The sequence below is a fragment of the Protopterus annectens genome, chromosome 8.part0 (genome assembly GCF_019279795.1).
Source record: "Protopterus annectens isolate FY-2018-M chromosome 8.part0, PAN1.0, whole genome shotgun sequence".
Classification (NCBI taxonomy): Eukaryota; Metazoa; Chordata; order Ceratodontiformes; family Protopteridae; genus Protopterus; species Protopterus annectens.
In genome coordinates this window covers 287,014,075-287,086,163 of record NC_056741.1, presented here as the reverse complement: position 1 = coordinate 287,086,163, position 72,089 = coordinate 287,014,075, and the positions used below count along the sequence as shown (strand labels likewise).

Here is a 72,089-nt window from a genome sequence, read left to right as displayed (position 1 = left end):
TTCATTTCTTCATGTGTCCCACAGTGTTCATCCTATCACCCTTCTCAGGCACTTTATTTCCATTGCCTCTAGCTTCCTCATCTGCTCAGTCTTTACTGGGCAGGTTCCTGTACCATAAAGTAGTACTGGTCACACCACTGTTTTGTAAACCTTACTTTTCAGCTTCTTTGGCATTTTTTTGTCATTCACTACACCTGAGACTGTTTGCCAGTTGGCTGAGCAACTCTGATTCTAGATTTGACCTCTTCATTCAGACTCCTCTTCTCTTCAACCACCCCTCCCAGATACTTAAAGCTATTAACCTGTTCTGCTACCTTCCCTTCTATTTCAGTTCTCAGCTTCTTCTGATTTTGCCAGTTTGCTACCATTACCTCTGTCTTATCTGACCTTAGTTTCATCCTATGTACCTTCAGTTTTGCATTCCATTCCCTTATCCTTTGCTGAAGTTCTTGTTTAGAGAGTGCTTGTAATGCCACATTGTCTGCATACAACAACTTTGTTGATCTGTCCCCTCCGACCTGTTTGCTAATGTAGTCCATGATCAGTGTGACCGTGGTGCACACGCACTCTCACTGGAAACCCCTCTGTGAGACCGAATACTGTTCGCACTTGAGTCATCGGGTCCTAGTACATAACTTGCGCTAATTCTTACAATGATGTTGAACCACTGCAGTACTGTTCAAATCATCACCCTGTCCAGAACTTTTATGCAATGCAACAAGACTTTGATGCCTCTGTACTGCCGACAGTACTTGTACACTGGCACAAGCATGCTTATTCTCCAGTCACCTGGGATACAACTTTTTTCGTCACACTGCTATGAGTACCCTGAGGAGACATTTCTCCCTATGCCACCCAGCATCTTTATCATATCTGCTGTGACCTCATCTGAGCTGCTCTTTCCCTGACTTCATTGTCTTTAGTGTTATTCTTACTTTTTGTATGGTAGGCTCCTCTTCTTCTCTCATCATAGGCCATGTCTGGGATAGTACAGCTTCTGTTTTCTTCATTTTGAAGCTGCTGGAAATACTCCGATCTGCCTTTTATGTCCAGTGGACTGGTGAGCAGGTTGCTGAAGGATGTCTGACTATCTTCTTTATCTTTCTGTCTTTGCTTTGCAACCTGATATAGTTTCTTTGTGTCACTTACTGAGTCATTTTCCAGAAGCTGGTAGAGTGCCTCTGATGCCCTGCTTTTTGCTATTGTAATTCCTTTCTTAGCTTTGTTCTTAGCCAACCAGTATTTTTTCCTAGCCTTGTTGGTCTTATCTATCTCCCATTTTTTCCTGCACGCCTTCTATCTTTGGATGACTTCCTGGACTTCTGCATTCCACCACCAGCTTTCCTTATCTACCTTATTTCCATACCTGGCTCAGACACATATCTGTTCTGTAGTCCTCAAACATACTGTTTTGAGGCACTGCTTTTCTTCTTCAACTCCACCTATATCATCCTCTTCTGGGGGTGCTAGAACCGTGAGTAATTCCTTGAACTGTTGTACTTTCTCTCCAGTCAACTTCCAGGCCTTCAGCCTGGTCTTTGTTGACCTTAGAGCCTTCTCTGACCACTGTTGCAGCTGATTGAGGCAATCAGTAGTTTATGCTGTGGGTTGACTGTTTCACTTAGGATGACTTTGCAATCATGGATTCTACACCAGAGTCCTTTTCTTACTAGGAGGAGTTGCATGTTGGTGACTCTTGTATGTGATCTTGTGACTGTTTCTCTTTCTGAACCATGTGTTGGCTACTATCAAGCCATTTGCCAGGCAGAAGTCTAGAACGGTATCACTTTCTTATTCATGATGCCCCAACTGTGTGGACCTAGGCAGTCCTCATATCCTGTTCTGTCTGTCCTGATATGTGCATTCAAGTCTCCCATTAACACCAATTCATGTTTCCCTGCTTTATCTAGCAGTCCTGCAACTGCTGTCTGAATGCACTCTATTCCTCCTCACTATCACAAATCTGCGGTGAGGCATAGGCTGAGGTTATGAATACTGCCCTATCATTACACTGGAGTGCCATGAGTCTGTCACTAATTCTGGTTATGTCACTCACTGCCTTCTGAAGCCCGTCTGTTACCACATTCCCACAACATTTCTGGCCCATCCACTGAGTAGTAAACTCTGGATCCCAAATCAAGTGGCTTTGCTGCACTGCCCTTCTATCTTGTCTCTTGGGTACATAGGATGTCCAGCCTCCTCGGTATCATCATGTCATCCACTTCCAAGCTGCATCCTGTCAGCGAACCTACATTAAGCGTAGTAATTCTCAGTTCAAGTTTGGCAGGTTGACGCCCAGCTTTCACTCAACAGAGCTATCCCAGGTAACCCAGGTTGGGCAACTAGACACAGGCAGACCACTAGCTTATGTTGGACTTTATGCTGGGCACACACTGGCCAATAGGGGCACATATACCCCTCCCACCATTAGCATGGGTCCCTGGCATAGGTTCTCAACCCAGTTATCACTGGTAACTACCCATACCCATTTTGGTGACATTAGTCAACATGATGGAATCACCTAGAACCATATTTTACACCATCGAGTGGTTAGCCCTGCCACTCCATGTAGTCTGTGATCCATGTTCTCCTATAATAAAGCAAATGGAGTTCAGGAACAAACCAAAGATGATAGTTGTACTCCACATAAACCAACGTTAGCTCCAATATGAACTATGTAGCAGGAAAATTCAAATAAGAACCAGCGTTAGCTCCAATATAAAACTTTAATTTATCAATGGCAAGCGCTTTCACCCTTCTGGGCTTCCTCAGGCCAATATAATTCTTAAAAACCATGCATCTTAAATACCATTAATTAAAGTGACTTCATTTTCTTTCATACATAAATTAAAAGTTCATTCTTTAAAATGAAAGTCAAGAACACATTTATACATTTAATTTATGCAGAAATAACATTAAATTGTCGATTATAAGTAAAAACCAGAACATTTATTAAGACAAAACATGTTAAAAAATATAAATATAAGAATAGAAACAACAAAGTATATATATATATATATATATATATATATATATATATATATATATATATATATATATATATATATATATATATATATATATATATATATATATAGTTCCACTTGAAACCATCGAATGTTCAGAACATCGAAGTTCTAATCATCGAGACCAGAACATCGATGTTCAGAACATCGAAGGTTCAAAGTGAACCACAGAAAAAGAGATAAACATTCAAAAACTATTTTATGCAGGGGGGCTTCACCCCCCATATGGGGGGCTGTGCCCCCCACACACACCCTACTTTAATATTCCAACCCCAAGATCGCACTACAGTGGGGTAAGGGAAATCTCCCATTTACCGCTATATGCGGTAGCGCTAAACGGGAGATTTCCCATACCCTACCTGCACTGCCAACACTCAGATGGCACACACACACACACACACACACACACACACACACACAACATGCAGAGCACCTTGCTGCCCTGCATATACACCCAAAAATTACCATTTTTACTTACCTTGCACTTCCACTTTGAACCTTCGATGTTCTGAACATTGATGTTCTGGTCTCAATGATTAGAACTTCAATGTTCTGAACATGATGATGGAACCATATATATACACATATATTTAAAAACTAACAGTGACAATATAAACTTCAAGTTCCCCTCAGTTTCCATGTAATGTCCAGCTGTGTCCAAAATCAGTCTTCCCTTTACTTGACCTGCCATCGTGTCTTTTGTCTCATATCCCATCTCAACTCTTTTAGGTGAAGTGTACAAGTCACCATGGGGACCATTATTACACGTTCTGATGCTCTTGCCTTCTCTCTTTCTATATCTTCTCTGATCACTATCTGAGCTTCTTCTGCCTCCTAAATAATGGAATATTTTCCCTTTCACTTCTCTGGCATGCCTGAACATTCTCCTTCTCCTTAACATCCACATTCTTCCCTTGGCTGACATCCATCCTTTCAGATTCCCTTAGGTTAACCAGTTTCAGAGTAAAGTCCAATGCTTCTGCTAGGTTGTTAAATGACATTGTGGTGCCTTGAACATGAATCCATGTCATGGCTGGGTATACTATTCTTCATCACAGCCCCTTCTCCTTGCACATTTTAATGCCTGCCATTGCATTCCTTCTTGCTCTTGTCTCGGAGTAACATTGTTCCACAAACACTACTGAATCTCCACCTTTAGCCTTTTTCCAGGCTGCCATAACTCCTTCAGCAGTGTCTCTTTTAATTCATATGTCTGCAGTCAGATGATTATTGTCCTAGGTCTCTAATGAGTCTCTTGCCCAAGGCACCATGTGATATAGTACCCTCTTTCAATACAAATCTCATCTTGTGAGATCCTAGACTATTTCTCCAGCAACTGTTTCACCACCTTTATACAATTGCCTCTCTGAAAATTCTTTGGATCCCCTGACAATTTGATGTTTTCTGTCTTGCAAGTCTTCAAGATCAACTGCTTTAGCTTCTATACAGTCATTTCTGGCCACCACTGTATCCACTCAGGCTTTTAATTCCTCATTTTCTGCTAGCTAATCTTGGATAACAGTAGCATGTCCATTTAATCATTATATTACTACACCCAACCTTTTTTTATATTGCAATACTAACCACTCAGCTCATCTTTTATTTTTGCCCAAATCGTTTCCTGTGTCACCTTGTCTCTCCATGCCCCTTCTCCTTCTATTGACTGACAACCTCTTTCTTTTTGCCTTTTTTGGGGAACTTTCTTTGATATAAATACTTCACTTATGCTCTGAGCTGTTATTTAGCCTAACCCTTTCAGCAAAGTATAATTGTTTCACTTTTAACGTGAGTACTGCGCTGGAGCGCTACAAAGTTCGCTCATCCTTAGCCATACTGGAAGTCTCCTTTATCTCTTTTCTTCGTTTGATATGCTCGCCCAGGCTGTGTCTGTAAATGGTCCACTGAGATCATTCTGATTGTTTATACTATATTACTAAGCCAAAACCATATTTGCTGTCTGTTTACAAGTTACAGATTGCTTGCTAAATGGCATTTATCCAGAAGTACGTTGACCTTGTAAATGCCTGTGAAGCTACTTCAGTCTTAGTGCTACTGTTTCCATTTTCCTTTGAAGATATACAGAGCAAACATTCAAAGTCACATCGAAGAAGTACTTCAAGTATTGGGAGGGCCATTTTATAATGATTTTCTTATACCTAATAAGATCCTGACACCACTGAACAGTAATCTACATGCACTGTAGATAACTATAAAGCTTTCTACTTACCATCAAATTACTGATAAAGTTCTAAACTGGGATCCGTTATGCAGTATCAAACATTTTTATTGAGGCAAGTGAACTGTGTGTGTTCTTTTCTGTCTATAATTGTAAACGTACAACTGAAATGGCAGTTATCTGGGTGACTGTAATGTATATTATGGTCACACAGCTTCAAACACATTCAGACTGATAGGTACAAAGACAGATAATTAATTAGAAAGATGTAGATCAATAGATAGTTACAAACATACATAGGTACGTACATACACAGATAATCTGTGCACAAAGGGAGTAATTTATTTTATTTATTTATTTTATTTTATTTTACATTTGTTGACCGGGAAAGTCCGACTGGACACATGTCCATTTTCAGCGGAGGCCCGGAGAGAAAAGCTCCAATAGTACATAGTAGGTTACAAAAAGTTCCAATAGTACATAGTAGGTTACAACAATGTTTGACAGCTAACATACGATTGTAGTTATGCACTAAATATCCAGGGAAGAAAAAAAAGTTACATTAGTATGTACAATAACAATTATAAAGAGAAAAACAAAGCATCATATAGTTAGTATACACAGGTAAGAAGTATTACTGACCTTATCTCTACAGTATATAATCTAGTACCTTTTTTTTACAGTGTGCATTGCAATAGATTTCATACAGTGAATATTTTCAGCTTTTTAAATGAAATAAAAAAACAATAAGGCAGCCAAGCACAGCTAAAATACATCCGTTTATTAAAATGGTAAGCACTTTCGTGGAGGCACTCTGCACTTCATCAGACCAGATAAAAAAGCTAAAAACAAAACCATTTAAATAGTACAACTAATTAGAAACATCTGACATCAGTGAACCAATGCAAGAGCCTACAATACAGGCTTTAAAGGAATACAGCCATTAAAACCTGATGCCCTATGTGCTAAAAAACTAACAATCCATTTAATCTCAGCTAATTCTAATTTATTATTAATGTCTCCCCCTCTTTTATCTAAACAGATCAACTGCAGAGCAGAAAAGGTAAAATTATGTCCACTATTCGCTTGCACATGTTTATATAATGCACTGGTAGGATCTTTATTACAAATATATCCCCATATATCCATGCTCCAAAACATGTTCTTTAAAAGGATGTGTAGTTTCCCCTACGTAGAAACATATACAATCCATACACCAGGCAGATACACCAGATAAGAGTTAGTGTAGTCAGCATAAAAGTTGGCAACAAACCTAAAACCATTAGTAAGATAAATAAAAGGTTTATCCTCAGAAATGTATGTACATGCTCTGCAAACTCTACATGGATATGAGCCCATCCTATCCAACACATTAACATTTTAATCATGTGACTACCATAGCATAATTGCCTCTTTAATGATCGATTATTCTTAAAACTAAATACAAGGCAAGGGCCAACTAACTCCTTAATACCATCATCAGCCAATAATAGCGGCCAATTTTTACGTATAATATTACATATCCTACTAATGTCACTCGCATAAGTAAACACAACTCTATTCCTACCAGAAGCAACAGGCCTCTGATATTTAATAGCATGCCTGTCTGAGTAAAAAGGTTTGGCCTTATCACCTCGTGCCTCAATGAGATCACCCATACATGATACCACCTCTTCATTAGAATAGCCCCTAGCCCTAAAATCATCTTGAAGTTGGCTCACAGCTCGATCAAATGACCCATCATTGGTATGTAACCTAGACATCTTATATGCTTGACCCTTAAACCACATTACGAAAAATGTGACCAGGATGCATACTGGTCCGGTGCAGGAGACTGTTTCCATGACAAACTTTCCTAAACAACATAGTCTCTAATAGTCTGTGTATCCAAAAAAATCTGTCCTATCAAAAGCCACATGCTTAGTAAATTTTAAGAAAGAGGTAGTTTTACTCAAATGCAGCAAAAAAGCATCCAATTCAGGTCCACAGCCATCCCACAAAAGAAGCATGCAGTCCACAAACCTCTCAAAGCAAACCAATTTGGACCAAGCACAAACTCTTCTTCCCAGTGTTTTAGTCAGTTTTTGGGTTGAGACATCCTTTATCTTCTTGGTTGGTTTATTATTGGTATTCAGCTTTTTAAATGATAAGACAGAGGCCTATGACTGTGTCATAGAGGGACAAAGTTATGACTATGACCAAGGTCCTAGCTCTTTCCCAGCATCTGACTGAATACAATGAGAAGGTATATCAACTGACGACAATGATTCTGGGTTCTGAAGTTAGATGTCTGCTAAAATTATATTAAAACTCTGCACAGAATGCAGTCAGAATAAACAAGGTATATGATTAAGCACTGTCATACAAGTCTAGGTAACAGTTTGTATAGACAGATATTTATTTAGAGTACAACTATAACTCACACATTAACATACCTGACTACAAACTAGGGGAAGCTAGATTCAAAGCAATAACATTCACCAATGTCTACAGCCGTACCTTCCTAGCTGCTTGTTCAGTGCTATCAGAGAATAAGTTACAGGTAGTCAGACATGTTTGACCTGTGACTACATAGATAAAGCATGACATCCAGTACCAGGTGACCCTGTCTATCCATGCATAATGATATACAACATGACTGGTAGATAACATGTGAGACAGACTCAACTGAACATCAGAAGAATGATTTCATCAGCACTGTGCATATATTACAGTGATAGCAAACAAGGTTAGTGCCATATACACTATTAGGGGATAACAGTTACAATGTTAGCATATTCCCGTCAGTAATACATGAGAAGTGGAGGGTGGAGTAATGGTAAAGGTGTTTACCTTAGAAACACAAGGTGCAGGGTTTGATTCTCACAGGGGGTAATTGGCTAGGCTTAAAATGGTCCATGAGAGCAGTTAGCCTAGTCATAATCTATGAATCTAAGCGTAAGTGTTACATAAGGTACGTCACAGAAATGGACAAATGCTAAATATGCAGATGCTTTTAGGCATCAATATACATATTAATGCTATTGCAGATGTATACTATTGAAGAATTTAGATAGTTTGACATATATATATATATATATATATATATATATATATATATATATATATATATATACATATATATATACATATATATATATATATATATATATATATATGTTCTGAACATCATATGTATATATATATATATATATATATATATATATATATATATATATACACATATACATATACACACACACACACACACATACACACACACACACATATTTTATACCTGTATATTTTTGTTTCTATGTACAGATACATAGAAATATGAGAGAAAGAGAGTAATGTTTGTTAAGATTTTAAGTATGTACTTTTATGGCATATAATAATAAAAATATATGGCACCTGCTCAACTGTGTTGTTTGACAGATGATGGCCTCATTCAACATCACATAATCATTATTATCCTAGAAAATGCGGACATGAAAAAAAGTCAATATCCACAGCATAACTGGGTAAAGTAATGCAACATAGAGATTGCCTTTCATAAACTGTGAGTAAAAAAATGCCTAAATGTCTAACAAACACCAAGCTGGGCATTACAGGAATTTAAGTTCTTATGTGGGATTTGAACCCACAAATACAAACGAAGTTGAACTGTAGTTTCTTAAATTACCTAATGTACTAACCCTTTAACTTCACCACAATTATGGATTCCATATCCACGTTTTCTGTAAATCAAGTGTGAGCTCAGCATTCAAATGGAATGCATGGTCTCCTGCAATGCTCACTTATTTTTCTAACCTAGGCAAAAAGTAATGCATATGAATATTTACTAATTAACATTTCAGGTTGAGCTCGCATATTTTATTTTTCAATACAAGTTGCAATGAAATCACAAGGATAACAGTGGTAACAACGTAAATGCTATGGAACAATCCCGAAATATTGCAGATAAAGAAATGCGTAGTTATCTATGGCATAAAAAGAGTCAGGTGTTATAACACAGAGATTATCTTGAACAACACATGCCTAATTGTTTAACAAACACCACGGTGGGCATTACTGGAATTAGTGGATTGCTGTGGGATTCAGAACTACAAACACAAAGCTAGCAGAAGTGCAGTTACTGACATACCTGAAGTACTAACACCTTAGCTACACCTCACTGCATGGATTACATATCAACCTTTGCTGTAAATCAAGTGTGATTTCAGCACTCACTCATATTGTGTGTATGATGACTTGGCATTGCTCTTATATTTGTCTAACTCATTCAAAAGTTAACGTATGTGAATAGTTAGCAATGAACATCTAAAAGTAAGGTTACATATTTTATCTTCTATATTGCAAGGGAGTCACACCTACATCTGTGTTAAGAAACTTCTTTGTATGAAACATTCTAGAAGTTTTGTGGATAATGAAGAAATGCATAGTCATCTACAGTCACAGTGGGTGAAGAGAAGGGAAGTCTGAATGAGGAAGTCAAAGCTAGAATCAGAGGGGCTGCAGCCAACTGCCACAGAGTGTCAGGTATATTACATGACAGAAGAATGCTCAGAAGCTGAAGTTAAGGTGTACAAAACAATGGTGTGACCAGTATGGTACTGAAACCTGGGCAGTAAAGGCAGTGCAGCTGAGGAAGCTTGAGGTGATGAAGATGAAGTGCCTGAGATGGGTGGTAGGGTGTACATTGTGGGACAGAAGAAGAAATGAGGACATAAGAACAGAAGCCAAAGAAGCTCCAGTTGCAGAAAAGGTCAAAGAGAACAGATTACGGTGGTTTGGGCACATGTGTAGAAAAGCAGAAGACAATCTGGTGAAGAAGATGTGGACCAGAAAGGAAGAAGACAAGAGGAAACAAGGGTGTCCAGCAAAGAGGTAGATGGACTGTATGAGAGAAGACCTGTGACAGTCAGGTGTGAGTGTAGAAGAAAGCAGGAGTGTGGCACTGACTACAGAGAGATGGCGACAAATGACATGACACCCTAACTCCATGTAGAAAATGAAAAAAATGGAGTTGATGATGAATATGATGAACCACAGCCTATGCTCTGTACACATTAATGTACACCATCAGTGAAATGCATGTATAGATTATTTCATACATCAGCACAAAACCATGCAATATAGTCATAGTATATGAAACTCATCAAAATAAATTAGTCCATAATTAATCTGAATTATAATGCGCTCATGGGTTTTGGACCTACAGACAACACATTGCTTAACCAGCTGGGCTAATGGACAACACAGTTGTTCTCAGGGTGTAACAGCTTCTGTTAATGAAAAGCACTGTTAATGAGATGTCTCAAATATATGCAATCCTTACTAATACGTGCTGTTACTTAGAAATCCTGCACACCTGCATCCCTAGCCCTTCTTATTTGCAGCTAACTTTGGGGTGTACAGTTAGATGGCAATCAGTAATTAGCTAGTAAATTGTATTTTCATCAGGGGTAGCTCATGCTATAGGACTGCAGGACAGCAGCCCTTCCACCTAGAAAAAACAAAAGAAAAATCTGTGAAACAAGAAAACAAAAACAAAAAAAAAATCACGAGTCCCAACTCCTCTGCGCATGTGCGGACACATTGGGGAACTCAGACTGCCTTTGTCAGCAGTCTGGATACAGACAAAGAGATACCCAGGAATCTGTGCAGTCAGAGGAGCTCTGGACTGCTTCAGCTGCAGGTAGAGCCACTGAGGGGTGAGCTCTCACGGGGATTTCACTGCTGCACAGGCTTCATTCATGAAACAGGTAGGTGTGGAAATGGTCGCTGGCTGGATACATGTGGATTATACTGCTGGACACATTTTTTACAGCAGGTAAGTGAAGGCTTTGTGACATGGATTATACTGCTGGACAAAGGCTTCAGGTAGGTGTGGAAACAGTCACTGGCTGGATTATACTGCTGGACACATTTGTTACAGCAGGTGTGTGTGTGTATGTGTATGTGTGTGTGTGTGTGTGTGTGTGTGTGTGTGTGTGTGTGTGTGTGTGTGTGTGTGTGTGTGAAATGCCACAGTTGCTATACACTGGTGGCTAGAGAGAACAAATGGTGGTGGGTAGAGATACTCAGGTTTGAACCCTGTACCTTGGATGTAGGTAGTAAGGACCTGAATTCCCTATCCAACACCATTTCTAAAAAAAATTTGCAGATTTTTGCCTCATATTTGTTCTGTTTTTCAAAATCTGTGGTTTCTGTAACTACATTTTTCCTTGCAAAGTCTGTAGTGCAGTGGTGCACTGGTAGCATTGCTGCCTGACAGCTACAGGTTCTCTGCTTTGATTCTTGGCTGGGGTGCTTTCTGTGTGGAGTCTGCATGTCCTCCCATCTTAAAAAGATGTGTCTGGAGTTTCGTACTGCTCTGCTGAAATTTGTCTTTTGTTCCAAGTCAGACTAGTTTCCTGGTTAAATGTTTAAAAATAACAGGCATTTGAATTTCAGACTTCATATTCTTCAGAAAGTACATGGTAACACAAAACCGTTTATTCTAAGTTTATGTCTAAGTTTATAACATGAATATTTGAAATTTGTCCCCACTTTTGGGACTGTATTCCCCCATTATTGGCTGCGTCCAGGTATTTTGTGCTAAGGTTGAGAGCTATCTATGGTGAGAACTGAATTCACTGAATGTTTGGGGGCTCTACCCCCCCCCCATTACTGTCTTTGTCCACATGTTTTTGCTAAGAGGTTGAGAGCTATGGTGAGAACTGAATTCACTGAATATGTTTGGGGGCTGTATTCCCCCATTATTGGCTTTGTTCAGGTGTTTTGTGCTAAGAGGTTGACAGCTATGGTGAGAACTGAATTCACTAAATGGTAGCCATTTAAGTTTGTCTCCCTCTCTTTGACAAAACAGCTGATGTGGCATAGTGGTATGTTTCTCTGACTGTTTTGCACAGGGTCCCCTGGGTTAAAGACGTGGCAGTGAAATGTGTGGTGGTAACAGCATTTTATTCTAGCAACTTTCCAACATTATACAAGCAATGTTTAAAATGTGTCCCTGGTTTTTGGGCTTTTGTCCCGCCCCCAATAAATTTCGGCTTTTTCCAGATTTCTTGTGCTGCAAAGTTCAGAGATACAACTGCGTGTTGAGTAGATTTTACAAGGAGCTGAGAGCTGCAGGAGAACAAAACTTTAGTGCTGCTTATTCTGAGTCTGCTTGCATTGTTAATAGCACAACAGGTAGTGTACTTGCTTTTGATGCAGAAGGCTGTGGGTTCCACTCCCACAGTAGATAGATGCATTGCTGATACTGTACTGTGTTGTAAAGGGGGTGGATGCTACAGTCCTTTTTGGCGAAGATACCTAGAGTAGTAACTATGAACCTGTTATCAGTTTGCCATATAGTCCCTATTGCAATATTACTAGCTTATCATTTTTTTTAATGCATGCAACATAGGCAATTTATTCCTCAAGGGCAACAGGCACTTTATTTGTAGATGAATAAACAATGACATATAAAGCTGTTTGCTAGCAGCAACCTCTTCATTGTTACATATTTCTTTAATGTGGAATTATTTAGATGACTTTTACTACTTCAGAGATTGTGCATATTTACTGATACTGGTGGACTGTAGAAGGTTGAGTAGACTTTTATGATGGAAATGTTCTGAATTGGGTAGTTTTGTCATTGGTGCATGCATTTTGTTTCATTGTTTACTGGAAAAATGTTCAAAACAATAAATTTAAAATGCCCTCTAACTGTACTGTATTGTACAATGAATATAATTTAATACAGTCAGGAAGGTGTATCAAAGAGCATGTGTATGTTTCGTGTTCAAGGGGCCTATGATTTGAAAACAGCCCAAAAGGGGCCTATGATTTGAAAATAGCCCAAGATTAATCTTTACCTGCCACTGGCAAAAATGTATTTTCTTTGAATGTGGATTTCAATGTTGTTTCAATTCATGTGAGTTTCAAGGGCAGAGAAGTTTTAATGCTAAGTCTGTTTTCATTGTGAGACTGCATTGCTTTGTTTAGCAGACATCTATTGGGGTTTGTGCTGTAAAAATGCAAAATAAAGCTTTCAAATGAAATCCAAATCATTGCAGAAGTAAAGCAGTATGCACATTACAGTGTTTATGGTAAATGGGGCAAAATAACCAAGGAATGGGACATTGGAATGGTTGCAGGGGGAGGCTCCAATCGACCATGATTTTGAGAGGGGAAGGGCAGCAAACACAGACAGCCCCAATTGAACTATACCGCTCAGCTGTTCATATTTTTGCAGAATTAATAGATATTTGCTTCGTATTTTTGGTTTGTTCCTCATAAAATGTGTGGTTTTCTGGCAAATCATTTAGGAATTAAGTCACTAAATGACAGACATTGAGTTTTATGTCATAACCTTCAGAAAAATGCATGCTAAAGCAAAACCTGTTATTCTATCAACTGTCTTAAGTTTATACAAGAGCAATTTTTAGTAGTGTTTGTATGTTCCCCCAATATATTTGGCCTTGTCCAGATTTCCTGCATTAACGGGTTGAAAGGTATGGGCAAATAAATTGCTTTATAGAATTAGGCATATCCAGACCTCTCAACTGTCCCCAATTTTGGCTCAAAATGTTGCTCTTCCCCTAATAATCCCTCTGCAAAATGGCAATTTTGGAAGAAAACATGGAGGGTTTACAATTAATAAATAACTGCAATAATCAGTTATAGATTACTTTTATTTCAGAAATGCATGTAGATTCTTTTATTTTGTCAGCTGCTCAAGTTAGCAGTACTAATATTGAAAAGTGTCCCTTCTTTGACAGGTTCCCAGCTGTATTGTGTGGCTATTTTATATTTTTGCATCACATTTTTGGTCCATTTTTCATAAAAGTGTGTTTTTTTGGCAAATTAGTGGCAAATCATTAAAGACTGAAGTTTGAAAATAATGAAAGACATTTGAGTTTCAGATTTCATACCTTTCAGAAAATTCATACTAATGCAAGACCTACTATTCTATTATCTTTCTAAGTTTATAAGAGCAATATTTTAAAATTGTCCTTATTTTTGGCCTTTGTCCCACTTCTATGTATGGCTTTGTCCAGATTTCTTGCTCTGAGGTTGAGAGGTATGACAAATGTGTCAGGGCCATCGCAGTCAGCCAGAGACATTTCTAATTGTGACAAACTTGTTGCACCCCACTCCCCCATGTAGTGACTCTGGATGTGTCCAAGCAAGGCAAGGAGCAGTTATGCAGTGTAAATGTGCAGACTATTCCCCCCCATCCAAGGTAAACACAAGTACTACAGTGGCTTTTCATCTGTCATTGATTTTGCAGGATGTTCTGGTTTCTGTCATATTTTATACTGTTGATTTATGCTTATTATTATTCAGAAAGTACCTTTTGCTCTGTGTTTAAGTAGCAGTGCTTTAATGACTATCAGGTAAGCTTGTCTGATATTGTAAGATGCAAGTAAGTTTTAATAAGCAGTATTGCCAACAGTGAAAGCCTTTCTGTTGTTGCCATGCAGGGAATACTTACATAACTAGATAACGTATAAGCCTTGGGTATTGAAATGCATATGACAGTATTTGTAATAAAGGACAGGATTACATTATGTTAAGCTCATTACAGGCTTTACCTGCAAACTAAACAGAATGCCAATCTATCATGTGTGGTCCATATCCTGTGCAGTAATCCTTTAAGCAATGTATGTTGAGCTTGTTTCCTGTTTGCTTTTCATTTTTTACTTTGATCATGTTTTCCCCATGAAACAAGTAGATAGTTGTTGTCAGGCAGCAGGTCTTTTTTGGATAAGAAACATTTTTACAAGTGGGGGTATCACAGAGACTGCTACTTTCAGCATGTTACTTGGTACTTTAATGGTGACATGCGTGAATGGGCGTTCCTTCGTTGAAGGTTGTGCGTTAGACCCGGCAAGCCAACACACAAAAATCTACTGCCAATCATTAGCGGACCGGAGTTCCGCTGTGGTGACCCCTAACCGGGAAAAGCCGAAAGACACAACAACAACAACAACAACTTGGTACTTTAATAAAGCTGAATATAAATTATAATTAGAACTGCAGTGCAAGGAGAAGTGGTTTGAGTTGAATGCTGCTTGTTTTTCTTATACTTGATTTTGACTGACATTCCAGTAATGTATTTAAAAAGTAATTTACTTTTTCATGCCTCACAACCTTTTTGTTTCCATCTACATATTAAGTAAGCTGTCATGCAGCCAATGGATTGAAATATTTTTTTTTCTTCTACACTTCATTTTGTCTTGATTGGACTCTCATAATGATGGTTTAGCACCCAGCGCAGCATATTTAATTTAAGTTACAGTTTTTGTGGTTTTTGAGCATAGCCCCTCCCCTTTCTATTTGGCCACACCCATTCCCATTGACCCCACCCATTCAGCTGTCTCCTGCAGCCCCCCTTTGATTTGAAGTCACCAGCTGCCACTGATTTTCATTTCAAGTACCTTGCTGATAGTAATACATATATAAATGGAATAAGTATGCATCCCACTTCATTATCTCATCATGTATGTTTGGGAAATGATACCTGTAATTAATATGTATAAAGGTGTAGATTATGGCACTTACTGTAGGCATCTAGGGGCTGTCATCATACCTCTGTAATCCTATAGTGAAACTCATTTCAGTCTGTATGATGAAGATCATTGTACTGAAGCCATATCTGTACACCAGTCTTGTAGATTCTGGTTTGTCCATGGAAGTCCCTCGCAATCTAGTTCCATACTGCGATCTGGGCAAAGTTCCTATGGTATGCCTGCATCCTCTCATGGTGTCCCACATACTGTCAGCATCTGGAAGGTCTCCTTATCAGTCCATTTGGGTGCTATGATGCACTGCAGCCTCCTTTTGGTCAATATCTATTTGAAACTGGTCAAAAAGGTGGACAAAAATGCTTTCTTAAAATTACAACAAAACAACAATGTATCTCCGTTGCACAGGAACCAATGAAGGCTATCCCACAAAACACTTGAAGCAGATAAACAGGTGCTAAGCAGACTCTTCAGTCCAAATAATGTTCAAAACACCAAAGAATTTAATGGCGAAGTACAAAGAATTTATTAAGCGCTTTCATTTCCACAAAACAGAAACTTCATCAGAATAAACTGCCATTGTTACAAACTCACATATATACCATGAGGTTAATTGACTTAATTAAATCCTTAATTCCAAGGACATACATTTAAAGAAACATAATATAATAACTGCAACAATTTTTTTCTATTCAACAATGTATACATGTAATATATTTGTATAAAAGGCAGCATAAATTACTCATAATAAATCAATTTAAATAATTCAGTACAAATAGTTCAATACGTGTGCCAGGTGTTTAAGATAAATAATCCAACAACAAGAAAAATATATATACTAAAAACCACTTAATGTCCTCAAAAGGACTTTATTAAACAAAAATAAATGTAAAATATAAAGCTTTCTTAAAATTACCCACTGAGGTACACTCAGTTCACAGGTAGCAATGCTATGATAAGAAAATGTATCAGTATCACATTTTAAAAGTGGAGCACATAGGGTAGTAGCATTCTATTTGTTTCACATGTTCCCATGCAATGATAACTATTGGGAATCTACTGAGAGCACATTACACTTACGCAGAGCTATTGGTTAATGTGACAGTATCGAGAACTTACTCAGATGTTCACTGATGTGATTTCAAAACATTGAATGCTAATGAACCTCATTAATGCTGTATGGCGCAGATGGTATTTAATAAATGGTCGTGCTGAGCTAACCTCACTGTTAGATATAGCTGGCTAACTGCAAGTGAGAACCATAAGGTAATAAGCTGTCATGAGGTCAGCTGCCTGTACTGTTTTTTTAAACAAGTGTGATCAGTTTTACTCTACTAAATTCATTGTGTCCTGTGTGCACCTTGTAACCCATATCTCATGCAGTTTTCAATGTGAAAGCTCCTGTACATAAATATATAAGTTAAATAAAGATTAGAGTTAGCTCTCCCAATCTGCATGCATATATACATATCCACTGAGGTTTTCCCTGTATGCAAATGAATAGCTATGTGCACACCAGCCACGGTAAACTACAGATACAGAGGGAATCCACCTATATCAGTCAGTAATGCTCTTTCACCTTTCTATCTATATTACTGTTTGTGGATAATGATAATTTACAAGAGAGTCCACAAATTGTACATTCAAAGTATGCTTATTCCTACATTGGAAGCTGTTATGCCATTCAGTGGGATTGGGGGAACCTCATGATGGGGTAGCATGTAACATGGCTGCTGTTTTCACATCTTGCCATCACCACTAAAATGTTCATTTTCATATTTTATTATTGTTCTGACTTGTTTTTCAACACATACAGCTACATACATTCTTTACATTAGCATATATGACACAATTATGCTGATCTTTGTTACTGACTTCATTGACATCTGAGACATATCTCACATGGTTGATGTCTGACACATATCTCACATGGTTGATGTCTGAGACATATCTCACATGGTTGAAGTTCACTTGGTAGGTCTAGCTGTCTGAGCATATGACTGTGAATAAAACAGCTTTTATAATGCAGTAGTGGTGCAGTAGTTATCTTATTGGCTTAGTTGTCACTGTTTCCTCAAATCTGGGTTCTAATACCACCTCTGCATATATGACACATCTAGCCATGTGGAACAGTGCAAATGCATTGCACACATAGGCTTTACATGTCATAATATATATTCAACAATTGGTTCACATTCTGTATTTTTCTCTACATGATGGTAATATACATGACAGTGATCATTTTGTATAGCAGTATAATGTATATAAGGGGCATTGCATTGACATATGCTTTAAAGGTTGATCTGTCAAAAAGTGTTCTTCCTGTATACCACCTGATATATGCAAATCACTTTTATTTCAGATATCAAGCAGGAATCCTCATGACAACTTTTACCATGGGGAAAATGAAATTATTCTTAAAGCACTACTGGAACACAACCAAAATTTGCTTATATGATTGGACGATACTTTCTAGAGATACTAAGTGTGGAGGGACATTACCATCATGGTAATTTGGGTAGGAACAACCACTCCAGGGAGGCCTGTTGTTGCCAACATTTTAACATGATCCTCCATGCAGCCAACAGACTCCAACACTATGACAGAGAAAGAAACGCCAGTGCTGCCACCATTGCCTGCCCTGGATGAGACATTGATCCTCCTGGCCTCCTAGCAGAAAACCCACCAGGATCATCATATTTCCAAGGGAGGGATTGAGGCAGGTGCTCCAGGGCATTCAGTCATGCCCACCATTCACAAACACAACAGCATAATCCAATTGTCATTGATGGGCAGTCATTCACACATCTTACCATTTTCTAAGAATGTCACAATGGCACAACAGCATTCTGTATGTCACAGTGCCAAACATCAGATATGTGTCTCTATAGCTAGGATGATCAATAGCATCTGCCTGCCTCTTCCTGCTTTTATGACTGAGACATATAATTCCTATAACATACAGGTTCTGCACTATGCAGGATGGTCCATTCCCATCCAGAGAGGACAGGCCTGGTAAAGGAAGTCTATATGATTGTGATAGTGCAATATAATTAAGTGCCACTGTAACCATTGTGACTAATGTTGTCTTATTCACAAGCACAGGACCAGTAGTATCAGGCTGATGGCAGCACACATCAGGTATGTGTCTCTGTAGTCAATTAGAATGATAAAAAGTCTCTGTCTGCCTTTGCCTGCTAAGAATAACATCTATTGCCCTGTTGCTTGTGTTCCACTATAACCTGCAGGTTCCACACTATGCAGAATCATCCATTTCCCATCCAGGGAGGACAGACCCAGTAATTCAGTCTATATTGTTGCTATAGTGCAATATATTTAAGTGCAACTGTAATCTTTATAATTAATGTTGCCTTATTCACTTGCATAGGACACTAGCACCCTGGAAAGCACTGTCAGCCATTGAGTATATGTATCTCTTATTTGCTTTGTAGTATATATTATTTTCAATGCTACATAATGCCATATATGTGCTTATTACTGAGGTGACGTGCACATGTCTCTATTTTCATCACAGTGGCATTTCAATCCTCACCACTGGAAGTGGAGTAAGAGGAGGACATGTCAGGTATGTCATTATATATGTTTGACATTATGTTTTAAATCTGAAATGTGACTTATATAGCTTATCTCTGCTCTATAGGGCCATTGTCCTAACCATAGCCATGTTGAACTGATAAGCGCATATCACCAGTTAGTCAGTATAGTTAGATACTTGTCCAGTTATGTGAGTCATATCCTTCTTCATTTGACTTCTGTAAATGGATATGAAATTCTTCATCTAGCTGTAATTGCAGCACTTCCATCTTCTGCCCCTCCAGTAGTCTGTCCACTGATCCTGAAGTGAGATGTGATTTACTTCAGTCTAATAGTACTGCCGATGGCACACTGAGGACCACATTGAGTATATTGTCCAGCTTAAAAGGGGACAGTCAGGTGTTTTATGGTACAGCTTCCTATCATAATGATAGTCTGGCTAGTCATTCTGATGATGTAGTGGCATCAGATACTGGATATGATGATGACCATGACTCACTGTCCCATGTCAAATCTGGTAGTGATGGTGACTCTTTCCCACAATGGACTGATAGTGCCTGTTGAACTACATGTGGTTGATATGTGTCAATGTGTGTCAGGGTGTCCACTTACTGTTACAGGCAGATGGATTTTTCACAGTGATGCTACTGCAGTGTTAGAGCAGTGCCATAGTGCAAACTAGTGGTTATGTGCCCTGACTCTCCTGAGCAAATTACTTCCAATAGAGAGTGGCAGACCCCTTCTCAGTAGACCCACACATGGCCCTTAGACATCATGGTTTGTGCTGTGATGTACACACAAATCAGCAGTCACAGCCAGACAGGCACATCACAGTACTGCTGCTACCTACACAATGCCCCTCCCTGTTGGTATCATTGCAACTAGCTCCTTGGTATAACACCATGGGCTAAGTGTTTCTGGAAATGGCAGGAGAAGCCACAACAGTGGTGTGAGCTGTCAGTGTGGGCACCCTAGACTACATTAAAGTAACACTGGCAGTTTTTTCAGTATGTGCTCTGATGTGTCATTCTAACCCTGTGACAGTGATGACCACTCTGCTAACCACTATTACATCTGTAAGTGGTTTTTCAAATATCTGATGCCAAAGACTATTTTGGCTCATTAATCTGATATATGTGACTGCCTTTGTGTTGCATTATGGTAGACATATTTGTCATTGTTATATTTTAGGTAGAATATTGACAGCTGAAGTGCTCTATATGACAATCACCATTCTTCCATTTTAGCAGGTCTGGGAGGTCGACATATACAGAGAATTTCTCTCAGTTGTCAGCTTATTACCTTATTCTTATGGCATTGATTTCTATATTACACATTTCATTGTTGGCTATCATAACTGCATGCACGGAGATACTTCATTGTGCATAATGGTGATAGTTGTGGCCTTTTATTCTGGTTCTGCACATGCCTCCCCCTCAGCACAACATGCACCTCTGTTTATATAATCACCTTTATTATTCTCTTGCTGATGTGTACTTCATATGTGTGCCTTTCCATAACTAACTGCAAAGATACATGTTCCATCCCTGATATGTACTGCCTGTCCTTGATGTTCTACAGCATTGAACATGTTTTCATCAGCATGACTTATGTTCTTGCACACAGTTGTGCATTATGGTGTTGGCCTATGTGTTAAATATCAAATAAGGCATGCCCTGTACTACTTGTATATAACATGTCATGGGTGTTAGTTTGTTGTCATCCCTTGCCATGTTGTCAGTATTTCTGCTGCCGTCTGATACATACTGTGGTATACTAAAGTGTTACACATCCATATGACATGTGTAATGCATCTCAGTGTTACTAAAACACCTCTGAAGATTGGTTATATTGGTTATGATACATTACCACCCAATGCATAATCACATAGACTGCTACATTCACGTACTAATTATATGTATGATGATATCTTACATGGGCAACAACAACTTCTGTTGTGTGCTCCTCAGGCATGCCACACATACGCCAGCATGGTCATATTTAGAAATTGAATGTTCATCTATATCTATGCCGATGTGCTCATTTCCATGGCGCATATATTGTATGTGTATATGGTTTTGCACGCGAGTATTGTAGTTATGGTACATGTGATGTTCCATCTGGATATCTAATGGGATTTTTCCATTAGTTGTGTTCTGTGCTGCCTTTTTGGGGCAACACTGTGTTAACATCAGTTTTATTCTGTTTTTGTGGCTTGCAATGACCCAAATGTGTGAGCCAGATGCTACTGTGTTACCATAGCTAGAACATATGGCTGCAGTCACCATTGCCCCGCCTATTTTTTCTCATCCTTGTGTCCTCCTGATCATCCTGAGACAGCTCTGACAACTCCATATCTGATATCTGAGGTACTTGCTGTAGGCCGCCATAGCTGCAACTGGCAGGTCGCTGCATTTTGATGTTAGCATGTTGTGTAGCATGGCACAGATGTGACTATCTGTGATGCCTTTTCTGATGTGCATTGGAGCCCACCCCTCGATGTGTTCAGACTTCTGCAAATTGCTTTCAGCACACCAAACTCATGCTCGATGATGCTCTATGTTTCAAGTGCCCTCTGTTGTATGCATTCTCAGCAGTCATTAATGGGGCTGTGTATGGTGTCATAAGCCAAACCTCTAACGGATAACTACAGTCACCTGTTTCTAGGAAGGGAAAACACATACTTAGTCCTCATGTTTACTGTTGTTCAGTCTGTATTATGCTTACATTAGAGCTGTGGTCCTATACTTACTGAGTAGGAGCCCTTCTAGAATTTCACCACATTGGAAAGTGGCTCTTAGACTGCTTTCTCTACAAAACTCTGTATCATGTGCACTGCAGGAGTGTGTTGCTATGATATTTGCAATGAAGACATGTACAGAGCTCACATCTTGACAATTCAGCAATGGCCACCCCTTTCTATAATTCTACCGTTCAGCATCAGGCACCACCGGGGTTTTAATTGGGACATGGGTGCAATCAGTTATACTGAGGGCATGCTGGAGGTTGGCAATGACATAGAACTATTCCATGGCAATTCTGTGCTCCATGGCTGTTCTTGTTAAGCAGATGTATTCATTCACTTTCCTGCCCATAGCTGCAAGGAGCTGTGCAGGAATGCAGCTGGTGGGTCTCTAGAACACTCCTAATGCATCCCCTATATGCTACTGAAATGTCCCAGAGGCCAGTATGACCAGACTCAGACATAATTTTGTTTCTACTGGCACTGGGTTATGCAGCAGACTGAGTGCAGACATGTAGGGTGCACAGATCCTGTATACAATCTGCAGTGACTCTCTGTATCTATTAATGATTTTCAGGTCAGGCAGCCATCATAACTGTAGCCTGGCTTGTTGTCTTGCTTGCTGCCTTCTGGGACACATTTGCATATTGTTATCTAATATAGCTGCAGTACCTCATTCGGCTCTAATGCATTTAAAGCAGCTTGCATTGGTTAGTTGCAGAATATGTAGCATTCATTAGGAATTTGTAGTAATCAGTAGAAGACAGAGTGAGCAAAACATGTCCTCCAACAAGTTCATCTATAAACATTTTGGTGCACTATTCTGATGCATTTACTTGTCATTAGGCTCATCCATTGCATTTTGGAATTGGGTGATGGTGGTGGTGGTGGTGGGGGGGTTGCACAGAGTCTGCATTTATCCTACACTGAATAAATTATTATTTGTTTTTGTCTTTATATCCATTAAGAAATCTCATTCACCACTAATACACTGCCATCTTCCTTTGGTGCATTGTGCTGTCCCCAACTTTCTTTTCAAATCAGTCCCAACGTTTCTTAGGTGGAGTTTGGGATTAGACTCTTATGACATAACAATCAAGCACCAGGGTCATGTGGGTTCATAGGTTCATAGGTTCATAGTTGTGTACTAGGCTAATGGCCCTGCACCCTTTACAAGACTAGCCCATAGGATTACCCTGGCATTGTGACACCTGACCCTAGTTCCCAGTGCCTCTGTCGAGTAGAACCACTGGAGTGATTCCCGGGGTTAATTTTCTATTTCCCATCCACTCATTAAGATTTCTCTTGAAGAGGGCCAGTTAGGTGCTCTGTTTGACTTGTATGGAAAGTCTATTCCATAGCATGGGCAGCCTCTGGGTTATGAACCTGCCCTCCAGCTTGTTCTGTTGATTGTGGTTATGAGGTTGAGGTCTCTGGAGTGTGTGGTGTGGAGGATTTGGGATTTCTTTAGATGTAGCATTTCTAATAGAGCTGGGTCAGACATCACTTTGTAAGTCAAGCAGAGATCGCCTCTAAGTAGGTGATATGAGGCAGAGAATAGTTGGAGTGTTTTGAGTCTGTCCATATGCGACAAGTGTTTAAGGCCTAGGATCCTCTTTGTGAGGTATTTTTGCGGCCTCTCCAATTGTTGCAGGTGTCTAGTGAGGTACATACCAAATGGGGCATTGTACTTGATAACTGGCCTTATGAGGGAAGAGTAGAGGGAGACAATGACCTCTTTCTTCCTGGATGCAAAACCCTTAGTAATGAGATGTGCCACATAGAAGGACTTTCTGACCACAGTGGCAATGTGGTGGTCAAAAGAGAGGTTGCTGTCAGCCTTGGTTCCCAGATCTCTTATGATTCCTTCTTTGTTCAGTGGACTACCATCAATGTGGCAATTCATAATAGCTCCCAACTTGCAATCATCTGTGATCTTTGTCAGCCAGAGTCCCGTTGTGTTGGCCTGGACTTTGGAGAAGTAGATACCAAACAGGAGAGGACCCAGGACTGAACCCTGTGGGACTCCACTCCTGACAGGTCAGCAGCCTGATTTGGAGTCAGCTACTTTCACACTGTGGGTTCTATCTGTGAGCCAGTTTGCAACTCAGCTAGTGATATAACGGTTGATACCTAGCTTAGTGAGTTTTTCTATGATTCCTGAGTGGGGAATGGTATCAAAGGCCTTGGCCAGATCAAGGTAGGCTGTATGAACCACCTTGCCTTCAATCACAGCTCTGGTGACTGACTCAAAGAAGTCAACCAGGTTGAGCAGGCATGATCTACCCTTCACAAAACCAAACTGTGTGGGATCCAGAGTTGGGAGATTCCCTAAATCCTTGTTTATTAGATCAATGATGATGCGTTCCATAGCTTTGCATATCAGACTCGTCAGGATAATGGAGCGATAGTTCCCATGGTCTGTAGCAGCTCCTCCTTTGTAAAAAGGGAAGACTGTAGAAGTGCGACATTCAGTAGGGGCAAAGCCTGAGTTGAGGCTGTGATTGAACATGGCACACAGGTGAGGTGCCAGTTCACTCTGTAGTTCATGTAGAACACAGCCAGGGATATTATCAGGTCCCAGAGAAGCTGTATTCTTGGCCTTGAACAATGCTGTTTTAACCTGTGCAGCAGTAATACTGGGTGCCTGGCAATCTACTGGCATTGTGATTAGTCCTTTGGTGGGGGGAGAGAGGGGTAAATTTGGCACTGAATCTGTCGGCCATTATATTGGCAATATCTGTTGGCTCGGTATAGGAGGTGCCACTGTGCCGTAGCTCAAAGCAAATCTTGGTATTGCCGTGAAGATTCTTTACATAACTATAGAAGGCCTTGTGGTTGTCTTTACTATCTGCTGCATTTGTGTTTTCATAGCAAACTTTACAGGATTTGATAAGGAATCTCAACTTTTTGTTTAAGCTGATAAGTGAGTTTTTCCAGTCTTAGGGCAACACCTTATTCCCCATCAGTTTCCTCCTTCTGTGTAGAGTTTGTTTATGGTAGGGGACCACTAGATTGGCTTCCTGTTTTTGGAGAGGGTTTTGGTTCTATTGGGTATGGCAAGATCCATGCATTTGTGTACCTGTTCATACAGTGCACTGGTGTATGATTTGGTGGTCATGCAACTATTTGCCAATTGCATGGGTATCGTGAAGTTATCCACCTCTGTTTTTAGGAGCCCAAAGTTAGCTTTGGAGAAGTTTTTCATGGTGGTTGCCTTTGTGTGGAGGGGGTGGGAGTGGGAGGGATGTGGATTTCCAAGGTGATTAGTTTGTGGCCAGATCTAACCAGGGAGGAGTTAACTATTGGTGTAGCGCAATGGTCGCCCATGTTAGTAATATCCAGGTCAAGGATTTTGCTACCTCTAGTGGGGGTAAGAATGAGTTGGTCCAGGACATTGGAATTAATGAATTCCAGGAAACATTTGGAAAGTGTATTGGTACATGAGTAGTTTTCCCAGTTAATGGAGGGGTAGTTGATGTCACCCAGTATCAGAGTGTTAGATTGGACTCTAATATTCTCCAGGGTGCTTAGGAACATGGAGTGTGAGTCTTGGGTCATGGTTGGGGACCTATATAGCAGGCTATGACCTTAATCACTGTCTTACCCAATGTTAGCTGCACCTGAAGTATCTCTGATGTGTTATGTTGGGCTACCAGCCTGGAGGTGTGCACATCCTTTATGAATAGGGAAACACCACCGCCTTTGGAGCTTCAGTCCAAGTTCTGGGGCTGAAAGGTGTGGCATAAGTTATAGCCTGGTAGTGCAGGGGTACTTTCTGCTGCCTTGAACCAGGTCTCTGTTACAGCACAAATGTCGATGTTCTCCATTTTAAGGAGTACTTCGAGTGAGTGCATTTTGAGATTTAGACTTCTAGCACTGAGCAGCATAGCTCTCAGACTGCATTTGTGTGTAGCTGTTGCAGTGGTAATTTGGTCTTTGGAACACCACCTATAAAAGGCACTATAGGGGTGGCAAGAAGCTTGGCCAGTATCTGGAAGCCCAAGGGTGACAGATGCAGGCCATCTCTGGCAAAACATTGAGGTCTGTCAATCATGTCATCCCAGGTAGACAGACACAGGATCCCCTTAGAATGACTCCAGAAACTTAGCCAATTGTTGAAATCAATCATTTTCTGCTTGTACTGTGGTATCAGTCTGGGTGATGGTAGGAGGCTGCTCAGGGCTAGGGTCATACCTGCCTGGGCTACATACTCCAACAGCTCCTCCATGTCCCTTTTCATGTAGTCCAGGAAGGTACATCTGAGGTCATTCACACCCACATGTAAAATGACAGATTCATATTTGTACCTGTTGTTGAGGGACCTGAGTGCATGCATTATGTGGGAGATCCTGACACCTGACAGGCAGTTGACTGTTACTTTCTCCTTATTCAGTCTAGTGAGTGGGACATCAGTGTGCCTCACTATTGAGTCACCCATGACTAGTGTGTTGGGCATGCTGTTTTGCCTTAGGGGCTTTGGTTGAGTGGCACACTATTTAGGAGAGTTATGTGTCTCATGATTAGTGTTGTAAACCAAGTAAAAGCCAGCAAAGATACAAAAATTAACTATAAACTCCAAACAAGTACACTTGACAGGAAAATACAGCAGTCAAGTGTTCTTTGATGCAAAAATCCAAGTTTAATTCACAAAAGCAGCTTCCAAGGTTTTAAATCAAAGCACATAAAGGCACATAAATGCCCTTCACCAACTCAGAGTTTTCATCTAGTTAAAACAGACTTCATCGAACCTTGGAAGCTGCTTGTGTGAATTAAACTTGGATTTTTGCATCAAAGAACAACTGACTGCTGTATTTTCCTGTCAAGGGTACTTGCTTGAAGTTTATGATTAGTGTTGTGTTGTGGCGGTCAAGTGTATTTCTGCCATGGAGATCTCTGCTGTTTGGATAGATTTTTATTGAGAACCTCCATGAAGGTGGGTGTGTGGTTTGTGTTTTTATGTGAAGGCAGTGTTGGTGTGTGCTCTGGAGGGCTATGTGTTCCATGTGGTGTGGTGCAAGTGTTGACCTTCTCGTCTTGGCCAGCTATTTCGGTCTTGGTTGGAGAGTGCGTGGCTTCCAGTTTGGGTATATAAGTGCATCTCTCACAAGTCTGAGTGCTGTGAGGTTAAGAGGCGGTGGTTGTCAGTGTACATGAGGCAGTCGCTACATTGCCTCAGGATGCCCAAGTTCATCAGGTTAGTAGGAGAAAGCACAGGGTAATGGAAATGCAGAAGGTTTAACAATATAAAGGATTGGATAATATAGCTTGAAATGTATTTGTGCTCTTCAATCAAATGTCTTTTACTAAAAAGCATATAAAGCTATATTAAGATGAATTAAATGTAATTTATTTTTCATAAAACAGTGTTTGCTGCTTCCAAGTGAATAAAATACTTTGTTGTTATTGTATAGTCATTTAGTAATTTAAACAAAACCACTCTTTGTGATTTCAAGGACTTTAGCATGCCAGAACTCTGTTAAAAATTGATTATTTCATTTTTTGAAAATTCATATTAATTACTTTAGTATTGTTGTATATTGTCCTTGGCCTATACTTACCCCCTTCTTCTTTTGCTTTTGGTCTTTCAATGTTTTCTCTAGTGAATCATATATTTGTATTATGTGGCCAAAGTATTTTAATTTTTTTTACTATCAGGACTTCCAAGGAACAGCCTGGAATTATTTCCTCAAGTATTGATTAGTTTAATCTTGTAGGCCATGGACTTTTCAAAAGTTCAAAATTATCAGTTTTGATGCGTAACATTGCTTATTGTTCAACTCTCAGAGATGTATGTTACTACTGGGAAAACCATAACTTTGACTATGTAGAACATTTGTTGACAATGTCATTTCTTTGTTTTTTTAAATTATATCTAGAATTGCCATACCTTTTCTTCCAAAATGCAATTGTCTTTTAATTCTATGGCTACAATCACCATCTGGAGAGATCTTTGAGACCAGGAAAATAAAATGTTTCACTGCCTCTAGTTCTTAGTCTACTTGAAAATAATTGCTAGGGCTAAATAACATAATCTTAATTTTGTGGTGATGAGCAACTGGCGTTTGTACTTTCTGTATTCAGCTTAATGGCCTCTTCATCACTTCCTGATTATCAGCCATCAGAGTGGTATCATCTGCATCTCTGAGGTTGTTAATATTTTTCTCAGCAATTTTGATTAGCGTATTTGATGCATCTAACCCAGAATTTTGCTTGATATATTCAGTACGTAAGTTAAATATGTAGAGTTACCATCGAACCTTGCCTTACACATGTCCTAGTATTGAACCAGTCATTTATTTCATATTCAGTTCAATCTGCTGTTTTGTGAGTTGCAAACAGATTCCTTAGAATGGTGATCTGGTACCCTAATTTTTCTAAGCAATTGCCAAAGATGGTTAGAGTTTAGGTTCATAGGTTTGAACTAGGCTAACTGCCCTTATGAGCCATTTCAAGCCTAGCCAATTACCCCATATGAGAATCAAACCCTGCACCTTGCATCTGTAAGGTAAACACCTTAACCATTATGCCATCCTCCCACCCTTCCAAGGCTTTAGATAAGTAAATAAAGCAGAAGTGCATCCTCTTCTGGAGATCCCCTGTTTTCTCCATTAGCCAGAAAATGTCGATAATTTGAACTATAGTGCCTCTGCCCTTCTAAAGCCAACTTGTACACTTTGCAGTTCATGGTCCACATATATTGCTAGAGTCTAACTTGTGGGATCTTGAGAATTACCTTGTTAGCAAGTGCATAAAAAGTATTATCTTGTGATAATTTGAACACACTTTAGTACAGATTCTGAAAAATTTGCAAAATCTGATGCATTATGCTGATATCAGCATAATATGTAAATATGCCACAGTGAACTCCAAATATATCGATACACAAAGGAGTGTGTTAGAATTAACAGCTCACTAAACATTACCTGCAAGTAATCTGTAAGCAATAAAAATCACTGTCAAAGTGTGATGTACATAAACAAAGTTATGGAATGAATCTCACAATTCAGGCATCCTGACAGTCTTAAATACTTATCTATGACAGAATCTCTCAAGTAAGTATAAGGACAACTATGGAATATCACCTTAACTCTGTTATTATAAAACTATGCTAACTCTCACTTACGGATTCCAAAGACATTTTAAAATTTTCTAAAAAACAAAAATTATAAAGGAGAAGGGAAATCATGGCCACAGTGTGAGAGCTAATATTAGCTAACAATGGGTGCAGGACTTGCATGGGGAACACAGGTAATTCACACACCCAAAAAAGTGGGAGATAGATAAAAAGATGTGAGGTGTGGGTAAAAAATATGGACACACAAGAGGGATGTTGGAATAGGAAAATCATAGAGAAAGTTAGTGGGGCATTTTTTTTTTTTTTTTGTGGGAATAGGCTCCATTTTTTTATTTTTTTAAGAATAGAAGGAAAGATAAAATAGGGAATGGGGAGAAGCCATAACAGCAGACATACCCATAAAACAAATATCACAACACAAAACAGACAAATGTTGGAAAAAACATTCGGAACAGCTAAGTTACACAGACAGCACAATGCACAACATGGGCAATGGGAAGTTGCCAAACAGGGTGAGGATGCATACCAATCATGGTGAAATGCAGAAAAACATGTCTACCTTTGTGCTATCACATTATGACATGTTGCAAACTGCATGTCATTCCTGTCTGCAAAGGTAGATGTGTGTTGTAGGGTAATATATAAGGATCACAGTACACATTGGATGCATAAACTCATATCCAAGTAATCTGTCAAGAATGCTAGATACCTCCATCAGAGGACAAAACAGAAACTCCAATCATGCATGTAAAAAGACAAACAGCCAAGCAGAGTGACAAACTGCAGTACTGTAATAAAGCAACAAAATGACTGCTAAATACAAAAGGAGGTGTTCACAACCGCAACAAATGTGCAATGGAATGCATATATGTGACACACATATGCCATGTCAAAAGCAACATACAGGCGTAGGCATATATATATATATATATATATATATATATATATATATATATATATATATATATATGTGTGTGTGTGTGTGTGTGTGTGTGTGTGTGTGTGTGTGTGTGTGTGTGTGTGTGTGTGTGTGTGTGTGTGTGTGTGTATGACTGTCAGTAGCCTAAATGGAGTGTACATAAAAGCAATGTCAATACACATACACACAACAATTACATGTAAAAATATTTGCAAAAATCTTACACTATAGGTTAAAAAATATCATTGTGCACATGAATTTCAGCAACATACACTAGTTAACATACAAGTATAATGAGAACAAGGATGTATTACAAGCAGTAGCCAGTGACTTGTGTGCAAATGTCCTGCACCTCTAAACTGGCCATATATTTGACACGTTTACCAGGTCAATGACATAATACACAACAATGGTCAATAATTGCTACAAAGGCAAGCATATCTGCAAAACATATTATGTAAATATGAAGATAGAAGTGAGGTGGACAACCTGGACCCACCTCAGGGAAAAGCAGGGCAAGTTAAGTTTTTACATTGCAAATGCTTGTAGACAGCATGCAGGGTGCTGTAGAAGGGGTCTAGATTATGTGATCAGAGAGTCTACTCTTTGAATATATAATCATTGACAAATACACAGCGAAAGCTGTAAACTGCGAATGGCCATGTCTGCAAATTTTTTCCTCAGGAAAAATTCACATGGCCGTAAAAAAAAACTTTTAAAACACTAATCAAGACTGGAGCTTCACCCCTCCACACCCCACACTAACTAAATTTACCAACTCCGAGATCACTCTACATTGAAGAAAAGGGCAATTCCCAGTAACGGTCAACTGGATTTTTTCCTGAAGAAAAAATTTACGGCAGTGGCCATTTGCGGTTTACAGCATTCGCTGTGTATTTGTTGATGATTATGTGTTGAAGAGTAGACTCTTCGATCACATAATATAGACCCCTGTAGAAGCCAAATCAAAATACATTTAAATGACAGATATATGTCACATGAGCAGACTAACTGCTGATGTCCACTGAAATGGCCATGTACAAATCACACATACACAGCAATGTGAAATCATGTAACATCAACAAGCATAGGTAAGCAAGCTAAAAATTTCAATCACATACACATATTCTGTCGTGCCAATATGTAGAATAAACAACCACAGGACTATGTTGTGCACCCTGCTCACTACAGAGCAGAAAAGTACTTCTGTGAGCAGCATTACAGCACATCAATGATAAGTCAGTGAATGCTCACACATCAAAGGTATAATGGTGTATCAGTAGGGGTTGGACTATGTACAGGTACATGTATGATCATCTGTCACTGTGTAGAAATATTTCCAGAAGGTGTAAACGTATGTGAATAAGGAATGGATGTGTAAATGTAACACACAGCAAACGTCACATAACGTATGTTACAAAGTGCATTATCCTTACTATGGTATATATGTTAATGCTACACTGGTGTTTAATACAGTCAGAAAAGGAGGACTGCCCATATGCATGACATACCTGTATATGAAAATAATAAATGGCAAGCAATGAAAGAAAATTTGTTTATTAATATAAAAACTAAAGCGCTTTTCGTACGTAGCATGTACGAACTTCTTCAGACAAGGGAACAGAAAATTAGAGTGCTATTTATATACTAAAATCTCAGAGTCAGCTGATGCATCAATTAGAATGCTAGATTCATTAAAGGTATATTACAAAATCGAAAAATAGATTAAGTAATACAATTAAAACAGTATAATAAAATAAAATATTAAATGCAACACAAGTATGTTAAGGCATATATATGCAACACCTATAAAAACAGTTTATAATAAAATAACTATACAAGTACATTGCAAAAATAAATCACAGAAATAAAATAGATGAAAATGGAACGGCAGCAACATATTACTTATACATGATCTAAACTAAATTCTAAATAAATATTAGTAAATAAATAAGTAGATATTTTAGTAACTTAATATATTAATAATAATACTACTAATGCTAAAAAGTTCTATCTACTAAGACTTTTAAGTTTTAGTAGAGCCATAATTGAGCACATGTCATTTAACCCTGGCCAGTTATATGAATACAGTCTAATCTGCCAAAGTAGTTCTAACTTCTCTAATTCAATTTCTATAGGGCCACCCCTAATACTAGGAATTAATTGATCTAATATCCAAAATTTGAAAGTGTGTGCAGGATATTCTGAAACATGTTTAGCCAATGCATTATCTAATTTAGATTTTTTTATATTATAAATGTGTTCGTAGATTCTATCTCTTAATCTACGAACAGTTTTATCTACATAATAACATGGGAAAAACTGGCATATGGCTAAATAGATAACCATTTTAGAATTACAGTTATTTCTATACTTACTTTTTATATCAAAATTATTAATAGTAAGAGAATTACTCAGTAAAATAAATAAAGTCTAATATAACTACGTTGCTGAATTCATTTGATCACATTATGTTAAAATACAAAAAGCTATCATTGGAAATAGACTATTTTAATGAATGTTTAAGATTACAGCTAGTGCCGAAAGGTCTCAGGATATGGCAATATCCAACAGGATTAATTCCTAATTCCCAATTTCATATAGACCTGATTAAATTATTTAATAAAGAAGGTCTAGAACTATTAGAAATAATGAAAGTGAATTACACTCTAATGACTAATGATCTGAAAGATAACATCAACTTACTGGATACTCAAATTAGGACACATCCTGATTTTTTCAGATACAAATTTGAGTATTCTCATATCTTTCAAACTATTGATTCATTTATTAATAAAGCAAGATCAATTAAATGTAAGAAATTACTAAGAGATTGCCAACAGTATGAACAAGGTATAGCTTATCCATGTCCACCTCCTGCAGAACAATGGAATATGTTTAAGTATAGTAGGGAAGGGGAAGCTGTAGCTCCTTCCCAACCATCTAATATGCAAAGTCGTATCAATTCTGAAGGGCAGGTTATGGATAATCTGCAGGAAGTACCTCTTATAATTAATTCTAGTAATGGCGGTGACTCTGTTATTATTAATGAAGAGGGTCCTCGGAGAAGTGAACGCTTACAAAATCAATTTAAAGCTAATCCCCAAAATAATAACAACCAAGGTGGATTTAAACAACAGGGTTTTCCAAGGGGGAGAACACATGGCAAATGGAACCAGAAGAAGAAATACAACAAATGGAAGTAGAGTTTGGCGCTCCAGAATCACTTCCTCTGATTATTAAGAACTCTGAGGGTGACTTTTCCATTTATAATTATTCTTCCGTTTTTGTTCCTGTCGATTTGGCTAACCTTTTGGCAAAGGGCCTTACCTTTATACCTACGAAGAATTTGGACATTACAAACTGTATTGTAGATTTGAAGATGTATGTATGGAAACTTAATTTGGCATTTTTATTAGGGGATGCTCACAGAATGAATAGGAACCAGTATAAAATTACTAGCACTTATAATCCACCATTACATAATTCATTGCACACCTTTGAAAAGATATGTGAGCTTGATTTTAGATATATGCAGCATATAAGAAGAAATAATGGTGGCAGTAATAATCTTACAGATGAGGAACTTAAATGGATACAATACTTGAAAGAGGCTAGAGTGCGCATTATGAAGCCAGATAAGGGTGGCAGTCTGGTCTTTATGGACCAGATAGATTATGAAAATAAAATTGAATCAATGCTGTCATCCGAATCTTATACACAAGCCTCTTTGAATGAATATAATCAGGCTATTAATAGAATTAAAATTTATATAAATGATCTCTTTATTGAACAGAGGATAGACATGGATTTATATAATTATTTAATTATGCCTTCTCCTATAGCTCCAGTCATTTTCGGTGTGCCACAAATTCATCAGGACCTCATTGATCCACCTTTTAGGCCCATAGTTAATGGTAGGAATAGTGCAACATATGCTTGTGTGAAAGTAGTTGATGGAATAATTAAAAAATATGTCAATCTTGAATCATGTATATGCAAAGATTCGTGGTCCTTTTTACAGAAAATCAATGATATTGAGTTTAATGAACAGCTTAATTTGCTCACAGTTGATGTGAAAGACCTCTATACCTTTATACCACAAGATCTAGGTATTGAATGGGTAATTTTGACTCTAAAGGATAAAGGTGCACCTATATCGGAACTATTTCTAGTTGAAGAACTATTGAATATAGTTTTAACACATAATTACATCACCTTTAATAATAATTTCTTTCACAAAAAGAGTGGAGTGGCTATGGGCTCACCCTGTGGGTCAAGCTTCTCTAATTTGGTTATTGGGAAAAGAACTTTGTGTTTGGTAATGAGCACATTAATTCCCTAATTACCTATTATACTCGATACCTGGATGATATATTTATTCTTTTGAAAGGAGATCTCAGTATTGCAGAAAATCTTGTCAAATATTTTAACACTAGCACTGATTTCCTTCATTTTACATTTAATTTTGAAGAAAAACAGATTGCATACTTGGATGTGCTCCTAATTAAAAACAATCAGGATAAAAAATATGAAACTAAGGTATATAGAAAACCATCTTACTCTAATACTTTCGTACATTTTTCTAGTGCTCACCCCATGTTTCAAAAAAAGTCTGTGGTGAAAGGACAATTAGTAAGGGCTGCACGGATGATTACAAGAGATGATGACTTTTATGAGGAATGTAGAAATTTAAGGGACATGTTCCTTAGAAGAGCATACCCAACGGGATTCCTAGATAATATATTAGATGAAATTTATGATAAGAGATATAGAGGTATTTACAAACCAATAGTTCAAGGACTTCAAGGATTTAGTGGAATTTAATCCTCGGAGATATCAATTAACAGACTACAGAATTCCCTTTGTAATACAGTTAATTCAATAACTAATAGTAAGGAGAAGGGAATAACGCCTTCTTTTGAATATAATTTGATTCTAACCTTTAATTCTGATTTTTATTTTATAAAGGGAATTGTATCCAAGAATTGGGATATAATACAAGAAAATAAAGAATTAGTAGAAAAAGTAGGTAAAGTACCAAGATTTACATTAAGAAGAGATAGAAATTTTAAACAACTACTTGAGGGTATTAATAACACCAAGCACAGGCTTATTAACAAAGGAACACATAGTTGTGGTTCCTGTCCTTATTGTAAATTTATTTTAGTGAGTAATTCTATTACTATTAATAATTTTGATATAAAAAGTAAGTATAGAAATAACTGTAATTCTAAAATGGTTATCTATTTAGCCATATGCCAGTTTTGCCCATGTTATTATGTAGGTAAAACTGTTTGTAGATTAAGAGATAGAATCTACAAACACATTTATAATATAAAAAAATCTAAATTAGATAATGCATTGGCTAAACATGTTTCAGAATATCCTGCACACACTTTCAAATTTTGGATATTAGATCAATTAATTCCTAGTATTAGGGGTGGCCCTATAGAAATTGAATTAGAGAAGTTAGAACTACTTTGGCAGATTAGACTGTATTCATATAATTGGCCAGGGTTAAATGACATGTGTTCAATTACGGCTCTACTAAAACTTAAAAGTCTTAGTAGATTGGACTTTTTAGCATTAGTAGTATTATTATTAATATATTAAGTTACTAAAATATCTACTTATTTATTTACTAATATTTATTTAGAATTTAGTTTAGATCATGTATAAGTAATATGCTGCTGCCGTTCCATTTTCATCTATTTTATTTCTGTGGTTTATTTTTGCAATGTACTTGTATAGTTATTTTTATTATAAACTGTTTTTATAGGTGTTGCATATATATGCCTTAACATACTTGTGTTGCATTTAATATTTTATTTTATTATACTGTTTTAATTGTATTACTTAAACATTTTTCGATTTTGTAATATATCTTTAATGAATCTAGCATTCTAATTGATGCATCAGCTGACTCTGAGATTTTAGTATATAAATAGCACTCTAATTTTCTGTTCCCTTGTCTGAAGAAGTTCGTACATGCTACGTACGAAAAGCGCTTTAGTTTTTATATTAATAAACGGATTTTCTTTCATTGCTTGCTATTCATTATTTTCAACAATTTTTTGGGTGATTTACATACCTGTATATGACCCCACATGGCATCAGCATTGCCAACACATAGCACATAACAACACATCATGCCTGAGGGACAGCATGACGACTATCATCCACAGCACACCGGAAATGGCATAGCCCTCTGTTGCACATACATGACATGGCAATACAAAAATCTGAAGACTACCACAGTGGCAGTGCTGGACTATGGACAACATGTTGTCTGTCAGTACCCCTCAATATATCCACTATTTCAGGCTAATTGTTGCAGCACTAGCTGCAGGTTAACTGCCACAATGCATGGACAGCCAAAGTGGAGGAAAGTGTAAAGTGTTAATGCACACCATGCACACATTGAAACATAATTAAATGCCACATGATGAAATCTGATTGGTATGTTTGCATATGTAATATATAAGCATGGCAGCTACATGGTATGCATGCAGAATAGTGCATATATAGTCCAGCCAATTATATGGAAATCAGCATGTTGGCAAACTAACACGATTGGAGCACAGACAGTACTTACACACCTGAGGGACCAGCTTGATGTGGTTGAGCATAATGATCTCCTGGGCGATCTCCTTGAATGAGTCTCACATAGCCCATGTCATGTCTTGGAAGAAGTTAAGAAGTTCCCCATCATGTCAGACACAAACTCCCAGATCTCCTTCCAATAATCTTTTCTGTTCTGGTCCTGGCATTCTCTCCTTGGGGGTGTAGCATGATGGCTTGGGCAGGTGCAAGTCCACCTTTCTTGTCATTGTCAATGTCATCATTTGAGGACTCCAGACGTTGCCTGGCATGTGCTCGCCATCTGTATCTGATTGGTGATTATCCATCGGTCTCATGCTCTGTCAAGATAAATTACAAAACATGACAGAAAAGAAAAGCAAATGTCTATCAATCTGCACATTCCCATGAAGATCATAGCTGATCTTAAAATGAAACTGATGTGCACATCTGAAATCTGACATACTTTAATTAGCATCTCATCCACTTGTGAGTCCTGCAAATGCAAGTATGAGACTGAAGGTGTAGTAGCATACATCGAACTTCTTATTTAAAACAGTCCAATTTGAAATGCTGCAAACATTAGCAAGCATTTTGCAATATATTTGTAGATTTTGGCTAGGAAGTCTTTAACAATGTTTTTGTATGATGTGAAGGAGGGGAGTGACTTGATGGATACTGGTATGGAGTTCTAGGCCTCAGCAACATGATACAAGTACAGAAAATGTCTGGTAGATTTGATCTGTTTGTGAACACACAGGAGAATTTGGTAACCGGATCATAATAACTGACTGCAAACATAGTTTGTAGAATGGCATTTAGTGCTGAACAAGTAGATGGATTCTGGATAATTTTTTAGGTGATAAGAAACTGCGTATATGTTATTTGAAGGGGTAGTTCTAACCAGTTTAGGTTTTTTAGTGCTATACAGTGATGGGTTCTGAAAAGGGTATTTGTTGCAAATTTTTCAGCTTTGTTATAGCATTGTTCAAGTTTTGATTTTTGTAATGCCTGGAGGTTAGTAAGGATGGGAGTACCATCAAGAAGTGTAGGGATTAGATAAGCAAAGACAAGTCAAGTTTCTGGCTATATAAAACATCCCGAGTTTTTGACAGGTTCTTCTTATGCAATGTTGAATGTGCAGGTTAAATTTAAGATTACCATCTATTATCATCCACTGTCATCCCTAATAAATTGCTATAAGTAGTAACTTCGATGGTTGTTTTATCAATTTTGTTTTTTCATGAGAGGGGAATTTGGGGAAAAGTAGTGTGGAGGGTATTAGTAAGAATGTTAAAGAGGAGGGGACCAAGGACAGAGCCTTGTGGTACACGCAGTGACTGGGAGGTATGAAGAGAGGGTGAAGTGCAGTTTTACATATTGGACAAGTAGCTTTTGAACTATGGAAGCATGTGCTGAGAGAGGCTTAATGATGATATTTAAAGTAGAAGTTTGCATTGACAATCTTTGTCAAAAGCTTTAAACAAGTCTAGAAATAAGGAGGAGACTAGCTTGTCATTATCTCTACCTTTATTGACAGTATTTGTATAGGTTAGAAGTACAGTGTCAGTGCTAAGGGAAGGATGGAAGCCATGTTGTATTACTTGTTGCTAATGTAGGTTACTACACCTACACCTTTTAGCCCCATTCTGTGTGGCTAAAGGTCTAAATGTGTGGAAGGCACCAAAGCCTTCCACTGTTGGAGTACTTTCTACTCCTTTAAACTATGTCTTGGTAATGGCACATATGTCCATATTCTCCAGATTGAGGAGAGCCTGTTGGCTGTGTAGCTTCTTGTTAAGGCTGCCAACATTGAGCAGTAACACCATTAGGTTTCTTTGGGTTTTATTGGGTAAGTTGGTCGTTTTGTCGATTTGGCATTAGCTAAAATAGGGTCTAAGGGGTGTGTGACAAAGAATTATTTGTATCAATTACATGTCAATCAATGTCATCAATATTGCATGATTCATTTCTCAAAGAGGGAGGATGTGGAATAGTGTGTGTATGTTGCACATTTAACAAGAATTTATAAGGACAGCATGTGCATATAGATAGCAAGCACTTGCTAGCTTCAGTGCCATTTTGAGAGTGCAACCAGAGAGTGTAATAGCTAGTTTGTTTAGATGTTTACCTAAGTTAAAGTTATTAAGCCTCAATCCTGATGTGTTTATACATAACAATGTTGCTTGAACAGAACCCATGGAGGCTCGTCTATTTTATCCCTGACTGGATGAGCGACAGGGTGTATGAACATTTAGCTTATATCTGGAAGCCCAGGGGGGACAGGTGCAGGCCAGCCTTGGCAAAGCAGCATGGTATGTTAACCATGTCGTCCCATGCTGACATATATTGAATCTCCCTGGAATGACACCTGAAACATAGCCAGTTGTCAAAGTAAATAATTTTTGTTCATACTGTGGCATCATCTTTAATGAAAGTACGATGATGCTCAGTGCAAGGCACATACCTGTCTGAGACACGTATTCAGCAAGATCCATAATGTCTCTCTTCATATAGTCCAGTGAGGTACATCTCAGGTCATTTGCAGCCCATGGACTATGACAGAATCATACCAGTACCTGTGGTACACTGACTTGCATGCATGTGTAACCTGGTGAATCCTGGCTCCATATCAGCAACTAACCATTATCTTCTCCTTGCCCGGTCTGGTGAGTAGGACAACTGTATGTCATACAATGGAATTCCCCTTTGACAGGAGTCCTGGGTTAGTGTTTTGCTTGCCTTTTGGGCTTCATTCTTGGTGGTCCATTTTGTGTTGGCATAGGTGTGATGTTTGCTGTTGCTTTTAGTGTGTGCTTTAGAGATTGGCGAGGATAGATATACATTGCCATTGGTGGGCTTATGAGGACTTTGAGGTTTGGGTAAGATTTCTTTTTAGTGCATCAGCATAAGATGGTTTATGTATGTGTGGTGGATACTATGCATGGTGTATTTCCTGTCTGTGTTCTTGATAACCCTGTTGGTAAGTGAGATTTATGCCTCTGAGGAAATTGTGTATGCACATCTCTCACATACTGTGTAAGTTTCTTTCAGGATTAAAATGCTGTCTGCTACATTGTCTAAAGATGCCCATATCTACCAAGCTGGTTACAGAGACATTTGAAATTGCATAGCCACATTGTCCAGGCCTGTATTAGTGTAAGTTATTATAGTCTGAGGTCTGTGTTACACAGAAGTCTCCTAGGGTGGTCTATAGGATTAGAGACTATAGCTTGATAGTGCTATGATATGGTATTAGTGTTGTTAGACTTGTAAACTAGCTGATCTAAGTTTAACTCCATGCAGTGCTTCACTATGTTATAGGTTACAGTCTTAATATTGGTTACATAGGTAAAGTTTACTGCCAAGCATTTGTGTCTGTACAGAGCACTGCCTACTGCTGTTATGCAATGATCAGCTCCACACTAATGTGCTTAAATTATAGGAACAAAAAAAGAAAAGAAAATCTAACTCCTTTGCCCTCTGGACACTGAACCTTGAGCTCTTCTGAAGTGCTTCCCAACTCAGAACAACCAGGCAAACACCTTCTGCCACAAGATGGATAATCCATTCCTCAATGTAAAAACAACAAAAAAAAATCCCTCAAGTACAATGCAAAAACAAAACAACTTATTCCCTGGCTTGATCACCCTATAGCAAGGTGATTTAAATGCAAAGCATTTAGAAAGCAAGACTTAGAGAAGGCAGGTAATTTTTTTTCATCAAAAGTACATTAGATGCTCTCTAAATACTGTAAAACAATAGCAATCAGTTAAATAATGAACTGCAAGTGCAGGAAATAAAATACAATAACTTATTTTTACCCGGATGGCACAGCATACAGTGTAATCACAAGTGAGGATGCCACCTTTTCTAAGGTTTTTGGAAAAGAGCACAGGGCCATATAAAAGCACTTTATTTATAGCAACAGAAAAGAAAATTAAATTTAACTCCTGAGCCCTCTAGCCAATAAACGTTTGCACTTTGAGCTCTTCTGGAGTACTTCTCAACTCAAAAAGACCAGACAAACACTTGTCTGCCACAAAATGGATAACCTGGTCATCTTAATGTAAAATCATAGCAAAAAGTAACCCTTAAGTCCAATGCAACAATGAAGCAAGTCATTCTCTGGCTAGATCACCCTACAGCAAGGTGATTTAAATGCAAACAATTTAGAAAGCAACACTTAGAGAAAACAGGCATTTTTTTCACCAAAAGTACTTTAAATGCAGTAAAACAGTAGCAATCAGATCAATAATGAAGTGCAACTACAGGAAATCCAATACAATAAAGGTGACTTGAAAGCACACTTAGCAGCAGCCAAGGAAATACATATACACTTCATATTGAAAAACTGCAGAATATGAAATAAATAATTAGAAAATATGACAACAGTCTTCAAAAATAATATAATGGCCCTATGTTCCTTCTCTTATGAGGAGCAAAATAGAAGCAGTGAAGCACTGATCCCAATTTTGATTGTTGAAAATCAGTTCCCATGCTCTCTAGTGATTGATAGTCTAGTCCCAAGTGTTACTGTTTTCAAAAGTAAGCTGGAAAGAAGGGAATAAAACTTTAAATATTACATTGTGCACTAAGTAAGTGAGGTGTATGACACAGAGGCTAAAACATGCTTGACAAGTCTAAAGGCAAAGTCTTCCCAGTTTGATCTTTCAGTGCCCAGAACAATGGGTGGGGTGGGTCTCTAAAGTTAAATTTGAGTAGGTGTGGGCAGTTCAAAAGCCACCAAGTTTAAAATGCATAACATGAAATGGGTGACTGGGTGAAAAAGACTTCAGGCCTACAGATATCTCAAAACAAAAAATCAAAGCAGCAACTAAATTCCAGAAACAGAACAGATCCATGTTGATTCTGCTGTATTTGCAGTTCACTGGGGCTGTTTTCTAGCTACACAACTGCATATGGTGAAAACCGTTTTGTTAGTGATAAATATATGTTAAAGTCTACCCCCATCCTTTATGTAACAAACAGATTATAATGCAGAGAATTTCATATAATGTATGCATGAAATATGTTTCAGTTGTTTTATACAGCATAATGAAAACACTAGTAAGTGATAACACTGTATTCTACAGCAGTAATGCAAGCAGGTGACCATTTGCCTTTGGAAGCTAGCTATCAGTCACCTATATCCCAAAGTGAGGATAGCTATTTGCACAGAGCTTTTAACTCATTCACTCCAATGGTGTTCTGGTAGTTTGTGCAGTAACTTCCAATGGGTGGAGCCTAAGCTTTTTTTTTTTTTTTTTGTTTTAAAACAATGGATAAACAAATCAATTGTATAACAAACAAATAACTATTTACATAGGTCTACAGGTGATCAATACATCAAAGTTATATATATCAATAACAATTAATATTTTTCAAGCAAGTTTAAGGCAAGAGTTATATGAATATGAAATATTAGAATTCTTGACTTTATAGTATGGAGATCACCACTGCAAAAATATTTTGCCATACTAATAAATTCAATACTAGAGGGGGTAGCTATAATTTTTCAATTTTTAGTAATTACTTTCCTGGCTATAGCAAGAATAGACCATAGAAGAGACACTTGGGTTTTTGGAATTATCACAGGAAAAGGAGCATTAAATAAAACTAAAGATTTAGAAATATCATATCCATCTGACCATAAAGCTTAAATGAAGTTATTAATTTTGTTTTCCAAAAAAGGGGAGATGACTTCACATTCATATACTATATGCATCTGATCAGCTATTATTTCAGAATCACATCTTCCGCATTTAATTCTATTTGATTTATACATAATTATAATTTTGTTAGAAGTGACAAATGTGCTGTGTAAGAATTTCCAACTGAAAATTTTCTAAATACAATGAATACGTGGTTTTATCTGTAGATTTTAATATTATTTTCTTTTATTCTTCAGGGAAGTCTTCATTATTAATTTTTGAGGAATAGTTGCAATAGGAATTGCCTAAATATATGAAATCTTACTTAAGAATTTTATATAAATTTGTGACAAATATGGTTTATTTTTCATTGCTTTGTTACTAATATTTATAAAGAACTCTAACAAATTGGGCAACGATTTCTTATCTAGGTTAAATATCTTATTTATTTCTGTGTTCACAGTATTTCTAAATATTTGTAAAATTAACCAGTTCTCAGAATCTCGATCTTATCTGGACTTACAATTTTTAACAATATATATATATATATATATATATATATATATATATATATATATATATATATATATATATATATATATATATCAGTACCATTTAAGAATTGATGCCAATAAATTAAGTTACTTTGTTTTAATACTACATTTTGTTGAAGGAAGTAGCTGAGATAAATGTAACTCCAGTAAAAACAATGAAGCAATAAAAATAGATATAAAACCACAAGTCACATAACACAGCTAAAAAGCTTTTAATATCAGTAAACACGTTGACAGCACAATGCTGATTCTTCAGACCATTAAAATACAATTCAAAAATCACTTTATATAAGGTAGCAGTAAATTCAAGACAAAAAGACAAATTAGCATATAGAAGCAAATCACATGATCAAAAACGTCAGTGAAGCAAAGATACAATGTAACTAGCAACAGTTGTTCTTAAAGGGATAGTACAAATGTCAATGTAGTAGGATTATTGTCTCCGTAAATGCCTAGATTTTAAAATAGGCTTAAAAAAAATTTCCCATTTAATCCCTTGTCTTTGTCAGCTTGCAGTTTAATTATCCAGTGTAGTTCCCTTTCGTCAATAATGTTGTAATGATAGCCCATTTGTGGGGAAAAATCTAGTCTATCTATAACTATAAAGGTAAACAAATGTATTTCACCATTCTGAGCAATATGTCTTGCAAGTGCATTCCTTTCATCTAGCTGCCTAATTAGCTTATGTTCTCTTAGCCTTTCTTTAAGACTTCTATTAGCCTTTCCTATATAGAAAGAGAGATACAGTGTACATTGTGTCAAATACACTATGTCTCCAGTATTACAATTGACAGTCAGATTAAATGAGAACCTAATGCCTACCGATGGATGATTAAAACTGCCCTCAGAGGTGATATAGTTACAAAAGTTATGACTCCCACAAGGAAAGGTCCCTTTCTGATTAGGGTTAACTTCTTGCTGGTTTCTATTATAGCATAGAAGTCTCTTCAAATTCTTTTTATTCTTGTATCTATAATCCCACACTAAATTTCTTTACTTATCATCAGTTGTTAATATATGCCAACTTCTCTGCACAATTTGATGTATCCTACCAATATTGCTAGAATAAAATAAGGAAATGGGTGCAGAACCTTGGTGATTAACTGTTTTAACTAAAGGAACTGCATCAGAAGCCACCACTGAAAAATAGGGTTGCTGTCCACTACCTCACAATCCTATTGCATGAGTCAATGTATGTACAACTTTTCCATATTTATAACTCATTTGCAAGAGCTCATCCTTCAGCAATAGTATACAATGATCAACACCATCTTGCTTACTATTTAATCTAGACATCCTCATACTTTGACCTTTTACTATATTCTTATAAATAAATTGAGGATGCATACTATGCCTCCGCAGGATGGAGTTTCTGTGACATTCTTTCCTATATAACGTAGTAATGAAGCCTCCCCTAACATCCTTCATGACCATCACATCTAAGAATTCTAACTGTTCTTATGAACTCCTTGCTGCAAATTTCATAAAGGAGGTGATAGTATGAATATGGCTTATAAAATCATCTAATTGCTGTTTGGTTCCCCTCCATAATAGAAAAACTTCATCAACAAAACATTTGTAAAAACATATAAATGGAGCAAATTAATTACCATTCAAAACATGTTTCTGCTCCCAGTAAGCTAGGACAATGTTAGCATGGCTATTGACACATAAACTGCCCATAGTTATGCCAGTATGCTGCCTAAAATACTCACCAGCTGAAACAAAGACATTATGCTCTAAAACAAACTCTACAAATAAACCAACAATATCTATAACCCTGCTGTTCATTGCTTTGTTGTAATGTAAAAATCCCTGGTTTATTGGGGATGGCAATAAATAAAGAGCAAATTTCTAAGGTGACTAATAGAACATCAGATTTACAAGGACAAGTCTCAAGAAAATTATGTAAATCAATTAAAAACTGTTTGGTATCCCACAGGACAGTATTTGTTCTACTCAAAATAGATTCTAATCTATGCTCCACATACATGGAAATCAGATTTGTCACCATCCACAGTCTAACACAATAAGTTATAGAGAAGGGGGTGACAGGATTTTTATGTATCTTGAGTAGTCCATTAAAAGGTGGCACAAGTGGATGTTCAACCGCTAAATACTTGTACAGCTCATGGGTGATATATTTTCCTAATAAACAGTCATACAGCATTGAATGAACAGTCCTAATAAGTGTCTCAACTCTATCAATGGATATTTTCTCATAAATGTCTATATCATCAAAAGCCTCTTAATACTGTTATCATAGACTGACTTGTTGATTAGCACTATAGCACCTCCTTTATCTGTGGGACGAATGGAAATCATGCTATCATTATGCAGTGAGTGCAAAGCTTCATATTCAACTTTTGATAGGCTATCAAATTTATTGCACTTTCTAGTGGTCTCATTACCTAATAAAACTGTAATTGAATCATGTTCACAGGCATTACAAAAAAACTCAAGAACAGGAAGCAAGTTAGAATTAAATGTACTTGGCTTTTTAAAAATATCAACTGAACCTTCATTCATAGGATCATATGAGGTTACTAGGCTAATGACCATGTGGCCCTTACAAGCCTAGCCAAGAGTTTATCTCCAAAAAGAAACCTCAGTCAGCACCTGTCACTCCTGTCCATGTGGGACACAGGTGGAACCCCTAGAACAAATCGGTGGTTTCCCATCAACTCATCAAGTTTGCGCTAGAAGAGTGTCAGTGAGGTACTCTGTTTGACGTATATGGGAAGTCTATTCCAGAGATGGGGCAGCTTCTAGGAGAAAATCTTGTCTCTCCAGCAGGTTTTGTTGGTGTCATATATTAGATTCAGGCCTTTCAAGTGGGTAATATGTGAGGAGTTAGACATATGAATATTGAGCATCTTGAGTAGGGTAGGGTCAGAGATTGCCTCTTAGGCCAGACACAGATCACCTCTCAGCAACCTGTACAATACCAAGTAGAGTGATAGTGACTTGAGCCTCTCTGCATAGGACAGGTGTTGGAGGCCATGGATTCTCTTTGTGAAGTATTTCTGTGGCCTTTTCAGTTGGTGCAGATGTTTGAAGAGGTACATACCAAATGGGGCATTATGCTCAATTATTGGTCTAATGAGGGAGGAGTATAGAGAAGTAATAACCTACTTTTTTTTCTGGTTGCAATCCCTTTACTTATGAGGTGAATCAAGTAAAAGGATTTTCTGATCACTTTCGCTACATGATGGTCAAATGTGAAATTATTATCAACCTGTGTACCCAGGTCTCTCACCACAGGTTGTGCATTTAAGGGGTTGCCGTTGATATCAGTAGGGCCATGTTTTTGATAATTGGTACGTTGATACATTTTTTTGCATTTAGTGTGAGGCCATGACTTTGGTACCAGTCATTAGCTGCTGTGAGACCTCCGAGAAGTAGATGGCAAACAGTAGGTGTCCCAGGACAGATCCCTGGGGAGCTCCACTAGTGACAGGTCTGGTATCGGAGGTGAAAGCACTTATTTTGACCTTGAAGGTCCTGTCAGTGAGCCAGTTGACCACCCACCTGATGTGATAGGAATTTACGCCAAGTTGTGTTAAATATTTGATGACGCCCGAGTGGGGGATTGTGTCAAAGGCCTTGGCCAAATAAAGATAAGCTGTGTGTACTAACTTTCCTTCATCCAGGGCTTGGTGACAGTCTGAAAGAAGTCAACCAGGTTCAACAGGCAAGACCTGCCCTTGACAAATCTGAACTATGTGGGGTCAAGTGCTTGGAGACTGCCTATGACCTTGTTTATGAGATCCATATTAATATACTCCATAGCTTTACAGATCAGACTTGTCAAGCTAATGGGGAGATAGTTCTGATGATCAGTAGTGGCACCACTTTTGTGCAAGGGGATGACAATGGCAGTTCTCCTCTCTGCTGGGATAAAGCCTGTACTTAGGCTGTGGTTGAATAGGGTGCTCAATGGCAAAGCCAGTTCTTGCTGGAGATGGTGCAGAATACAGCCTGGAATACTATCAGGTCCAATGAAAGTTGTGTTCTTTGCCTTGGATAGGGTCTTTAACACTTGATCTATGGAGATGTGAGGTGTGGGACAAGTATTGGAGATGTTTAAATGGCCTTTGCGGGGACAGGAAGAGTGAAGTTTGCTCTGAATCTATCTCCTTACAGGTTGGCTAAGTCAATAGGATCAGTGTAGGTGATACTGTTAAGTGCTAACTCAGAACAAACCTGGGATTTGCTATGGAGGTTCCGGATGTAACTGAAGAAAGCTTTGTGATTTCCCTTTGTTTCAGAGGCTAGTTTTGATTCATAAAAAAGACCTCAGAAGACCAGGAAGACTGTGACCAGTTATCAGATACCACTTCGGAATCGGAATTCAAAAATAGTGGTATATTCAAGGTCCAACAATGAATATGATAGTAACAAAGTGGATTTACCAAAAATAACGTGTCCAAAGAAAAAAGCCAATATTTAAAAGTCCAAAGTTGCTTTAATAATCCACAGCCAGTATTCAAAAACGAGTGCTTTCGCCTGGCGCATCCCAGGCTTTATCAAGTTGTAACGTTTTGATTCATAATTGGCTTTAGAGGTTTTCACTAGTGATCTAATTTGCTTGTTGAGGCTAAGGAGGGAGTTTTTCCAATTTAAAATCTGTTCCTTTTTGCCCTTGGACAACAGTTTCTTCCTTTTGTTGTAAAGTCTCTTGATAGAGGATGTCCACCAAACAGGTTTGTCTTTCCTTGAATAGCAGGTTTTAGTTCTAATGGGTATGGCATATAGAGTTTTTAACATAACATTAAAATCAGATAAATCTCTTTCCAGTTTCTTCTGCCATCTCTTTCCAGTTTCTTCTGCTTCTGATTCTGCAATCTTAGTTCATAGGCAAGTAGATGCCCATTGACGTCTGATAATGCTGGGTTAATTATAGACATAGGATATTTACCTAATATCTTTTCATAATGTGAATTAAGTTATTCAATCAGAGTCAACAACACTATAACTTTTACAATTGTCAAAGTAGCTGCAATTAAATATCAGGAAATCCTATTCTGCCATTATCCCAACCTTTGCTGTGACAATCAAAGGAAACTATTGGTTTATTAGGATGCCAAAAACAATTAAGTAGAATATTATTTATCTTCTTCATCAATATTTTTTTTGTGGAGATAATATTAAAAAATTGTAAGATAAACAATATTTTAGGGAGAATTATCATCTGAATAATCATTCTTAATCTTAATCATTCTTCTATGGTAAAGAAGAATTTGTTTCAAAGACACACCCCGCACTGAAGAAGGCAAGGTTGCAAAACCAGTCTGATTTTTATGGTATTGTCACAATAAAGGAGTTTATATATGTTGCCTTGGTGCTGGCTTTGCTTTTTTTGGAGTTAAAGAAGAATTTGTTCCTATTTGTGACTAAACTTAAAATGTTATCAACAACCTGTCGAAAGTTTGTTTGTATCATTTCTTTACTATTAGACATAATGGTTATACTATGGTATTTCATTTGATTGCTATTCCAATTGTAGTTAGAATAGTTTTAGGTTCATAGGTTAGTACTAGGCTAACTGCCCTTGTGAGCCATTTTAAGCCTAGCCAGTTATCCTTTGTGAGATTCAAACCCTGTACCTTGTGTTTGTAAGGCAAACACCGTAACCATTAGGCCACCCTCCCAATGAAGTGTATGAAGTTTTTTTAATTTTCTATTAATTAATAATGTACTGTTTTATTATGATTAAATCTTAAGTTTCATGATATCTTCAAACTGAATAATATAACTAATTATATATTCTAATAAATGTTCCTTATTTCCTATTATTAGTAAAATACCATCAGCAAAGTGCTGAATCTTTAGTTTGAAATATTCTTTTATCGTGATACCATTAATGTTCTTATTGGATCTAATACTACTAACAAAAGGTTCTATAGCTAATGCAAAAAATAAATGGGATAATGGACAGCCTTGTTTTGTGCCTTTTTGTAATTTAAAGGAATTACAAAGAAAATAACCTATTTTAACATAAGCACAAGAGTTATTGTATAACTTAGAAATTAATGCAATTAACTCAGGTGAGAAATTATACACTTGAAATGTTTTACTCAGGTGAGAAATTATACACTTGAAGTGTTTTAAACAGGTACAGCCAAGTAACTTAGTTAAAAGCTTTGTCTATGTTGAGACTAATGATAGAAAGTTCTTTTTTATTTTCATTTGCATAGTTCATTAATGTATGTATTCTTGTTATATTGTCCTGTACTTGTCTATTTGAAATAAACCCAGTTTGATCATTGCCAATTAGTTTAGGTATAAGCAGATTAATTCTGTTAGCTAAAATAGACATGAACATCGTATAGTACACATTTAAAAGTGAAATGGGTCTGTATGATGAAGACTTTGCAGGAACCTTATCTTGTTTTAAAATAGGTGATACAGGGGAATATTTCCATGATGGGGGACTTCAGCAGTTGTTTTTACTTCACTATAGACATTATCTTATATTTTAGCTGCGTGATCTGGTAACATTTTATATAGTTCTGGCATAAGACCATTCAGCTCCTTATTATTTTTTTACTTTTTTATTTGATCTTTTATTTCTGTTAAAGTGAATAATCTATCAATTTTTTTATTTTTTCACTTGTTATCTTATTTATAGTTTTCTTTAGAAAAAATTTAACTATATCATCACCTATGTAGTTTGTATTTTTATTTATATTTTCATAAAGCATTTTAAAGCCATCAAGAATACCTTCAATATCTGTTTTTTTTTTTTATTATTTATATGTGTTATAATTTCTTTGATACGATTTGGTTTATTCATTTTCTTTGATCTAAGAGCAAGTTTATGCAAGCTTAAAGGGTTTACTGAATATGCTTGAAGTTTAAGTTGTTCCAGGTTTATTGAAGCTTTATGATTTACAGTTTCAACATATTTTGTATTTACTTTTTGAAGTTCAGACTGACTCATAATGTCATTTGGTTTTAGATGTAACTGTGATGATGTGAGGTATTGGCAGCTATGCCAGAAGAAGTAGGACAGTGGATGTGTAACATATGACAGCACAGCTAGCTGGAATTTAATAAAGAATTATATGTTATTTGAGTATCAAATTGATTTGTACAGATGTTTGTGTTGAAAAGGGATTTGTAAAGTTGCTCATGTTAGAAATGTAAAATTACACTTCAAGATTCACTACCAGTAAATCCAAGTGCAGGAAATATATAAAAACAACAACACGCCTAACTATAGAAATGCTGATTTATTAAAACATGTTTTAATAAATCAGCATTTCTATAGTTCAGCATGTAGCTGTACTAAAATGTACCAACAGTGGGTACTAACTGTATTGTAACTGAACTAAATATATATGTTGTCAGAGGATACCGGAAGAGAAGAGGTTAAGCTCAGCTCCAGCTAACTTTGGAAAATAGTAAGAAATTAAATTACTGGGCCTATTCCATAAAGATGTTATCTCACAGTTTTGAATGAAGCCAGAGATGCAATGTCTGTAAGCAGCATGGTATGTTAGTCTTTGTAGGAGAAGTACAAGTTTATAATTGTTTTATGACTTCCAGAAGCTGCACCAGATCTAAGAAATGCTCTTGTGTGTGTATCGTTGACATATAGGTGGTAAATATTGGCAGTTTTTAGCAATGGGGTGTTGAATGGCAACCAGAAGTCAGATGACCAGATGTATGTTATATAATTCTGTACAGAAATAATGTTTTAATATCAAGTGAGACAGAAGACTTAGACCTGCCTGTTTCTTGGAACATGGAATAGAAGAATTCCTCACCTACTTCATGTTGCCTTGTTCTATTAAATAAGTAGTAACAGTAATTCTCTAGATCAGTCATGAAAACATAATGAGAATAGTTAAGTATGTTTTTTCTGTAAATGTGTAAATCTTTTCAGCTGTGTTATTCTTTAATATTTCTTGTGATTGAAACTCTGGTGTTTACTGTAAGTAGATATTTCATATTTTCATATTCTTTTATTATTAAATATATTTAAAGTTTTCGTTGCGGCTGATGCTTTAGAGTATATTTAACCTTTGAGAGTACTTATATCTATTGGTGGCACTGTGGCCACTCCTAAAGTCTGTCTGTTTTGTCATCATTGCCACTTGTATTAATATTAATTTCACTGAGTATAACTGAGTACTCTTTCAAGAGCCTTATGTAGCTGGCTTTGTAGTGTCTGGTAGCAGTGACAACTACCTTAATGTCTGGGCAGAAGGGAGCACTGTGGGTAAATCTGTGCCAGCTATTCCCTGGTGTGTGTGTGTGTGTGTGTGTGTGTGTGTGTGTGTGTGTGTGTGTGTGTGTGTGTGTGTGTGTGTGTGTGTGTGTGTGTGTGTGTGTGTGTGTGTGTGTGTGTGTGTGTGTGTGTGTGTGTGTGTGTGTGTATGAAAATCAAATCTCACAGTGTGTGTGTATGTGTCAGCTATTTGGAGCAGGGACATGAAGCACTGGTTTCACAGAGAGGATGCTGGAGGACTTGGCTTGGACACTCAGCTGAGGACTTAACTCTACAGCTGTGCCAGTGGGGAGCCTTACTGGGGACTTGCTGACAGACAGAGAGAGAAACCCAGACCCCAAGCTGAGTGTATTCCCTGTGTGCTCTTAAGGGAAATTGTGCTTGATGCAGAAAGGTCTGCACCTAGAAATACTGAGTGTATCCATTTGCATTCCAAGGGAACATCCCTCTCTGGTGTCATTGGTGAGGATTCAGTTCTCCTTGATAACTGGCTCAGACTGAAGACATTACAGTAACATTAGCGTGTCTATTTTGGCCTGTAGTGTATTCAATCCTTTGTCCCAGCCTCTTGTTTTACTCATATACCAACTTGGAACTCTTCCATTTAAGTAAGCATTTAGTGAATCCCACAGGACAATATCAGATACTTCATCATTCATGTTTATTTCTAGGAAATTTTTAATCTCTTCAACATACCAATCTTTGAATCCTTTTATTTTAATAATGTACACTGGCAACCTGATAATGGACATGAAACTATTGAAACTTCTCTGATCTGTGATAACAGATTGTTTGAGACAAAATTTTTATCAATATTTGTTTGCGTTCTATTTATATATATATATATATATATATATATATATATATATATATATATATATATATATATATATATGGGTTCCATACACTAGATCGACTTTTCACTAACTCGAAATATTGCATGGAATGCTCATTGCAGCGAAGGTGCACTTAATCAAAAGTGCACTTACGCAAAGTTCAGTACAACGAACGGGTGTTGTACTGAGTTTCCATGCATGCAGTACTCACGGACCATAGGGTTAGGGCATGGGTCATAGTAAGGGGATAGCCTGTAGGGCTATCCCCTTACCATGACCCATGCCCTAACCCTAAGGTCTGTAATGACTACAGCACAGTGAAGGACATAGCACTGTCCTGCACTATGGTGCGATAGTCACTAACCTTAGGGTTAGGGCATGGGTTAGGGTAAGGGGATAGCTTTACTAACTATCCCCTTACCCTAACCCGTCCCTTAACTCTAAGGTCTGTGAATATCGCACCATAGTGGAGGACATAGCTTGTTTTTTATGTCCTCCACTGTGCTGCGGTGTTTTCTGTGAAGTGCACTTATGCAAATTTCACTTTCATGAAAGTGAACCTTTGCAGAAGTGAGGCTTCCTATTACAAGTTCGAAGTAGTGAACTTTTTTCTTGTAATAGGAATCCATATATATATATATAGATATATATATATATATATATATATATATATATATATATATATATATGTGTGTGTGTGTGTGTGTGTGTGTGTGTGTAAAAATAATGGATAAATTGAAGTGAGTTTGCTTTCCTTATCTCATATATATCCTTTAAATTCATTACATTTACAAAATCCATTAATGTCTAGCTGAATATGTGATTCTCATTTTTCTATCTGCAGTGAAATCTTTCTGTGATAAAATACAATTAAAATCACCAGCCATTATGACTTCACTTTTCATATAATAGGCTATAGTGTTAATTTTCTGCTTTTCTAGCTCCAACCCCTGGAATCCAATAATAGTTCACCAAAGTTTATAGTTTTTCTGTTCCACTCAGTTATAACAATGTTTAACATAACATTTTTATCAACATAGGTATCTTTTACTTTAGGGATCACTGGTGAGTTCTTCCATAAAATGAGGGTACCTCTTCTTTTAGCTGAAAAGCTAGAACCTGCTAAACCAAATAATTATTTAATGAAAGTTTGCATACATCTTTATTAAGTAAATGTGTTTCCTATAAAATACTATTTAAGCTTTATGTAGTTGCAAATGTTTGAACAGACTCCCCCTCTTTACTGGATTATTCACTCCATTAATATTAATAGATATGCATTTAAAATTAGACATTTATACAAGAAAGAAAAAAACAGGTATACTGAAATCACATTTATGTACAGAACTTATTATATACTTTATATAAAACAATATAAAATCTTCATCTATGGACAAAACTTTTGAAACAAGTGCAAAATTACGTAATGATACAACCCTAAAACATTCTACCATTGAATAACATATTCCTAGTTTGTTGAAAAAGACGGACAAACTACCTCTCAAACTCTCCATTAGACTAATAATGCTTAGCTCTTGCTTTTGATTCATATTAACGTGTCTCATATTTTTAGTATGCATCATCATGAAAAAGCCTGTCATGAGTTATTATAAATAAGTTAAACAGGTGTTCAGTATCTTTATTATAAGTTGATTAACTGAATATCTCTACAATCATCTTTCCCTGTACCTGACATTATTTCCCTGGTCTATTATAGGGAGGATGTCAGTTGTTATTTTCATATTTATTGATTTACAGGTCAGATGATTTTATATTTTTTCTGTTTTATTTGCTATGTGCAAAGTTGTTCATAGGATCATAAGTTCATAAATTAGTAATAGGCTAACTGTCCTTAAGGGCCATTACAAACCCAGCCAATTATCCTATGTGAGAATCAAAGCCTGACCTTGTCCCTATAAGGTGAACACCTTAACCATTATGCAAACATTCCACCCTTGGAGACATATTTGTATTCTTTATCTAAATACATATTTACTTATTCTAATCACTTTCTGTTTCTGTTTATTTACTATGTCTTGTACTATTACTGTATTCCTAGGTTTTATGTTTTAGCTATAATCCTAGTATAGAGTATCATATAATAGCACATTTATATTTACCATTATATATGTGATACTCTTTAATCTAGTACTACTGTTAGAATCTGTCTTATTTATTCTTTAAATGTTATGTCTAATAGTGTTCGAGCAAACATCTGAAAAATCTTCCCTTTTAAGATTCAAACTTTCCACAAGAAACTGTTCTGAGACATTACATTTTGCATCATTAAAAAGAGAAAATAACAGAGAAACACAATCCTAAATTTTTTATCAGAAGTGTCATTCAATAAGCTAGTATTTAAATTATCCTTTTGGTATACTACAAGCATTCAGAACTATTTACTGACAGTAGTTTGCAATGCAATTCACTGTTTTTGATTATTATCGAACTTGTATTCATTTACATCTTAGCATATGATTCAAATTATTATGATTTTTAAGAAGTAACCTGGATAGTTCTTATAATTTTCAGACCTCCCGCAGCATCACAAAAGTGCTCATGACTCTAATTAAGCTGCTTCAAGCTGGTCTTCATGACAAGGACTTGCAAATGAACAGTTTCTCAGCTATAAGGCACACAAACCCTCAGACCCCTCCAAACAACCAATTCTGTCTGATACACTCTGGTCCTGTATGTGACAGAGATATGACTGGCATAATAAAAGTAGGGACACAATAGTTCTGCTTGTGTTGTTCATGGATATACTTAGATGGGATGGCAGCAACTTATATGATACATTTTTCCAATTCTTTTCACATAACACAGTGAGGTCAATTAAGTATATTTATATGCATGTTATCCGTGTGCATGTATTACAGCCATCTGTGTGTTGAATTTCTCTGTGATATGTCTGTTCACCAACATGATATGTTCTTTATTATGTACTTTATGCAACATTGTTGGATCATGTTGTCCCACTGGAACAATGACCCTGCATGTGCCATGTACATTGTGCCATGTATTACATGGTTTAATACTACTCTTGCGTTAGAGTAATGTGATATGTACATCTATACATGTATCCTTCTCATACTGCATGCATATGCAATGGTCCCTTGTTGAATATACAGAGGTGATGCTTTGTATAGCATCATTCATGACTCCCTTTTTTGTCCATATCTTGCTTATGGCACTAACCAGTCTTTTAGCACATAGCTTAAATTAAGACATGTATACACAGGTTAACATGTACTTAGGTTCATAGGTTCATAGGTTCATACTAGGATATCTGCCCTGGGGCAATTATAAGCCTAGCCCGATTCAGTATGGCTTACGCCACCCCTTGATTTGAGTATACTGTGCCCTTTAAGGTTTAGTTTACTATGCCTCTGTCTAATAGTGACAAAGGAGTAATCCCTGGGACAAACCTACGATCCCCCATCCACTTATCGAGATTCTTCTTGAAGAGATTCAGTGAGGTGCTCTGCCTCACATGAACTGGAATTCTATTCCAGAGCGAAGGGAGCCTCTGGGTTATGAACCTGTCCCTCCAGCAAGTTCTATTTATTTCTGTGCTGAGGTTCAAGTCCCTCAAGCGTGTGGCTCTAAGGGATTTAGATTTACTGAGGTGGAGCATGTCCATTAATTCTGGATTTGACATAGCTTTGTATGTCAGGCATAGATCGCCTCGAAGTAGGCGGTATGCAACTGAGTAGAGCTGGAGTTTTTCTAACCGAGCAGTATATGGCATCTGTTTGAGACCCTTGATCCTCTTGGTGAGATACTTTTGGGGTCTTTCTAATTGCTGCAGGTGTCGGGTAAGGTACATCCCAAAAGGGGCATTGTATTCTATGATGGGCCTGATGAGGGATGAATAAAGGGGCACGATTACCTCTCTTGATCTAGATGTGAAACCCTTCGTGATGAGGTGGGCTATGTAGAAGGTCTTTCTAACCACTTTGGCAATGTGGTTTTCAAAGGAGAGATTGCTATCAACTTGGGTCCCCAGGTCTCTAATAACTTTCTCTGTACTTAATGGGTTTCCGCCTATGTGGTAATTTGTGGGCACATTGTTTTTGCCAAAGGGTATGACTATACATTTTTTGGCATTTAGCTTTAAACCATGGTGCTGGCACCAGTTATCTGTCTCTGTGAGACCTTTTTGAAGGATGTTTGTGTCAGCTGGAGAGTTGATTATGGCGCCCAGTTTGCAGTCGTCTGCGAACTTGGTGAGCCATAGTCCTCCCACGTTTGCCTGTACCTCGGAAAAGTATATACCGAACAAGAGTGGTCCCAGGACAGAACCCTGTGGGACGCCACTTGTGACCGGTTTTGAGTCTGACATGGCTCCAGCAACTCTCACTCTGTGGGTTCTGTCTTTGAGCCAGCTTGCGACCCATCTTGTGACATAGGGGTTTATATTTAAGCTGGATAGCTTATCTATGATGCCCGAGTGGGGTATTGTGTCAAATGCCTTTGCAAGGTCCAGATAGGCTGTGTGGACTACCTTTCCTTCATCTATGGCTTTGGTGACTGTTTCAAAGAAGTCAACCAGGTTCAAAAGGCAGGATCTGCCCTTGACAAAGCCGAACTGGGTAGGATCTAGTGTCTGTAGGTCCCCAATGTCTTTGTTTATGAGCTCCATGATGATCCTCTCCATAGCCTTGCAAACTAAGCTAGTCAGGCTTATGGGGCGATAGTTTCCAGGGTCCGTAGATGCTCCACCTTTGTGGAGTGGGACCACTGTTGCTGTACGCCATTCTGTGGGCACATATCCTGTAGTGAGGCTGAGATTGTATAGCTGTTTTATTTGAGGGATTAGTTCCTCTTGTAGTTCATGTAGGACGCAACCTGGGACGCCATCTGGTCCCATGGAAGCAGTGTTTTTGCTTTGGAGAGGGCAGCCTTCACCTGAGCATCTGAGATGTTTGGGAGGCAGCCCCCTGCCGGGATAGATATTTGCTCTTTTGGGGGAGGGGGGGCAGAAGTTCGCACTGAACCTGTCTGCCAGGATATTGGCGATGTCTGTGGGTTGAGTGTATTTTTTGTCATTTAGAATCAACTCAGAACAAGTCTGGGAGTTGCATCCCAAGTTTCTAACATAACTGAAAAAGCCTTATGATTGTCTTTGGTGTCCTGTGCAATTTTTCTCTCAAAGCTGGCCTTGGAGGATTTTATGAGGGATTGTAATTTTTTGCTAGTACTGATCAGAGATGCCTTCCCTATTAGGGATTTTGCTCTATCATGTAGTAGCTTCCTCCTTCTGTTGTACAGTTTATTTATGGCAGGGGTCCACCAGACTGGACGCCTGCCTTTGGATGATTGGGTCTTGGTTTTGTTTGGGATAGCATGATCCATGCATTCCTGGAGATGTCTGTAGAATGCATTTATATAGGATTCTGCAGTTTGGGCTGTAGTTTCCACTGGCCCTGTGGCCTTGAAGGATTCCACTTCGGTTTTGAGAAGTGAGAAGTTCGCTTTGAGAAGTTTTTCACTGTGGTTTTCTGGGCTGGGAGTGGGGTCGGGATGTGGACATCCAGTGAAATTAATTTATGGTCTGATCTTACCAATGAGGGATATACTTCTGGTGTGGAGCATAGAGTCCCCATGTTGGTAATGATCAGGTCTAATATGTTGTCCCCTCTTGTGGGAGTGGTGACTAGTTGTTCCATAGCATTTGAGTTTATAATTTCCAGGAATCTTTGGGCTAAGATGCTGGGGCTTGAGTAGTGCTTCCAGTCAATGTTTGGGTAGTTGAAGTTGCCCAATATAATGATGTTCGGAGAGATCTTCATGTTCTCCAATGTTTTCAGGAAAGCCGAATGGGATTCCTGACTTTGAGAGGGTGGTCTGTAGGATGCTATAAACTGAAAAGCAGTCTTGCCCACTGTGAGTTGCACATGGATGGTCTCCGATGCCGTGCAATGCCACTAACCTGGAGGTGTGGATATCCTTGATAAATATGGAAACTCCCCCTCCTTTTGTGGTTCGGTCCGGGTTTTGGGGCCGAAAAGCATGATATGAGGTATAGCCTGGTAGTGCTGGGGTGCTCTCTGGAGCCTTGAACCAGGTTTCTGTCACTGCACAGATATCGATGTTCTCCATACTGAGGAGAGCTTGAGCGTGTGCATCTTGACCTTAAGACTTCTGGCGTTAAGAAGCATTACCCTTACTTTCTTGTTCCTTGTCCTCTCTATGGGGTGGGTTTGACTTTTGAGCCTTGCCTAAAAGGCACTATGGGGGTGGCAAGAGCCTTTGCCAATATCCGAAAGCCCAGTGGTGACAGGTGCAAGCCGTCCCTAGTGAAGCAACGTGGCTTGTCGAGCATGTCATCCCAGGCTGACAGACACTGGATCCCCTTTGAATGACACCAAAATTTTAGCCAATTGTTAAAATTGATCATTTTGTCTTTGTACTGTGGCATCATTCTAGGTGAGGGTAAGATGCTGCTCAAGGTCAGGGTCATACCAGCCTGGGCTACATGATCAGAGAGCTCCTCTATGTCCCTTTTCATGTAGTCCAGGGAGGTACATCTCAGGTCATTCACACCAGCATGTACAATGACTGAGTCATATTTGTATTTGCTTTGGAGTGACCTGAGTGCTTGTGTTATGTGGCGGATCCTAGCGCCCGACAGGCAGCTCACTGTGACCTTCTCTTTATTCAGCCTGGTGAGCGGGACGTCAGTGTGTCTGACAATAGAGTCACCTATAACAAGAGTATCAGGTGTGTTATTCAGCCTTAAGGGCTGTGGCTGCTTGGCACACTGACTTTGTGGGTTATGTGTTGTGTGTGTTTTGTTTTGAGGTAGCGTTTGCTTGGATGTCTGCTTTGGAGGTCTCTGTTGCTTAGGTAGATTTTTATTTAGAGCCTCCGAGTATGTTTTGTGTATTTATGTGTTTGGTTCGCTGATGTGGTGGGACTATGTGATACTGGAATTGTGTTGTGTGAGGTTACCTTCTCCTCCTGACTGGTTACACCAGTTTTGAGATGAGAGAGCTCAGCCTCCAGTTTGGCTAAATAGTTGCATCTCTCACATATATTTGAACCTGTTTGGAGGAGGAGAGGGTTGTCCGTGTACATGAGACAGTTGTAACATTGCCTCAAAATTCCCAGATTCACCAGCTGGACTGGAGAGGAAACCATTGACTGACCTTTGGACATGCTAGAGTAATAGGGAAACTGAATTTAAGATGGACCAATAGAGGACAGGGTGATCGTAGAGATTATAAGAGTAAGTAGTGCTTATGGTTTAATAGTGCTAACTTGTAGGATTACTTAATTGGAAAAGTGAAGGGCCTTAGAATGAGAATATGGTGTTTAAATTGAGAGGTAGAGCAGTTCTAAGGGAAAAAGTGAAGAGCAGACTTTGTGGAGCCAGGAATAGTTTAAACCCAATTAGGCGGCACTGCCCGTTGTTGCGCTATGCTCAAAAACGCGCAAAACCGCGCAAAAGAGGGTTTTAAGAGAGGAAGATGAAGGAGTTTACTGATTTACATGGATGTATATGTTTATGACCCTAATATGATTGACACCCACCCACCCTGGTTATATGTACTTACTTAATGCACTTATTCCATTGTGTTGTGCTATATTTGTGTATACACGATTGTCCCTTGACCAGTCTTACACATGCACTGTGATATTTATATCACTGATGATGAGTGTGTCACCTGTTGTATTATGTTTGCATGACAGTATATTTGCGTATGTGATTGTCAGACCTACTTTTGTTGTGTACCTCTGTCATTTGCTGTTTAACTGTTGAACACCATTGTGCTGTTTGTGTCATTTGTACACAGACATGTTTATATACATCACCAAATGCACTATTCACATTTGTCAGATGTTGGCCTTTTGCTTCAAGGTACCTTGTGAGTACTTGCAGTCCAGCTTGTGTTGTGGACTCTTGCATGTGCAATGTCTCTTCTTAGCTTTGGTTGCCCTGCTTTATTCTGTACCTGCTTTCTCTTGCTGGCATTTCCTAACTGATGTGGGCCTATGTTGTCCAACTCTCTCCCCCCTTATAGCTTTGGCATATATGTTTCACATATACATGGCATATGTGTAAGTGTATGTTCACCTTCCTATAATGTATCACAATTGTAATGTAAGTGAACTGGCACAAAATGGCATTGCTTCTCCATGTTGGGTATCATATACATACAAGGCATATTCGCACAAGGTGGTAGCAATTGCGTAGATTCCATCAGCTTCTACATTGTTTTCATGTGTTGTGCTTTACCCAGACATTAGTATGCTTCCTGCCTGTGGACAGGCTTGCATTCCTTAATTGTATTAATTATGTGTTTATCACTCTTTACTTCATCTTCTATGTCACAGGTGTGGGTCTCTGTGATGAGCCTTGATTCTTCTTTGGCTTATGTAATGCCATTGCATGTCACACATCTACGTTGTATACCTGAACACCCATCTGTGCTTCCTCTGACATGGAGTGTGTTATCTAATATATGGAGCCCCTTTCTCCTGTGTTGGTGGTATGTATACTTATTTGATTATTACACAGCCACATTACTCTTTTGCTGCAGTACTGCTGTTTAGCAATGTGCTTAGTTTTTGCCTTTTGCATGAAATGTTGGCAGTCGACAGCTTGTCTGCTTCTGGATTTGGTCATCCTTGCTGTTGCTTGGCTTACACTCGCAGTGTCAACAGTCTAGTAGCTGATGGTATTTGATAGCCATTGTGTACTGCAATGACAAGACGTCCATTTAGTGCTCTCTGATACACACCTACCATTGGTCATATTCATTCTGGTATGACTGTCACATGGTTTGCAACAGCTTAGTACTGATTTGTACCTTGGTACATATGTGTTTTTGCATTGCACCATGGCTAGTATGCATCTTTGCACTGTTTTGTCATTTTTCCTTCATCTGTGTTGTATAGTCTATATGTGTGCTGTATGTGTACCTTGACTATCCTTTATGTGCATTACCAGCCTTTATCTGTCATGTCTTGTGATATTTGTTATATGTTTGTACCTGCTCTTTTCCCTACCTCCTCTTTCCATCTCTTTTTCTTTCCTTCTATTCTCCCCTAAAATGGGGCTTAGTCCCACCAAATAAAAACTTACCCATGCCTCTCTGACTCTCCCTCTGAACTTCCTATTCCATCATGCCTTTTGTGTGTCCCTCTTCTTCACCATCACACCACATCTGCTTTTCTATCACCCTATTTTCCATTGTTTGCTATTGTTAGCCATGGTGATATGGCTATGATTGCCCTTCATCTTACATAATTATTTGTTTTATTATAAATTTTAAGGATTATGTCAGATTCTGCAAATTATGATGGGTGCATTTATAAATGCATTTATGATATCTGTAATTGTTTGCAGATATTTGTCATTTTTCAGAATTACTTGTGATACATGTTTGTCTTCTGGTACTTTCCACATATTAGTGACAGTTCCATTGGGTTATATACCTTCCAGAAATGTGCATTAGTAATGCATATATATATTACTTTATGGACAAGTTTTCCTTGACTACTGATTTGCCACGACTGATTGTGGTTACGCTGATGTCACTGGTAATTTGTTGTGTCTGGCTTGCATTGTAGTACTGTCCACAGACCAGGGCATAGGTTCATAGGTCCTGGCATGACATAGATATCTTTGACATAGATAGACTTTCCCAGCCATGTAATGTAGGTGAAGTAATACATTGCATACTCGACAAGTGTATGGCCTTCTTTGGCTTTATGGCCCGATGTTAGTTCTGCTACAAGTCACTTGTAGAATGGGTTAGAAGTACCAAAACCATCTTCTCTTAAACCTTCAGGGTCCAGTTTGACTTGTTCTGGTAGTTTTTCATATTCTGCCAGTTCCCTAATAAGGCACATAATGTCCACACAGTCCTTTGGTTTGGCATCCCTGATAATGTAGTCCATGCTCCCAGCTCTGAAAACTAAATTCATCCTCAGTAGGATAAGAACACTCTCATCAAACTAAACAAACAACTCAGAGGACACATAAAGTCTACCAAAGCCAAATTTGAGGTTATTTTGAAATCTCAGGCCAAGAACAACCACAAAGCATTCTTTAGCTATGTCCATAACCTCAAAGGCAATACATAAATGTGTGCAGAGCTCATTGTAAATGGAGCCACATATAATGAGCCAGAAGATATAGCAAACCTCCTGGATGATAAATTCAGCTCCAACTTTACTCCTCTATCCCCCTCAACCTTTCTTCAGGAGATATCATCCAATATAACTCCCCCTACTATCACTAGGGACCAGGTCCTTAATGCTCTCTCTAAGACCAAGAACACTGCATCAGTGGTGCCAGACAATATCCCAGGATGCCTTCTAAATAGCATGAAATATGACTTATCAGGGCCTCTGTAATTACTATTTAACTGTAGCCTCCAAACAGGTTTCATGCCTCATGAATGGAGAAAGGCAGCAGTCATCCCTCATCACAAAGGTGGGCCTTCTACAGTCTCTGGAAACTACAGACCCAAAAGTCTCTCTAGTCTTATATATAAAGCCATGGAAAGAATCATCATAGAAATGATCAATAGAGATATAGTCAACCTCAAGACACTGGACCCAACCCAGTTTGGTTTTGTCTCGGGCAGATCATGCCTACTCAACCTGGTGGATCTCTTTGAGAAGGTCAGCAAAGCAATGGATGAGGGCAAACTCATTCACACTGCCTACCTTGACCTGGCCAAGGCATTTGACACAATATCCCACTCGGGCATTGTTGACAAACTCAAGAGGTTAGGTACAAACCCATATGTCACCTGGTGGATAGCCAACTGGCTCACAGACAGGACCTAGGAAGTTAGAACTGGGGAGTCCACCTCTACAAAGAGGCCAGTCACAAGTGGAGTCCCTCAGGGATCAGTCCTTGGACTGCTCCTTTTTGGCATTTACTTCTCAGAAGTCAAGACCAATGTCAGTGGTCTCTGGTTGACTAAATTTGCAGATGATTACAAATTAGGAGCTGTCATTGAGTCTCACAATGTTCTCCAGGAGGGGCTGACACAGACAAACAAATGGTGTCAGAGCCATGGACTAAAACTAAATGCCAAGAAATGCATAATAGCATTCTTTGAGAAGTCATCCATCCCTGGTAATTATCATATTGATAACACACCCCTGAGAGTTCACCCAGTACTCAAGGACTTAGGGACACACATAGATAGTAGTCTAGCCTTTAATCATCATGTGTCTGCAATGGTGAGGAAATCATTCTATGTTGCGCAACGTATAAACAAAGATATGGCATCTAAGTCCAAGGAAGTCATTGTTCCACTGTATTCAGCATTCATCAGACCTATCATTGAGTACAATGCCCCCTTTGGTATATACCTAACAAGGCATATCCAACAAATGGAACATCCACAAAGGTTCATCACTAAAAGAATACAGGGCATAAGTAAAATGTCCTATGCAGACAACCTCAAGCACCTATCCCTGTATTCTGTCTCCTACAGGCTTTTGAGAGAAGATCTATGCCTGGCATACAGAGCATTGTCAGAGCCCACTCTGATGGACCTACTGCATATCCACAAAACAACCAGCACCAGATTTACCCATTCTAAAGACTTAAACCTTGCCTGTGATATAAATAGGACCTGCTGGAGAGAGAGGTATGTACCCCAGAGACTACCCTGTCTATGGACCAGGCTCCCCATTCATGTGAAACAGAGTGCCTCCCTAACCCAATTCAAGTGCAACCTGGACAATTGCATGGGAAATTGGAAATTCATCCCTGTTTGGCACCTATGTCTCTAATGGAAACAGGTAAGCTGTAAATGGTTCATTTCCCAGGCCCTTGTTTAGGCTAAGCTTAAAAAGGCCCTTGTGATCATTATCCTAGTAAACACATATGAACCTATGAACCAAAGAATCAAGGACAAAACCAAAAAATGTTCTCTCAACCTCTTAGTGAAATAATCAGGGACAAAGATTTAATGCTGATTGTATATATTTAGAGAGTTGATATAACAAACTGGTTTGCACAACATTCATAGAAATGCAACCACATATTTTATAATGAACAAACCAAAAATATGGTACAAACTAGGGGGCATTTACAGGAAGCTAGAGGCGATGAAGATGAAGTGCCTGAGAAGGGTAGAAGGATGTGCACTGTGGGACAGACAAAGAAATGGGAACAGGAGCAGAAGCTAAAGTAGCTTCAGTTGCAGAAAAGATCAAAGGGAACAGATTATGATGGTTTGGGCACATGTGCAGAAAATCAGTACACAATTTAGTGAAGAAGATTTGGGACAGGGAAGAAGGTAAGAGAAAACGAGCACATCCAGCAAGCAGGTGTATGAATTGTGTTACAGAAGATCTGCAACAGTCAGGCATGAGTATCAAAGAGGGCAGGAATGTGGCATTGAATCGAGAGAGATGGAGACAGTTAACACGACCCCCTGACCTCGTAAAAAAATGGGAAAAATGTGGTAAATGATGATGATGATGATTGATGATGATGATGATGATGATTGATGATGATGATGATGATGAAACAAATATGTATTGCTGTTCTTTATATTGCTCCTGGCAATAATATAGCTCTACTGGAAGATATCCTACATCGGATATCCATAACAATTCCACATGAAAAAGAACTACTGGGTGATGTGAATGTACATCTAGGGTCAAGTTATTTGGTTTCACATGACTAATTAATAGCTTCACACATAATAGCAACACATAAAATTCCCTATTAGACTGGATCCTAGTATCAGACCCTGAAAAAAAACACCTCAGGTAAAACATCTGACTGTCTTAGTGATCATATCTCAATCAATGCAGCCAGACATCTCATACATCCTCTTAAACAGCATGTCTATAAAACAATATGCAACCTTTCCAAGTTTTACACAGAAATGTTAATTACTAACATATCATCTATTAACTGGAACTTCCTAAAAGCCATCCCCTCAGGTGATGCTGTAAATGAATTCAATACAACTTTTCTGAGTATCCTAAATAGTCTTGCACCTCCTAGAAGGAAGAGACTAAAAGCAAATAATACAATTCGGCTATAGAAAAGAGTAGAATGCTAATGCAGGATAAAGAAAAAGCATAACAAAAATGGCAAACTATAAAACACCTCAATATCTTGAAAACTTCAGAATGCTTCTCTATCATACTAAAAAGCAAATTAATGAAGACAAAAAAACTATACTATAATAACTTTCAGAATAATAGTAAATACAACCCTAAAAATTTCTGGACAGCCATTAAAGAAATCTTGCATCCCGGCTATAAATTCAATCCTAACCCCTTTCCTAATAATTCATCACTTGAAACAACAATACAATTCAACTCTTGTTTCATAGATAGTATAGCATATCTCATCAAGGATTCCCCAGCCTCTAATCCTAACCCTGCCCAGCAGCCACATATTACCACATCCACGTTCACATTCAAACCTGTGCCCACATCCCATATAAAACTACTATTAAACAAACTCAAACCATGCTCTGCTTCAGCTGATGAACTTCCAAGCAAGTACCTTAAAATAGCCAACAGTATTGCCTACCCTGTCTCGATCCTTATAAATAGTACAGTCCAGGAATCCCACACCCCCTTCTCTGAAAAAAAACTCACAAATTATCCCTCTACACAAAGGAGGAAATTCAAAAGACATTACTAACTTTGCATCTATAGCAATCTTATCCCCCTCTCCAAAATACTTGACAAATGTATTCAAAAACAATTGCTAAACTATCTCCTGTTGGAATAACTCCTATCCCACACACAACATGGCTTCCATCCTTCCCATAGTAATACTATAGGATAATAATACTGCCCTAATACTGTACTTCTAACCTATATAGATACTGTCAATAAAGCTAGAGGTAATGGCAAACTAGTCTCCTCCTTCTTTCTAGAATTGTCTAAAGCCTTCAACATAGTTGGTCATAGTAAACTTCTAATTCAAATATCCTCACTAGGTCTCTCTCAGCTCACAGTTCTATACTTTAAAAACTACCTGTCCAATAGGTAAACGTCAGTAAAATGGCACTCCAACCTCTTTCAATACCTATCAGTCTTCACCTGTGCAGCACAAGGCTCTGTCCATGGTCCCCTCCTTTTTAACATTCTTAGCAACACCCACCACACAGCCCTACAACAGGCCTCCCTGATACAGTATGCAGATAATTTCACATTCATTTGCACATCTGAAAACATGGCACACCTCTGAAAAATTACTCAGGAAGCTTTAACAGCAACTGAAACATGGCTTTGTAACTCACAATGCATGTTCTAAAAAAACAAACTACTACCCCCCAAGTCCCGTTCCCATGAAAATACAAAATTTTAAGTCCTTTCTCTCTTGATAATACAACCATTAAAGTCACTTCTCAAAGCAATTTATTAGGAATGATAGTGGATGATAATCTTAACTTCAACATACATATACAAATTTACATAGGAAAAAATTGTCAAAAACTAGGGAGCCCCTATAGAGGCAAAAACTTTGTCACCAATGCAACTAAATCTACATTTTCCACTACTCATCTTGCCCCCACTCACACGTCTTTAGGGAGCTCCCATCCTTACAACCTTTAGACATAAAAAAATCAAAACTTGAACAATGCTATAACAAAGTTGCTAAATTTGCAGAAATGAGGTTTGGAATAGACCAATTTGTCCAGAGACATGTTAAAGGGGGGTGGGTTAGACATATAGAGTACCAGGAATTGGGAGGATAGGGGGAGGATAGGGTTAAATAGGAATGGATGAGGTTTGAGAGGAAGTGAGGTAGAGGTAAGGAGGGTCTTAAAGGATATTAGGCAAGTGTAACTGGAGTAGGAGTCACATTTTGGTGGGAACTTGCTACCCGCCCTACCTCCCCCTTTCTATTAGTGGGGATGTAGTTATGTTTAGTTTGGATAGGGCAGAAAAGAGGGGTAGGCTTGCCCTCTTCTGTTCCCCCTCTGGTGTTGGATGGTCAATTCAATAAGTTGGGAAAGGAAAGTGAGCAGTTACGCTGCTTGATAAGTACATAAGCAAGCGGAGGAAGCTGCTTATTTGATTAATGGTATAATGCAATAAATGGTAATGAAAGTGAGCAGTTATGCTGCTTGATAAGTACATAAGCAAGCAGAGGAAGCTGCTTATTTGGTTAATGGTATAATGCAATAAATGGTAATGAAAGTGAGCAGTTATACTGCTTGATAAGTACATAAGCAAGCGGAGGAAGCTGCTTATTTGGTTGATGGTATAATGCAATAAATGGTAACAGAAGTGAGCGGGTACGTTGCTTCATAAGTAAATGAGTGGAGGTATGGACGCTGCTTACTGATCAGGATGAGCAGGTTTACGGTGTCCTGTCCTATGATAATGTTACATGGATGTTATTTCACCTGCATCATGTTTGTTGAAATGAATGAATATTGGTGAATACTTACATTTATGGAAATTTAATAAAGGTCATCAAATGTCATTCGGTGTGATGTGTTTTTTGAAGGGGACCAGAACAAAATACACCTTTCAGAACCCACCACTGTGTAGCAATAAAAAGCCTAAACTTGTTATAACTACCCATCAACTAACATACATAGCTTCTTAGCACCTATAAAATTAACCAGAATCCGTCTGTCCACCCATAAATAACATTCTAAACAACTATGTTCCCAGTCAGTCATTACACTCTAATGACCAAAAACTCCTGTCTGTCTGCAAACCTATCAAATCTGCAAGGCATTGTCTGTACTCGTACCATGTTGCTTGGAACTCCTTCTCTGTATGCATCAGGTCAATATCCTCCCTTACATCCTTCAAAACCATTCTAACAGACTTCTTAGCCAAAAGCTGGCTCTGTTCTTGCTCAATACCAGGATAAACTATATTGTTAAATGTGAGCAAATGCCCATTCATACCTTACATCTCCATACTATCCCTTCTTCACTCACTTCCTTACTTCAATCAATTTCTCTCCCCTGGTTTTCACTCTAAATATACCTTAAGCCTGCTTTCCTCTCATTTTGTATTGCAGTTCCTGTTTGTACTATACTAAATTAACCTTTGATTTCTCTAAAGACTGGCTAACATTCCCCTATTAAATCATTGCCATATAACTTATAGCTATTGTTAACAAATGTTTGCATATTATTTCTGATCTGAAACAATTATTTAAGCTGTAGTTATTTTAGTATTATTTTTAGAGACTGTAAAATTATTGTTCTTAAAATGTTTTGTAATACTTTGAAGCTTTTCTCCCCCAGGCCTCTGCTGAAAATGGGCTCCCATTCAGACTTTCTCAGTTATCAAATGTCAATAAATAATATATATATATATATATATATATATATATATATATATATATATATATATATATATATATATATATATAAATATATATATAGATGCACTAGACAATCTTGACGTACTGAAATGTCGAAATTCAGTACGTCGAGACTGAATAGTGGAAAGTGCAGTTAAGCGAAACTACACTATGCCGAATCCGGAAATGTCGAATCCGCCGCTATTGTGGTGTTGTGTTCATGATGTGTGGTGCGGTTTGTGGATTTATCTGGGGTTTCAGATAAGTGTTGTGTGTTTGGGGATAATGGGTAGGGATTTTAGTGTGTGTGTGAGTGTGTGCAGTGGTGTTTGATCAGTATTTCGAGACTGTATATTGAATCCATATCCATATATATATATATTTATATATATATATATATATATATATATATATAGATATATATGAGGAGAGAGGGAAAGACCTGTGTGTATGTGTGCGTGTGTGTGTGTGTGTGTGTGTGTGTGTGTGTGTGTGTGTGTGTGCGCGCACGCGTGCGGTGCGGTGCGCATGTGCGTGTGTGTGTATAAATGTGTGTATACTTATGGTTATATAATAAATGGGTGAATACTCACAACAGTGAAAGTTATAAAAGTGAAAAAAGTGGTGAATATATATTTCCCCAAAATACAACTAAGTGAATGCAAAAGTATCTTCTGCCACAAAAATATACTTCTTTACACAAACAAAAAAAAATGTCAAAAACCTACTTATTTGCAGGGGTACAAGCCCCTGTGTCCCTCACACCCCTGCCGCTTAAACATGCCAAGTCTGAGACTACACAACAATGAGGAAAGTGCAGCACAATGTCTGAAAACCTCTATCTCCTATTAAACATAGAATCCATAACAAAAGTAGCAAACCAACAGCCCCACCTAGCAAACACTGTCTACATAACAAAATGTCCTACTTTCAGAGTATTAAAAACACTTTTTACTACTTCTAAGTGCAGGTTTCCTTTTTGGAGTTTAGTTGCTGACTTACTGAGCACCAGAACTTGTATAAATGGTTCTTTGCAGAGTATCATGTTTGTTTATCATTTGCTGGAACAGTTTTTTTTTTTTTTTTTTTTTTTTTTTTACATTTCTTTAACCATTTTACATTTATCCATTAGGTATGTCTATAAATTAGTCTGCAGGACATGGGTGCATCACTGTTAAGAGTGAAGGAAAATATTATCAGTTTTCTTCTGGAAAAACTGTATTTTCATAGTGATTTTCTAACACCACTACAGCAAATCTAGATACACAATCTTTGACATGAAAACAGCTTTCCAGAGTCATGAATGAGAATCTAAAAAAATAGCAGTCTGCAGTTGGGCCTTTGAGATATTTGAAAGCTTACATAGAGGCTGACAAGGTTCCCTGTGGGGCTTACATGTGTTAGATCTATCAGGGGTAGGTACTGATGGTGATGCATTTATGAAAGTATGGCATCATATTCAGGCTTCAGTCTGTATTTTGTTTATAAAAGCATTGTTTTCATATTATGAGACAAGTACCTATTTAACTAAGCAACTTAAATTTTCTAACTGCTATGATTAAAAGATTTGTCAACCACATTCCATATTTGGATTATTTGAACAAGTAGTCTGATGGTTTGGCCAAAATGGACAATGATCTTAAAGATAAGGAAATAAAGAAGTATAGAAGAGGCATGGAAGATTATAATAAGGACAGAGGTTTCACCTAGTGTAAGCTAAACAGCATGAACCATAGTAAAACTGTCAGATTCAGTTTTAACAATATTTCTGGGACTGGCCAGCAGAAAATAAAAAAATAGGGCCAAACATAAAAGGGGCATCTCTGGTTCTATTTTAAAATGGACTCATACTTTGGAGTCTGACACTAATGAAGATGAGTATTTTTAGAAAAATGCTTCAGACCCTTAATTTCCTTAGTTGTGCTTGGATTAAAGACACAACCTATTTTTTACAGATTTTCTGTAGATTTTCAACTGGGTTGGAGTCGGTACTAGGCTAACTGCGCTTATGGGCCATTTTAAGCCTAGCCAATTACCCCATGTCAGAATCAAACCATGCACTTTGTGTTTCTAAGGTAAGCACCTTAACCATTATGCCAACCTCCCACATTAGTACTTTTGATGTATCTTCACACTACACCAATGTTCCACAAGAAAAGGCAAATTCAACCAGTTTTGATTCCCATCTATCAATATATTTTTATCCTGGTCCACTTCAATAAACACATCACACCGAGTGACATTTGATGACCTTTATTAAACTTCCATAACATAGCTTTCATAACCAATATTTATTAATTACAGACGAACATAGCATTGCTGATTTTAATAACAGCATAAACATCCATGTAATGTTAATCAGGACAGTGTGACCTTAATTATCCAGACCCCTCACTTTACTTATGAAGCAGCGTCCAACAACTCACTTCATATCCCATTTATTGAATTACACATCCAACCAATGGTCAGGACAGTGTGACCTACTCATCCTGACCCAGTAAGCAGTGCCCATACCTCTACTCACTTACTTTACTTATGAATACCATTTATTGAATTATGCCTCCAACCAAATAAGCAGCATCCTTACCTCCGTTTGCTTATTTATCAAGCAGCCTCCAACTGCCCACTTTCCTCTCCCAACTAGTTGAAATAAACACCAGAGGGGGAGCAGAAGAGGGCAAGCCTGTCCCTCTTCTCTGCACTACCTGGACTAATAAAATACCCCACAATCCCCACCAATCCACCAAAAAGAGGGAGGGAGGGTGGGTAGCAAGTCCACCTGAAATGTAATTCCTTACCCAGCTACACTTGCCTAAACCCCTTAATCCCTTCCCTACCCTTACTTCATTTCTTCCCAATTATCCCTCCTTCCATTTAATCCTTTCATCTCCCTCACCCTAAAATATTTATGTAACCCCCTTCTGATGATGTTCCTCGACAAACTGGTTTGTAGCCAAACCTCATTTGTCCTGGTCCACTTCAATAAACACATCACACCGAAAGACATTTGATGACCTTTATTAAACTTCCATGATATAACTTTGATAACCAATATTTATTAATGACAGATGAACATAGTATTGTTGATTTTAATCACATCATAAACATCCATGTAATGTTAATCAGGACAGTGTGATCTTATTCACCCTGACCCCTCACTTTACTTATGAAGCAGCGTCCAACAACTCACTTCATATCCCATTTATTGAATTACACATCCAACCAATGGTCAGGACAGTGTGTTCTTAAAGACAGCTTCCGCAAGGCTCAAACTCAGGACCCCACACACCATAGTCAAAGTGATTTACCACTAAACCATGAAAGATATCCCAGTAAGCAGTGTCCATACCTTTACTCACTTACTTTACTTATGAAGCAGCATCCAACAACTCACTTCAATACCATTTATTGAATTATGCCTCTGACCAAATAAGCAGCATCCTTACGTCAATTTGCTTATTTATCAAGCAGCCTCCAACAGCTCACTTTCCTCTCCCAACTTGTTGAAATAAACACCAGAGGGGGAGCAGAAGAGGGCAAGCCTGTCCCTCTTCTCTGCCCACCATCCTGACCAGGTTGTTCCCCCTCCCTAATACTGAAATTTGTCAGATCTAACCACCCATAAAAGAAGGACTAAGCCAAACATCATTCGGTGTTCCAAATCCACCCTAAACCAAACTGTATCCCCATCATCACCCTGCACCCCGTCATATAAATACCCAAAACAACCAGTTGACTAAGTGGTTAAAATAATCTAATGATCCCTCCAATACTACAGTAATCATAATTTTGTATAACTTCTGCACCTTAATTAACTCTCCTGTACCTAACTACCAATGATATCCTAATGAGTCCCAGAGTCTTACAGGCCCATATCAACTCCAAAACAATACCCAATGCCACGTGAAACCATACAAGGGCATTTAGCATTGACCTGCCT

The 72,089-nt window shown here is 38.0% G+C and overlaps 1 pseudogene; it reads right to left on the bottom strand.

The window, feature by feature from the left end:
* Positions 1-36,715: 36,715 nt before the first annotated feature.
* Positions 36,716-61,776, bottom strand: LOC122808222 (annotated as a pseudogene).
* Positions 61,777-72,089: the final 10,313 nt, after the last annotated feature.